At 39.1% G+C, this 63,345-nt stretch overlaps 3 protein-coding genes and 1 long non-coding RNA gene across 8 annotated transcripts in view; 2 read left to right on the forward strand and 2 right to left on the reverse strand.

The window, feature by feature from the left end:
• AGR3 (anterior gradient 3, protein disulphide isomerase family member) overlaps window positions 1–3,467 on the forward strand; it is a 12,213-nt gene extending 8,746 nt beyond the window's left edge. Inside the window, exons 6-7 of the mRNA XM_089531364.1 lie at window positions 737–820; window positions 3,418–3,467. Coding sequence (XP_089387490.1) covers window positions 737–820; window positions 3,418–3,467 — 134 coding nt within the window. The remainder of the gene's footprint in view (window positions 1–736; window positions 821–3,417) is intronic.
• An 11,133-nt stretch (window positions 3,468–14,600) lies between these two features.
• On the reverse strand, window positions 14,601–21,681 carry LOC149309832 (uncharacterized). Of its 2 annotated transcripts, none has more exons than XR_016281852.1 (3): window positions 21,153–21,681; window positions 20,941–21,052; window positions 14,601–15,065 (listed from the first exon to the last, which is right to left on the reverse strand). It is a non-coding gene; the product is annotated as an uncharacterized LOC149309832 (long non-coding RNA). The 2 variants fall into 2 exon arrangements; XR_016281853.1 differs by lacking the exon at window positions 14,601–15,065 and adding an exon at window positions 19,101–19,205.
• A 75-nt stretch (window positions 21,682–21,756) lies between these two features.
• Window positions 21,757–35,386, forward strand: AGR2 (anterior gradient 2, protein disulphide isomerase family member). Of its 3 annotated transcripts, none has more exons than XM_089533120.1 (8): window positions 21,757–21,880; window positions 28,371–28,505; window positions 29,766–29,829; window positions 30,235–30,287; window positions 31,367–31,440; window positions 32,260–32,323; window positions 33,561–33,644; window positions 35,148–35,386. In XM_089533120.1, the coding sequence occupies exons 2-8, from the start codon at window positions 28,376–28,378 to the stop codon at window positions 35,195–35,197; spliced, it is 519 nt and encodes a 172-aa protein (XP_089389246.1). In that variant the 5' UTR covers window positions 21,757–21,880; window positions 28,371–28,375; the 3' UTR covers window positions 35,198–35,386. The 3 variants fall into 3 exon arrangements, with proteins under 3 accessions (XP_089389246.1, XP_089389248.1, XP_089389247.1); XM_089533122.1 differs by having other exon boundaries at window positions 21,770–21,832; XM_089533121.1 differs by lacking the exon at window positions 21,757–21,880 and adding an exon at window positions 23,885–23,955.
• A 907-nt stretch (window positions 35,387–36,293) lies between these two features.
• On the reverse strand, window positions 36,294–60,684 carry TSPAN13 (tetraspanin 13). Of its 2 annotated transcripts, XR_016281941.1 has the most exons (7): window positions 60,453–60,684; window positions 48,216–48,383; window positions 44,526–44,606; window positions 42,124–42,237; window positions 41,650–41,760; window positions 40,054–40,151; window positions 36,294–39,145 (listed from the first exon to the last, which is right to left on the reverse strand). XR_016281941.1 is itself a non-coding variant. In XM_089533119.1 (6 exons), the coding sequence occupies exons 1-6, from the start codon at window positions 60,513–60,515 to the stop codon at window positions 39,071–39,073; spliced, it is 612 nt and encodes a 203-aa protein (XP_089389245.1). In that variant the 5' UTR covers window positions 60,516–60,681; the 3' UTR covers window positions 36,294–39,070. The 2 variants fall into 2 exon arrangements, 1 of the variants encoding a protein (XP_089389245.1); XM_089533119.1 differs by lacking the exon at window positions 40,054–40,151 and having other exon boundaries at window positions 60,453–60,681.
• Between the last annotated feature and the right edge of the window lie 2,661 nt (window positions 60,685–63,345).

A 63,345-nucleotide genomic window follows, 5' to 3' on the forward strand; every position in this document is an offset into this window, starting at 1 on the left:
TCTTGCTTCATTCTTGCCTAAATGCAGCATCTCATGAGTCCTACCCACATGTCAAACCTTCAGTCTCTGATGGGCAATGGGTCAGTTCACAGCTAATGTGAATTTGGCATTATAGGAATGAACCTTTATATGCATACTTCTATATGTGTCTGCATCCTCTTTTCAAGAGTGCCACTTTCATCCCCTCCTCCTCCTGTTTATATCATTCCTTTCCCCAAAACACAAGGGAAATCAAAAATTAAAATAAATACAAATAAAAGCACTTACAGAATAAAATCATGTGAAAAGTTACTGCTAAAAAAACAATTAAGCTATTCATAAAATTAAAACTGTTTATAACAAATCCATTAAAAGGCAAAAGATTAAAATCAGTTAAACAACAGTCAATTCCTTAAAGCCTGTTGGAACAGAAAGGGTTTCATATGCCGATAGAAAGCCAGCAAGGAGAGAATCATCTTAGCTTCCCCAGGGAAGGAGTTTCAAATTGGTAACTTCGTGTTTTGCAGAAATCCACAGTTCCTATCCAAAGCAGCACACTATGGATTGGCCTTGCCCTGCCAGTCAGAACAGCAAGCAGTGACCAAACCTACATCCTAAAATTGAGCCACACTAAAATTAATTATAAAATAGGTCTTTTCCTAAAAATGTTTATTCCATAACCTATGTGCTTTCCAAATAAGATGTTAGAGCAGAAATGATTGCAACATTTTTTTCTTTTTCTTGTTTGCTTTTCCAGATCCTTCTCTCACAGTGAGAGCAGATATCACTGGAAGATATTCTAACCGAATGTATACTTATGAGCCTCAAGACCTGCCAGTGTGTATGTTTTTTTTCCAAAATAGATTTTATATTTATGCCACCCATGATAGAGGTTTCCATGTCTTGTCTCCACCCAAGGCTGGCCCTACAATTAGGCAAAGTGGGGCAGCAGATTTATTTTATTTTATTTGTAATGGAAAAGTAGGAGATTTTTAGTTCTTAATTTGTTATTTTATTGTTATGGCTAGGTAGGGATTGGGGTAGCAATAGGATTTATTTACCCAGAGTAAATTGACTTATTGCCAGGAACTATGCACCTTGACTTGCAGGGAGGTAATGGTGCTATTTTCTACTTGACCTCAGGAAGCAAAAGTTTTGGGTCACACTCCTGTGCCACATAATATAGTCTGAGCAAGCCCACTTGAATTAGGATTGTTTAGTGCGTCATAATATTGCATGCCACTATTTGTTTCCACCCTTCCAGTGCTGATCCACATGGTTTACAAGGACAAGATTTGCGCAGTTAGAAAGAGGGTGGCTTTTGTCCTCTGCGGCACCTGTTGCATCAGCATAGCACAAAAGCTGTGAGCCAAGTCATGTTAACAATGGAAACAGTAATAGCTTTTTTAGACCTGCTTGATTACAGCCTGCAATCCTATACCCACTGACTTGGGAGTAATTCCCAGTGAATTCAAAATTGCTGTGTGCATTAAAGTCATTTATGACTTATGGCAACCTTAAGGTGTACCTATCAAGGGGAACCTTGCAAGTTTTGTTCAGAGTGGGGTTTGTCATTGCTTTCCTCTAAGGCTGAGAGTGTGAGACCTGCCCAAATTGGGTTTCCTTGGCTAAGTGGGGATTCAACCCTGCTCTTCCAGAGTCCTAGTCCAACACTCAGACTACTACACCATGCTGGCGTCTCACTGAAGAATACAGTTGTCCCTCCATATTCGCTAGGGTTAGGGGAACAAGACCGCTGTGAATATGGAAAAACCGCAAACAACAAAAACACTGTTTTTAACTGAGAGGACACCTCTCTAGGAATCTCTAGGTCCTCCAGTGCAACTCTGTGGTTGATGTCCAACATACACTGACCATAGAATGGCACTGGAGTAGCTACAAATGGTCTTTCAGTGCAACTTTTAGTTAAAGTTGACCACAAAGTTGCACTGGAGGACCTAGACAGTCCTAGAGAGAACATAGTAATCAAATCCGTGAATAATCAAATCCGCAAATATCAAAGCCGCAAATATGGAGGGATGACTGTAGTTCAGACAATAGTCTTCAGCACTGATCACAATAGATAAGAGAGCTCTTGTATAATCTTGTATACACATCTCTCAAATAACAGTGTGACCTTGGTGACATATCTGCCAAGAACTTGACTTCTGTGTAGGCATGTGTATGGTATTGTGCTGTTAGTTATGAGACTTACAAAGTTCAGTCAATAGCTGAATAGCTCAGATAAATCTAATGGATTTGATGGGTCTAAAATAGTCGGGACTAAAATAGGATTTAGGTGTATATGCATCTCAAAGCCACGCTGCACCGCCTAAACTAGCTTCTTAGCCTTTTGTGTGATGATAGGTCTTCCAATAGTGTCAAAATAAAGTCCATCTGCCAGTCTGGTTGACATGAATGTGGATTAGGAAGAAGGATCATCTTATCTTTCACCTATGGTAGTAAAATGTCTTGGGTTAGGTCTGCCTCTAAAGCTATGGAAGTTCCTCCCAGGAGTGCTTAGGACAACTAATATTTTATTTCATTTTCACAAGCTCCTGTAACATCCCTTTCCCCCAAAGAGCAGCTTTTCATAGAAATGTTTCTGTACTTTGCTTGTAGATTTCATTTTTTTAAAAAAAATCTTATTTGTTTATGGTTTTTAATATTATTCATTCTTCTCTTCTTACCTGTTAAGTCACTCTTCTGGTATTCAGCATTATTTCCAAGTAGTTTAATAAATCAGTTTAATCAAAACATAGAGAATAAGGGGAAGGACATTACAATACAGGTTGAAATCTGAAATACTCCAAAATCCAAAATTGTCCACACGGATGGCTGATGGTCTCAATGTACACAAGTATTGTTTCGTGCATGAATTTTAAAGTATTGTGTATAAAATTACCTTCAGGCTATTTATGTAATGTCTATATAAAACATAAATGAATTTAGTGTTTAGACTTGGGTCCCATCTCCAAGATATCTCATTATATACAAGTATTCCAAAAACCAAAAACACTTCAAAATTCTAAATACATCTGGTCCGAAGCATTTTGGATAAAGGATATTCAATCTGCATGTGTGTGTGTGTGTGTGTGAGAGAGAGAGAGAGAGAGAGAGAGAGTATAGGCCCTTGGTATCCAGTGGGTTTTGTTCCAGAAGCCCCTGTGGATAACAAACTCCGTGGATATACAAGTCCCATTAAATGCAGTGGCATAATAAAATGGTATCCCTTATACAAAATGGCAAAATCAAGGTTTGCTGTTTGGAATTTATATATTTTCTTAAATATTTTAAGAAAATATTTGAATTTGTGGATAAAGAATCCATGGATACAGAGGGCCAATTGTGTGTGTGTGTGTGTGTGTGTAATTTCATTATTTTCTAGAATTATATTGTTACCTCATCAACATTCACTTTACTGTGTTCTGCTTGCAGTAATAGAGAACATGAAGAAGGCATTGCGCCTCATTCAGACTGAGCTGTGAATGGAAGCTGTAACATTATCACCACCCCTCCCCAGAAATGTGAACCAAGAAGAGTCATCTGTTAGGGGTGTGCAACCAACCTAGTTCTCTTCTTCAAAATGGCTTTCATTACCTGCTGTTATCTCAACCAAAGTGTATCTTACATTTTCCAAGGGTGGTTATAGTGGTTATGATACAAGACCTCCGCTAATGAGAAGGATGACCCAGTTTACTTCAGGATTCCTCCTTCCCTACAATTTCATATTTTCAAATCCCAACCTCATCAGAGGGCCTACTCTAGAGTTTGAGAGTTCACTTAACCTTAAAGTCACAGCTTTTGTGTAACCATTAAGAGCCTCCATTTCAACCCATCCCAGCTCTTCACAGTCCATTATTTCATGCTGTGTTAAGGACACCACAGCAAGGCAAGTGCAGTTGAAATAGTTATTAGATGCTAATCCACTACAGGTATGTCCAGTGCAAAAGGAATCTCCAAGGATGTGTTTCATGGAACTCTATCACAAGCTTATAATCTAATTTGTGGACTGTATATCATTTGTGTTTTGACAAGTTCAGTTGAATTGTTTGGATGTTCAAACAGAGATAGAGAGTTGCTCAGTGTTCGTATACAAGAGATCTAGATTTATTAGTTTTTATAAATAGTCTTTAGTTCTCAGTCTTACAGAGCTGAATAGATCAGAGTTTCTTGCAGGGTGTAGCTTAAAATTATTGCAGAAGTCTTCATTTTGCTAGAAATGTAAGCACAAAAGTTTTCTTAAAGCATGATGGTAGGCATGTTTCTTCAGAAGTAAATTCCATTAAGTTCACTGCAGATGAAACCTTAGAAGTAGTTTAAGATTTTGGCCTTTGTTGCTTCACAAGGGACTGGATTATCTGCACATTATCTGGATTATGGTTTACATTGTATGTGACATTACTAAAATAATAAAACTGCAGTCAAAACCTTCAGACGTCTGCATGGTTGGTTTGTTTAATAATGTATTTAAAAGGTTTATATCTGCAAAATTTCAGATACCATTTAAAAAGCTTTGTATCTTGGGCATTACCAAGATTTTTTTCTGTTCTAAGACATTGAAATTTGCATTGGTTATGGATTAAATTCAGTTTAAATCACTTAACATTCACAAGTCATATTAACCCCCATTCACCAGACTGGAACATTTTAATTCTCCATTGTCATGGTTTGTTTAGAATCTACACCTCCTGCTAGACCTCTAGTACATGAACTCAGGAAAAATCTACCTTTTAGAAATAAAGCGGTTTGACACCACTTTGTTGTAGCTCCATGCGATGGAATCTTGGAATCTGTAGTTTCACAAGGCCTTTAGCCTTCTCTGCCAAAGAGGTTGAGTGCCTCACAAAACTACAAATCCGATGATTCTGTTGGATGGAGGCATGGCATTTAAAGTGCATTATATCTACAGTGAAGATACACACTCAATTACCTTTAAAGTTGCAGGCACTGTTCTCCAAATTTTGGACATTTGTCATGTATAGTGCTATTTTACACGCCAAAACAAAAAAACTCCAGCTGAGGAAAAATGTTCCAACAAATCTAGTGCTTTTTGCTAATGATCTATACTTTTTTTTGGTCCCAGACAGTGTAATATATTGTGACGAAAAGTCTCTTGTTCCTTTTTCCCATTAACAATGATGCTGAGAAACAGACCTGGCACACTCTCTTTGTCTATAAATTTGCACCATGGGATGGGGGTGGAAGGACAGTGGTATTCTCAGTGGAATTAAGAAATACAATAAGTAGCAATTATTACTACTTCTGCTAACTCTAACCTCAATGCTAAACCTACTGATCACTTTCAGAACATTAGAATTCCAATGGGAGCAGAAACCCTACAGTCTTAATGCAAAAACTCCTGGTGCATAGGTTTTCCAGGTATGAAGTCTTGGCTCATCTTCTCCAATCCTCAGGGGGTGGAGGTGAGAAGTGAGAACAATTTCTTGGTAACTTATAAATTAGATTTTCCTCATATATTAGGTGTAGTGTTTTTCCTTTGAAAGGCATGCTGCATGCAACTGTGGCTGATGCTTAAGGTTTCTCATGTTTAATGGCGTCACTGGAGGGGGGAAGCTATGTAACATCATCTTTGTAGCAACTCAAGTAACATCATAAGAGGTCAACCCAAGCTTCAGATTTTGGCCCTGAAACCTAAAGGTTTGGGACAGTCCTGCCCTTGCAACCCTAGTAGTGCACAAGTTAGCGCAACCTACTCAATAAGATAGGCTAGTTGTCAATTGACCCCTCATTGTTTTCCACAGAATTCAATAATGCAATGCTAGGAATGTCTACTCAAAAGCAAATTGTCTAAGTGAAAGTTCAACTGTATCAAGTAAGTATTACAGTACTGCAGCATGTAGAATTGTTCCCGATGGTTCCACAGGAATCTTAGATCTTCCGCCACTGAGTAAAACTCTGACAAGGGCTTCCAACTGAAGTTCTCCTTCTGATGTCCACATCCTTACTCACTAGCAGGAGGGAGGGAAAACTTCATACTCTTTCCAAATCAGAAGCTGAACAGATCTCCCTCATCCAATTTGGTGGCTGGTCCTTAAGGGGGGCTAGATTGGTATATATATTGGTTAACAGTAAGATTGTATAGTTCCATTGAATATAGAGCAGTTATGGATCCATAACTCTATTCTAAATCCATAGTTGTGACACTGAATATCTGCCAACAAAAAGTAACAAAAACGAACAAGCAACATAATATGTATTTTAATTGCTTCTTTTCAGACTTGTTAATGTGTAATGGCAACAAACCGGAAACACGAGGATGAGTGACAGGAATTAATTACTTTTTTAAATTCAGTTTTCAAACTCTGGGCCCTTACCATGAAACATCAATTCAACTGTGCCTACACTACTTTCTTTTTAATCTTAAAAAACCACCACATTTTTAGTCAAATATTTAATGACTGTCAAATTACATTCGTCTTTTTTACTTTCATTGCTTTTTATTGCATTTTGTTGTATGTAACTGTTTACAATTACAATATACTACACCAAAAGGTTTTAATGTGAACCACTTCATAAATTCCTCAAATATATAAATAAAATAGATTTAGCTGGGATCCAGGAAACTCTATATATTTCAAGACAGCAGTGATGCTTTTCCTTCAAAGAGAGATGTTTGATGGAATAATGAATTGTGGTTTTATTTTATACTTTTCCATTTTTCATTTTAATGTACAAGACTGACATATAATATCAAGGATGTGCAGTTCTCTATCCGCACCACAGAGGGGCAGTGTACTTATACTAAGGATTTTACAAGTAGAGATTAACAGAGTTAGGAAGGGAAATCTAATTCTACTGTAGGCCTGTTTATAACAGAATTCTGCATGTTAAGAACCTTCCTTCCCAAAAGGTTTTCAGTAACATTTAACTTCATTAACTGTCCTGCTTCCCTTTGTGTCAACAAGCATCCTCCAGGATGCTTCAGAGCCCCTGAAGAACGATGCCATTGATGTTTGTCCTGCTACAGGAACATAGGACTTTATCACATGGGAAAAACTGAGGGAAAGCAGAGGTTTAAGCGGACATTATCCCATGAAAATCATGCAATCATGTTGAAGATTTTCAAATGATGTCACGAATAAAGAGGACACATCCCGGCAATAACCAGGTAATAACCAGCAACAAATTGTTCACGGTATTTCCCCATGAATGACTTCTTGCTGGTTATTACCTGGTTATTGCTGGGATAAGGTCTCTTTAATCTTCAACGATTGCATGATTTTCACGGGATAATGTCTGTTTTAACCGCACTTTCCCCCCTATTTTCTCCCATGTAATGAAGTCCATAGCTGGATATGTCTCTCCATCACCCAGTAAATGGACTTGCTGGGGCAACTGAAAAGCTAAAATGTGGGGTATGAAGGTGGAATTGGGTCACTGAGCAATCAGCAGAAGATTCTGACCTCTAAAACTATCAAGAAGTTGGACTTAATATCTGCATAATCCTCTAACAGGTCTGATCTGCCTGCATTTACAGAGAAAGACAGTTTCAAAAATAATGTTCAGGTTTTAAAACAGGCGTGGGAAATCCTTGGTCCTCCTAGGGCCCAAAAACTTCTGTTTGCCCTACAACTCTCACAACCACTTCCCATGAACCATACTGCTTGGGGCTGGTAAGAGCAGCACACCAAAGCATCTGGAGAGCCAAAGGTTTTCTATCCATTCTACAAGAGAAGGAAGTGTCAAGATAGTGATAAAGGCTTGCTGTTGTGTGCTTTTCAAGTCATTTTCAGCCTATGGTAACCCTAAGGTGAACCCATCATGGGGGTTTCTTGGCAGGATTTGTTTAGAGGGAGTTTGCCTTTGTGACTTTGCCTTTGTTACCCAGTAGGTTTCCATGCCAGAGTAGGGGGGGGTTAGAGCACTGTTCTCTAGAGTAGAAATAATGCAGCTTGACATCGCTTTATGTTCTATAGCTCATTCTTTGGGAATCCTGGAATTTGTAGTTTTACTAGGTCTTTAGCCTCCTCTGGCAAAGACTGCTGGTGGCTCACAAAACTACAAATTCCAACATTTTGTAAGATGGAGCTGTGGCAGCTAAAGTGATATCAAACTGCATTAGTTCTACAGTGTAGATGCACCCATGGTCCGGCACTCAACATCATGCAATTCTGCCTCCTACTGAAAAAGCCTTCAATCCTGAAAATACTTGGAGTGTTATTCCTTTTGGACTAATTTATTTAGTTAATAGAGGTGAGGTACAGGCCGCCAAAAAGTGGTGTACCAGCACCGGTATTAGGGTTAGAGTGCGCGCAGCATATACACGCTCCCTAACCCTAGTACATGCCGGCAGTGGCATAATAGCGGTGCCCTGTGTACACAGGTGCTGCCATTATGACGTCACAGCCACATTGCATCCAAATAGCACGGCGCGTGTGTGACGTCTTTGCACCGCCCCAGGCCGCTTGTGCTGGACTAACAGCAGCATGAGAAGGAGCTCCGAAACGGAGCTCCTTCTGGTGCACGCCTCATTCCTGCAGCCACAAACGGCTACAGGAATGGCCCCTTTCTCCTCTGGCTGTGGCTGTCGGGGCATTCCAGGGCATGGAGCCCCAAGAACACCCCTTTTCCAGGCCATAGGGAAACGGCATTTTGCTGGTGAGGCTGCCCTGCCTCCAACCTGGCAAGAAAAGGGGTGGCTGTGGACCGCCCCTTTTCCGCTGTCTGTACCCCACCATAGATAGCATACATTCAGAACAGCTTGATCAAGAGCAAGTACTGATGCAAAAAGCAACATTGTCAAGTTATTACCACTAGGCCTTCACCTTCTTGCACTATGATGGAACAAGAAACACATCCAAACAAAATTAAGTACTGATGTTTTCAATCTTCTACTTATTCTTTTTCTTTGATTGGATTTAACTTGACAAGAAGCAATAAAAATCTATTTATACAATAAAACAGCTAGAGTGCACCAGTAATACTGATTTGTTACCCCTCTCCAATGGATATATTTGCTTGGGTTCAGATTATTTGAAAGACCATGTGTTTTATAGACCACAGTAAAGCCTTCAGCTTCATAGACCATGGAAAGCTATGAAACATTCCTGGGAGTGCCAACACATCTGATAGTCCTGATGAAAAATCTGTACCTAGGCCAAGAGGCTACTGTTAGAACAGAACACAGAGAAACTGAATGGTTCTCAGTTGGCAAAGGAGTCAGGCAAGGCTGCATCCTTTCACCTGATCTGTTCAACTTATATGCAGAAAGTTTCATATGTAGAGCAGGCACGCAGAAGGAGTGAAGATAGGAGAAAAAATATCAATAATCTGAGATATGCAGATGACACCATACTACTAGCAGAAAATACCGTAGACCTGGAACAACTATTAAGAAGGATTAAAGAGGGGCAGTGTACTTATACTAAGGATTTTACAAGTAGAGATTAACAGTGTTAGGAAGGGAAATCTACTTCTACTGTAGGCCCGTTTATATCAGAATTCTGTGTGTTAAGAACCTTCCTTCCCAAAAGGTTTTCAGTAACATTTAACTTACTGCTCAACATAAATAAAACAAAAATAATGACGAATGAAGATCTACACAATGTAGACAATGAGGAAACTGAAATAGTAAAAGAGTTCCCATATCTTGGGTCAAACATTGATCAGAATGGGGACAGCAGTCAAGAAATAAGAAGAAGGCTACAAATGGGGAGGGTGACCATGAAAGAATTAGAAAGATCCTAATATATAAAGATACACAACTAAGTATCACATGAGCACAAAAGTTAGAATCATACGAGCCATTGTTTTCCTTATTACCATGTAGAGTTGCAAGAGCTGGACAATGAGGAAAGCAGACAGGAGGAAAATCATTACATTTCAGATGTGGTACTAGAGAAGAGTGCTGATGATACTGTGGACAGCCAAAAAGACAAACAAATTGGTCCTAGAACAATTGGCTCCCTGGCTCCCATGATAAAGTTGAGGTTGTCATACTTCGGTCCCATCATGAGAAGGAATGACTCACTGAAAAAGATAATAATTCTAGTAAAGGTGGAGGGATATAGAAAGAGAGGAAGGTCACATACTAGATGGATAGACTCTACTAAGGCGCTCACGGGCTTCAATTTACAGGACCTAAGCAGAGCAGTGGAAAACAAGGAGTCTTGGAGATGTCTTGCCATGAGTTAGGATCAATTCAGTTAACAACAACAAGAACAACAAAACAGTTTAACTTTACAGTATTGGTTTGTTTTTTTTTTATCCTTGTTACTCGTCTATTGGCAAAATCAAGGTGTGCTTTTTGAAATTTATATATTTTTAAAATATTTTCAAGTCATGGATAAGTGAATTCATGGATAGAGAATCTGTGAAAACAGAGGGCCAACTGTATATGCCTTTCCATGTTTTGAGATCTTCTGGAGAAGCCCTTCTCTCTGTTCCACCATCCTTGCAGGTACCTCCTCTGATAGAATACAGGCAATGGTCTTCTTGGTGGCTATTCCCAGACTCTGGAACTCTTTTTCAAGGGAAGCTAGAGTGGCATCCTCCTTTCTGTCCTTTTGTAGGCATTCAATTGTTTAGTTTCAGTACCTATTTATCATCCTGATGCACCCTACATAGCTAAATATTTGCTAGGCACATGTTTTTCCACCCTTCCATGAGGGCCAGGCAGCAATTACAGCAGTTGTTCTATTATATTCATAGCAACCTTGGGTAGGCCAGACATGGAAAGAATGGCTGGTCCAAAGGTGCACTAAGTTCCATGTTTTAGTGGGGAATGGAGCTTGGAAAACCCACTCTAACCATTAAACCACACTGAATGACCAAATTCCTATGATGCACTTCATTTTAACTCTGCAAGGTTCAGCATGGCATAGTGGTTTGAGCATTAAACTACAACTCTGGAGACTAGGGTTCGATTCCTAGCTTGACCATAGAAACCCACTGGGTGACCTTGGGCAAATCACATGCTCTCAGCCTTGGGAGAAGGCAATGGCAAACCTTCTCTGAACAAACTTTGCCAGGAAACCCTGTGATAGGTTTGCGTTACGGTTGCCCTAAGTCGGAAATGGCTTGAAGGCACACAACAGGCACAGCAACAAGGCAGCTAAGGACTTCTTTTAATTTGGAAAGTGGGGTTGGGGAGCTTTTAAAACCATTCCCAAGTTAGTTTGTGCACACTACATTCCTCCCTGCAGTTATCAGCAAGTAATCTGAACAGGAAGCAAACAAAGTCCTTCTTCACAAGGGAATATAAGGGAGATCTAGAAAGCAGAAAACTGACGGAACAGGTCCTTGCCCTATATCCGTCTCCTACCAAGAGGGCGGTGGCTCCCTAAGCAGATGGCAGGTGCATAAATACATGCAGCTGAACATTTCCCACTGTTCAAATATTTGCTATATGAGCTGTAACAAAAGAGAGAGGAAATGTTTGCCATGGAAACCAATGGCTTTGGAACACCTCAGCGTTTAAGTGACAGAAACACCATAGAACTGGATGAATGAGCTCTGATCCTGATTTACGTTTCATTGTTTTGCGTGTTACACCTCTTTGTAGGCCTCTAAGAGGAAATTTCCAAATGCTGATGTGTCTTAAGTCAGAAACCAAAACCAGTCAAATCAAGACACATGGCTTTCCATTTTGCAGGTGTAGCTGGCTGCTCACTGTGATCCTCCAAAGACAAATCCTGAATGTTGAATCCAATGAAAATCCTGCTAGCCCACTCCTGGTCAAGGCTTGGAAAGTTATGCAATTAGTTTTAGTTTTCCTTCCACACACCTCACATCAAAGCTGATCGTTATCTTCATAGTTAATACCTTTTAAAAGTAACTCTCAGTGTTCATATTTCTCAAAATTAAGCAGAATAATTAGTTTTCATTGCTTTACAAACATCTTCACTCAGCAGCACAATTACAATTGCATGGCAAAAAGAATGGTGTCATCCCTTGTGAAGCTATAATTGTAATGCAAAGGTTGGAAGTAATGAGTTACTTGTAACTAGTCTATTCTGTCCTGCACCCTCCCTCTGTTAATAGGAGTTCCATTTCAAAAGGAATACAACACAGAAATAAAGATATTTTATTGGTTTAATGAATACAAATTCCTAGTTAAAAAAAAGAAGTAAAAATTACTACTTACTCTTCAGAGGTTTTGGGGGGCGTTTCAAAGTAATTTTAAGGGCATTTTGACAGGATTTTTGAAATTATCTTCTTAAGCCCTTTTGAAAAGATAAGAGTAAGTAATGAAAGGGTAACAAGCAACAAGTAATGCAATGAGGTTTTTCCCAACATCACAAGTAAGGACATATAATTACATTTTGACACTATTACTTCCACTGTGTTTTGTATTATCTTATATTGTGAGCCAGCTTGGGTGCTATATTAGGAGAACAGTAGGGAGGGAAGGAAGGAAGATACTTTCTACTATTATAAAGAATAATGTAAATGTTATTTTTAAAGTAATTTTGCAAGTTCCATTACAATATAATGTAGTTATACCTTAATTACTGGGAATTAAATTCATTATAACTAGGTGTTCTAACCTCTGACTCTAGCTGTGTTCACTTTGGTAAAGTCTTTTTGATTTGTTAGATTAATATCAATATAAGCATCTTTAAGAATTCAGCCCAAGACAGCAGTTATAGAAGAAAACAGCAATAACATCTGAGGAATGCAATTCTCCAGAGAGCTTTAATGGCATATAACTCCCATCACAAATGATTAAGACAATAAATTCTGTGCTGTCATGTCAAGTAATTCTACTCCAGAGTTGCATGTGTGTGAGAGAATATGTGTGTATGCGGATTCAAAGAGCTGACTGAGCTGACTGAAGTTTTCTGATGGCTTGGATATGTCCAGTGCCCAGCAGAGTTTACAAATTTTCTTCTATGAAAAACGGACATATCACAAAATGCATTTGAAAACTCCTCACATGGATAAGTGATTTTCAGGAAACACAAACCCAGGTTCCTCTGACAGTTTCAACCACTGGCATAACTCTTTGAATACCATCTAATGTAATTCTGAGAAGTTTATGAAACATGCAGTGGGAAATCTAAGCTGGTCAATGTTCCTTGATAAAGTGTGTGGAATGTTTTCACTACCTAAGTCTACAGTGTCTTGGGATGCATCTATACCAGTGTCTATCAAACTTTTGGCCTCCAGTTGCTTTGGACTTCAGCTTGCAGAAGCCCCAGCCAGCTTGGTCCACAGTCAGGAATTCTAGGAGCTGAAGTCAAAATCATCTGAAGAACAAAAGTTTGGGAATCTCTGCACTGTAGAAATAATGCAGCTTGACACCATTTTAATGGTCATGGGCCCATCCTATAGAATCCTGGGATTTGTAGTTTTGTGAAGCACCTTCTCTTTGGAAGAGAAGATTAAAGACAAACTGTATTATTTCTAGAGCCTTTTCTAGCCGTGATTCTGTGGGTCCAATAACAGCCAATGGCCTGGGCATCAGGGGTGCCATCCTAATTCACCACATCTTTGACATGGAAGTCACTGGCCATCACTGATTGTGACTGTAGCCATCACCTACTAGCACATCATTTTATTTAGGCCTAGTTTTAGGTGCACTGAACAAATCTTACCAAGAAAATGCTATGACACGTTCTCCTTAGGGGAGTCATCATAAATTGAAAACCATTTGAAGGCCCACAACAACAATGCAATGCAATGCAATGCAATTCTTAATTAATTTGCTAATTTCTTTCCAGCAATGTTTATCTATTGCATACATTTTCTTTGTCCTGGATACTTTTTGCCTCATGCTGCAGTTTAGCGCCTCCCTTACTGATGTTGTTTTATTACAGTATTTAGTTACAGGGTTTTAAATTTTGTCTTTGCTTCTTAAACTTCATTGGCCATGTCCATTTTAGAGGTGGATAGACAAGGAACAAGTATGCACACAATATTAATTCAAACACAGGAAATCTCCAGGAAACATGTTTCTCTGGTAAGGAAACTGACTCACCTAGAAAAGAGGGACACGTGTATGGTTGGTTACACAATACTACTGAAGCATGAAAACACAAAGGCATTAGCCAGAGCATTAGGAAACAAAGAATTTGCACACATGGTGGTCTGATGGCAACTGCAACCTACAAAAGTCCTTGGGAAAGTGCTAAGAGACATAATTACCCAATAACTATGAGATGAAATGAGCTCATAATGGAATATCACTGGTTGGATTACATCAGGGGAAGGAATCATACAGTCCTGCAAATCTTATTTGACTGCAATTTCTAGCATTCTTTGACCAAAGCTGTAGGAGTTACAGTCCAATGACATCTGGATTGCTCCTGAATGAAGGCTTTTGTTTTCTCAGGGTATGGCAGTAGCAGAGAAGATATATGCTAGCAATGTGAATATGTTCAGAAGTTTCAATCTACACCTAATAATAAAACAAATTGAGGAAACCTGGACCTCCAGATGCTGTTAGATTCCAGCTCCTATCAGCTCCTACCAGCATGACCATCAGTCAAGGATGATGGAAGTTGTAGCTGGAGAACACCTACAATTAGGAAAGATTGTAGGAAAGAGGACTATGCACAGAAACTGTTTAACATAATAAAAGATCGGGGGAAACTCATATTACTTTGTGTACTACATTTTTGTTCCATCATTAATTCAAGGTGACATATAGGGTCTCTTACTCTACAGTTCATCTTCACAGAAACCCTGTGAGAGAGGTTAGGATGGAACAGGTTGTCTGGCCCAAAGTCACCTGGTGAACTTCATGATTGAATGATGATTTGAGTCAGGATCTCCCTGATCTGAGTCTGACATTTTTAACTACCACATCACACCATTCTAAAAACTTAATTAATATTAAAATGAATCAGTGGGGCAACTGTTACTAATTCTGAGTATTTGGAAAAGCTGGTGGGGGAAATGGTGGCATTCATTTTCCCATTCCTCCCTGAATCCTCTAGCATACACCCCAAGAGAAATTCTGAACTTCAAATTGCCAATTGTGCATTGTATAGCATGTGGTTGGCAGGTCTGGGCTTCAGGAGAGGACACAGGAGATCATAGGAGCAGGTGCAGTCCTCGGCGGTCCTGGGATGGTGGTTGCCATCCCTGGAAGTCCACCCCAGGTGGTCAAACCTATACTGATACATAAGAAAGAGTAAAGACAATATATTAGAAAAAAACCCTAGAGGAACAGAATGGTAATTCAAACAATCACAAAAGGAAGCATGTCTTTAACTATGCCTTTTCTGTTTCAGAGACTGTTTCCTAAAAGCTGCATCAAAATAAAATAGTGACAGCTGGTCATGCTATCAATGGTGCTGAGAATTCTGAAATGCAGTCCAAAAAGTGCATTTTTGAAGTATTGGTGTATAACATTATATTTTAAAAAATGGTTTCTGGGAAAGCTAAGTAGCAAGATATTTGAATTCTTGCCATTTGTATACAGTCCAGTCAACCCATTCTAAAGCTGCTTTGTTGAGAGTTTTGAAATGGTTAGTTCAGGCATTCTGAAGTAGCCCGTTTATCAGTTAATGAAATATTTGCAAGTTGAACTAACATGCTTAGCAGTTATGTTATCTTTCTAATGGTATACACAAAGATTTAAAAGATACAATAGTCATTTCGGCAGAGTTGAAACTTCCAGATCCAGTTACAGAAAGGGTCTCTTTTTGCCAATCAGTTTTGTAAGTAAGCAACAAGCAGGAACTGAGTGTATTGGTGTTCCTGGAAACTTGTGCCAGAGTCTTGTTCACATGCACACTCCACTGCACAGACTGCATACACTGAGAGGTGTATGTTTTAAGTTAATAATTTATTTGGTCTTGCAAATGGGGCAATTGAAGCCAAAATTGTTCTTGTAGATTAGAACACCTGATAAAAATGACATCACATTGCTTCCCTTTATAAAGTGGCTGTTTGTACATTCCCGCTACATTCTGTCCCTGTCTCCTGATCTGAACTCTTCTACAGAAAATGGGGGAACCTACTTTACACCAAGTCAGACCATTGACCCATCTAGCTCAGTATTGTCTGATAGACAATGGCTCTCCAAGGTTAAAGACAATTATAGCACTGTGATTTCATTTTAACTCCCATGGAAACGTCCTTTGGAATCCTGGGATTTGTAGTTTGGTGAGTCACTGGAACTCTCTTAGTGAGAATTCTAAACAACCCTCTGCAGACTGCAGATCCTACTATTCTATAGGATGAAGCCATGGGATTTAAAGTGGAATCACAGGTGCTATAATTGTGCAGGTTGAAGGGATCCAAGAGTTTTCAAGCATTTCTTGGATCCCTTCTTGTTGTATTGTTGACCTATAGCCCTTCCCATTGCCCATCAAGAGCAACACATATGATCAACCTTCATAATAAGTAACCTAGATACTAAGCAGAGAAAGCTGAGTGAAAAGGTGTTACTGCATGATATCCTGCTTGTGGACTTTCCATCTGACAGGTCGTTATGTGAACAGATTGGACTAGATTTGTGACTGGCTGCACTCATAACATCAAGCATTTTGTGACTGGGCAACCCTCCTCCATGAAGCTTCCTTATTTTGAACAATGGAGTTGGATCCAAATTTAGGTATACTAATAGTAGATCTAGGGAATTCATTAAGACTTGATTCATGAATAAGAACTGTATTGATTTCAGTGGATCTCCATGGCTAAGTCTGGATCCAATCTATTGTTTTAAAGGTCAAAAAGACTTCAAAATAACACTGGAGTTATTCAGAAATATTTTCTCTGTAATCACTTTCCGTATGTACATGTGTGATGTCATTCCTAATGATAACCTGGAGAGAGAGGGGGAGACAGAGAGACAGACAGACAGACAGGAAGAAAATGTTGTTCCTGTAAAATAAAATAAAAAATCCAATCATCTTTGTAGTATCCATTTAAATTCATGATAGGACTGCAGGGTTACCTTTTCATGTCTTTCACTTTTAAAAATTCCATTGCACACAAACTCCCATCAAATGATGCTTCCCATTTTCCTAGGATGCATCAGTAAATCATGGCTGCCCCCATTTGAAGGTGCTTTTGTACAAACACCAGTAAAATTTGTGATTAGACATAATTGGTGGCTACTTCGTCATCACCAAAAACGAGGGCAGATATATTGTATTTATAGATGCAAATCTGGAAATCATTACTATAATTTGAATGGAAATGCAACACATCTGACCATAGTGAGGAAGCAGCACTTGGAAACATTACTTTTGGATTATAACTGGGATTCAGAGAACTGTAGTCCAAAAATAACTCCTTGATTTCCTTGGGGAAGATGGCTTGTGTGCCTGCTCTGTCTGCTGTCTAAGTGCCAACTGTTAATGAAGCACCTTAAAAATCTCTGTTCTCCCTTCTTTATTTTGGACTTAGTAGCCTAGCTAAGGCCTGTAAATGGAAACAAATGTCCACCTTAGGGATAATGCAAATAAATTGAATGGGACAAAGCTAAAAAAGGAAACATAAACCTAACTAGATCTTCCAGAATCCACTATTCAATATGGCCATGTTGGTTGGGGATTCTGAGTTGTAGTCCAAAAAAGTAACTTCCCATGCTCCTATATGAGAAATTTGGGCCAAGGAACTTGTAGGAAGACGGTATTCTTGCTGCTAAGGATGAAAGGTAGTATCTGCTTAAGAAATATAGCTGACTTCTGTAGACCTTCTTTCTCGCCCTAAACAAAGTAATCTTAAAAATTTGGACTCTACCTGTAACAATTACACAATTCTAAAATATCTAAAGATTTTCAGTCTACAAAAGACTGGTGAAAGACATTAGAATGTTCGGTGAGTGCAACCATAGAAATCTTCAAAGAAAATAAAATACAGTCAAGTTAGCTTTGGAATGATGACTAGGTCTTAATGCCTAACAATGTAGAATCATTGTTTATTTTCAGGGCTGGGACACACAGTAGTAACAGAGCAACGCCAGTGCATCGTCACATCTAAGAACCACAGGATTTGCTATAGGAATTATGTACACATCATCCAGTGGGGTTTCCAGTGTGGGTAAAGCAAATCTGACCTATTACTTGTATGTTTCTAGAACCGTCTAGTTGCTATCTAGAATTTTTGCTGCTGCACTATGTACAACCTGGCACTTGCAAAGGAAGAGGAAAAGACAGAGTCCTCAGAGGACCTTTGCTTCTTAATTTTGGGTGTCAGAAAATAAGTTGCATGGAACCAAAGCAGACCATACGAAAATATATATTTGGACAATGGCTCCAAGGGACCTCTCTTCCATCAGTGTAGGAGATTTGGGGCTTAAATAAGTAGCTTATCCAAGTTTGAAAACAATGTTTATCTTTATTTCCTTGATACAATATCACAAAATCTCTTCTTACAGTGAATGCATGGAGAAGGGGAAAGCCATAGTTCTTTCATGATGATGATATTGTGTTATCTGATGGGATCGAAGATATATATTTTAAGAGATATATGTTTTTTGGGGGAGGGGTTCCCCTGCAGGTAGAGTGGGGAAACTGTAGGGGATCTGGTTCCTTCCTGTGGCATACACAGAGCAATCCAATGTGTACAATGATCTCTCTGTAGGAAAATGGATGAAAGGGTAATTTTACTTCAAATAGGTGACATTTCCAAGCCCTTAAAAGAACAACATGTGCCAATTCCTTTATGCAGCTTCCCACCTAGTGCCATATAATTTCTTGGGCCCTCTGTTACTAAATATGTTGCTCTCCACAATTAGACTCTCCAACATTTCACAGAGGAAAGCTGGGATTAGACTGTGGAGATGATGGCAAAAATTATTAATTGAGAAAACAACTCACAAAAGCTAGAAGAGTGTGCAGCAGTTTGTTTTTGTCTGAGTCTACTGGAAAGAGCAGGATTTTGCTCATTCCTCCCCTCCCCCTCCCCACACCCTGAGCTGAGTTATTTGAGTAAAAACTGCTTTTGCACTTCAAACTCAGTTTGCAACAGTTGAAATACACCAAGGAAAAAGAGTGAAAGTGGAAGGAGGGGAGAGAAACTGGACTAGTTCAAAGCCTCTGAAAGGTGGGATGACAGAGGGATTAATTGGGCTATCCCTGCCACTTGAGGCATTAATACATGACAGAGCTCTCTGCCAACACCTGCCTGCCCCATGTCTTCCTCTTCTCAATCTCCTTTCCCACCAATAGCCCCATACTACCCTTTCTCACATTGGCAGCACAACACCTCTGCTTGCTTCAAGGCTACTTTGCTGGGACCACAAACTCTTCTCCTTCCACCTCTTTTCTACTTCCCAGTTTAAATCAGATCCCATCGAAACACTGAAAAGGGTATAATAAAATCATAGAATCACAGAATCTTAGAGCTGGAAAGGGTAACAAGGGGAACAGAATTATTGACTTCCATGTGCACAAGTTCCTTTTTGTGTGGACCATAAAACAAAATCCAAAGTACATACTGTGGTACTTTTATTAGACCAACTGAAATGTGTAGCATTCATCACACTAGTTTTCAAAGCCCACTGCCTTCTTCATCAGGCAAAGATGGTAAAAAAAAAATCATGGGAGGAAAGCAAAATGATAGTGTTGTGTCACAGGTTTGCCTCTTGCTTGAAGTTTTTAAATTTGCTTTAAGTTAGTCTGTGTCTGTTTTAACCCCTTATTTGAGTTTTAAGTGTGACTCAGTTTTATCTTTGTATATACGTGGACATTCTGATATTTTTATCTTGTATTTTATATACTGTAATTTTGTAACTGTATTTAGTATTCTATTGATATGGTCAGCTGACTAATCAATAAACTTGTTGTTGTGCTTGAAGTGATATAGGAAAAGGATCTGTGTGGATAGAAATGATAGGTCATATTCCCATGACTAAGACATAACTGGATACATAAGCAATAAAAGGAAAGCTGTAAGGGTTACTTTCTCCATTTACAGTCAAACAGTGGTAGTTCTCAGGCTTAACAAGACCATCAAGTGTTGAGGACAAGTGAGCAGTTCAAAATATTTATTTTCCTCTTTTAATACAATGAGAGGTTCTGGAGTTGATCTAAAAAGCTTTATATTAACTTATGGATACCACTACTTTTGAGGCTGCATTATGCTGTCTGTGCAGTTTCAACCTAAGATGATCCAAGAGAACTTTCTTGACTTGACTATTCTTGCCCCAAGTTTAAACAACAAGGCTATATAGAATCATATTTTTCATGGCTGCTCCACAACAGTAGGATTCACTTTGTCCTCACAATGGCCTGGAATTCCTTGCTTTCTTAAAAAACATTTGAAAAATTGCAGATTCTGGGTGCATGCTCAGTTCCTGCATAGTGGTCTACAACAATCTGCACACCTCACTACATGCTGTGATAAATCATCTGACATCTGGACCCGTTCACCTGAATGCATAGCATTTAGTTACATCTTCATATTTTCTTTAATTACTGGCACAGAGAGGAATCCAGTCCACGGGAAGAGCAGTCCTATTTTTTCACTTTCAACCACAATCAGAACAGAAATCACAACAAAACAAAAGTGACAAGTTTAGAGCAGGAAAGCCATTTTGCACACTCATTCTTTCTCTTACACAGACAGTGCCAGTTATAAGTCAACGAAATATATATAACTGAATGCCATACATTTAGAATACAATGTTTCATTTACCCATACTCCACCCAGTTTAGTAATTGGTGATGGGAGAGAAAGGGGACTGTTAATTAAATCTGTAAGCCCCACTGTCTGGCTTCTCCCCAGTGTTGGCTAAATAATACCATGCTGAAGACAGCCCTTTCTTTAAGAAAACATTTTTGAAACCCCTACAACTGCTACAAAACTGATGTAAAAGATAGTGGAATTGGAGGGTAAGGATGGTGGATGTGCATCTCTCCAGATATTATTGGTTTGCAGTATCTGTCACCTCTAGCCAGCATAGCCAATAGTAAGGGATAACATGAACTGTGGTCCAACAAGACAAGAAGGACCATGTGTTCCTTACTCTTTTCTGTGATCTGCTTCCCTCAAACCCCAACCAAATAATTTACCTTAATTTTCCCACATACTTACCAAATATGTTGCTACAACTCTCAGGTTTGAAATACTGTGGCAAAGGAAGCATATTTCTACTGATTTGTAGTACATAGGATCGTGATGGAAAAACTTCCCAGGCTACTGAATTCTGTGTTGAGAGAAGGAGGATGGGATATTAAATAAATAAATAAATAAATAAATAAATAAATAAATTCTTTATTATTTAGCCCTGGGCTCCTGTCACTTACCTTTCTCCCTCTCCTAAACTCTTCTTTGGGTTTCTTTATAGGGTCAGAAAGGTGGATTGAAACATGAACAAGCATGCACATTCTTTAGGGTTACAGTCTCTGTGTGGATGACTCCGTTAGTCCCATCCCTTGAACCTTAGGTCAAAGAAAGAATGAGCGGACCCTCCATGGGGGTTTAGGTCTACCCCCTCCCCCAGATCATAAAAAAAATCATGAATGGTCATGCCCTATAATATTCAGTGGTGGTGAGATGCACCTGGATATGTCAGTTTGACCAAGACCATATGCTGCCATTGAATGATATGGGGTGTGGCAATCAAATCCATGGATCACCAGCCTGGTTCAAAGAGTCCACTGTATTTATTAAATCTTCTTTAAGACAACTATCAAGGTTAGCTCACTGCTTTCTATCCATGTAATACTTTGTATCCTTTGCCAGTTCTCCCTGACCTACTGCACCCTACTTTAACTGTAACTGTAATTGTAACTGAAGGATAACTTTCCCTTTCAGACATATTCATCACAACTCCAATTCAATTCTATCATCAGTTAAACTGTCAAATATTTTCTCATCCCCTTTGACCAGCAGACTGTCTTTCTTAACATTCCAAGGGCTGTGTTAGATGAGATCGATCAGTCCCACAGGTTGGACAGGCCCGCTGGCACTGATATCCACAAAGGTGTATATGTTTTCTGTATGCCTGGGGACCCCTGACTTACTGGAGGAGGTGTGTACCTGGGGAGGGAGAGGGAGCAAAAGTTTTAAGCTGCTTTCATTATATGTGGTGGTTGTTGCTGGTGGCCAGTGAAACTGCATGGGCTCTTGGGGTTGTGGCAGACATGTCAGCCAATTAGGTTATTTGACAATCTGAACAAGGGGGATCAGCTTCACTGGTGAAAGAGAAAAAACAAATTCCATTTCTTATCTGCCTCTTTTATACAAAGCAGGGAAGGAAACAATGTGGACTTGCAGAGATTGTTGAACTACAATCCCAAACATTCATTCCCATTGGCTATGCTGGATAGGGCTACTGAGACTTGCAGTCCACCATCCTTTGAACAGCTGATGTTCCTACCCTTGTTATAAAGATGGACTAGATAGCCAAGACTTTATCACATGATCCTCAGCACCATTGTGTCTTGTCACAATCATATTGACAGGTGTTTCCTATCAATGAAAAGGGACATTCTAAGAGCAAAGGAGCACCCTAGTATCATGCGACATATATTGCCAAAGATATTATTCTCTAGCTTTAATAACAGATTTAAAGACATGTGATAAAATCCTTATTACCATAACGATTTCATAGTTTAAACAACAATGTCGTATAGACAATGTAAGGTGTTTGCTTAAGTTCTTCAAAAATGATCCAGGCCATAGTAAGAGCCAGTGTAGTATAATGGCCTGAGTGTTGGACTAGATCTGTGGAATCTTACTTCACACTCAGCCATGGAAACCCACTTGAGCAAAGTCAATCTCTCAGCCTTAGAAGAAGCCAATGGTAAGCTTCCATGGAATAAATCTTGCCAAGAAAATCCTATGATAGGATTGCCATTGGTTGGAGTTGATTTGGAAGCACAGTAACAACAAGAGTCATACCAAACAGATATGCTTGTGAAGTGCAATGCCATGATTGCATTTCAAAAGATGTAAAAGCAGAATTAATTTAAAGAGAGCTAATTGGGGGCCTTCCAACGCTGATTCTAATTAGCCCCCAATCAAATTAATTGTGGGTGGGAAATCAATTGAGCTACAAAGAACGATGGGCCAATTGATAAGATCAAAGAGGATTGCTAGGAGTACAGATTGTGTGGATCTATATGCTGTTTGGCGTATAATGAGGTAGCCATGCAGCTGTTTGACCCCTTTCCACCCCTGTCAGAAGCTATGTAATGACATAATAAATGTGGAATGAGCTAGACACAATGTGAAACAATCAAAATGTGACAAACTCCTCATTGGCTGCACAGTGCATATTCTCAACATGTCAAGCGTGTTGACCTTTCATCATGCCAAATGGTATGACATTATTGAAAGGACAGAGCATCTCTAGCATAAACCTTCACTTTGCAAGCTAGCCAGCATAGCATCTCTTCGTTACGTTGCTAGGAAACTGCCACAATTCCACGCATGGTACTGACTTTACATCGAGGGCTGTGGAATGTAAAAACAGTCCAAAAGATGAATATTTTAACATGGTTTCAAAAACATGAGTGCAATTTTAAAGCCATTTTTACAAGTTCATCAATCAGGCGCTAGTTTAATTTGGATCCTGTTTATATCTTCATGGGTGTTTTACATACATCAGTGCATTGTAACACACTAAACGATTATCTCATTCCCTCCCTGAATAGATGTCTGGATAGTCAATTTCATATTTTCAGAGGAATCACAGATCTGTGCTTTAGGTGAAAGCTTCTTCTATCCAATCACATAAAGACAAATCAGCCTTTGGGCAAATCAGAAGTCTTGATTTATGCTTACCTGGATTTGGCTTCTTGCCCACATTTTAAAATATAATTTCCTAAACTCTCTTAGATGTACAGAAAGCTTACTTTTCTAAACTACTAGGATGGTGCCAATCTCTGTTGGAGTAATTGCCCACAAATATCTTATTTTTTTAAAAAATAAATTAATTAAAAATGAAATGTTTCTTCCTAAAGCAGATGTATTCAAATACCATGCTTGTGGGTGGGGATCAGGTGCGTCCAGGTGCATAAATAGGCATTCCACACCTTCCTTGTTCACACTGAAACTTTGAACACTTCAGCTGTCCCTCAAAGAAGAAGGCAGACAGAAAAGGTAAGGCTATCAGCAAGTGCTTGGCAAAGCACCTGCTTTCAACCCTCTTAACATGTGAGTCAGGTTTCTTTTTAGCAACCTGGTAACAAAGAGAGCTGAGAAAATTCAACATTGAAAGTGCAGCAGAAGTCCACCTGATAAGAATAGAAACCAGACAATGATAAATTCCTCTGAGCCTGTTTGTTCTGCTCACTATAGTTATGATGAGAAAAATATATTTCATTCTTTAGCTTTACAAACAAATGTGATGCATTTTGAAAGATGTTATGTTTGTCAATTTTTACTTTCCATTTTTGTTCTGCCAACCTCTTTGACTTATTGCTCTTTGATTTCCTGTTTGGCAACTAAAAGGTTTCTCTCACTCTTCTGAAGCTGCATTTCCTTTTGTTAATAGGTATAGCTCCCATGTTACAGTATCATGAGAAAGAGTCCTCTATCTTCTCACCTTTCATAGAAATCTCCTGGTACACATTGCACTATGTATGTGTGTATCTAAACTTGTGTATGTGTATCTGTCATCTTTTTTAACCACTTCTCTCATACTAATGCTGCAAGAGGCCATTCTAATGGATTGCACCATGAAAACACGTGAACTGATTAATATTAAATTCCACAGTCATTCTAAACATAGGCAGACACACAATCTTTGCAGTTTGTATTAAAAAATCCCAGAAAAAAATCATCCCAAAATTTCCACTTTGACTTTTCCCCCTATATCTCACAAAAAAACAAAACAACAACAAAATCCTGTGCATTTTTACTCAGAGGTAAACCCAACTGTGTCCTGTGGCATTTATTCTGATACAAGTGTAGATAGCATAGCAGCCTAAACACAAGATGATCCCAAATCAATCTAGAAATTTAGCACTTTGGTTATCAGTCAAACTTACTTCCAGATTAGTGTGATCCAGATTTAGCCATACTTGAGGGAAACCCAGCAGTCTGCATTTAACATTGTGCAAATGGAGTACTACTCCATCCCTTTACTTCCTCCTTACTACAGCCCCTGCATAATCCCCTCCTAATGTGTTCTAGAAAGTACCATAATTGAATCATATGGGGGATTCAGGGGACTTCAGGAAGATGAACAATTTGATATATCAGTAATACCCATTCCACTGGAGGAAGGATATAGTCCTCTGAAGCCATTAGAGTATCATGGCTAATGGTTTCCATGGATCTACTCTAAATAGGTTCAGGCTTTTTAATTGAGTTTTGCCATTATTTTTTACCAAACAGTTGTAGCATGGCTGATAAAGAAGATTTAAATGTGGGGAATTGATAGAAAACTATGGGCCCGTACAGACAGGCCAAAATAAAGCTGCTTCAGGTCACTTTGGAGGTATGCTGTTTAAATGACACATGAATTTTAAGAGGCCAGAAGCTGCGCCAAAGCTGTGTTCCAGTCTTTAGGACCGTAGCGTGGCTTTGGCGTGGCTTCTGGCCTCTTAGGATGCATGTGTCATTTAAACAGCTTACATCTAAAGTGACCTGAAGCAGCTTTATATTGGCCTGTCTGTACAGGTTCTATGTTTCCTGAGTTAGGCCACTGTGTGCAGTCAGCAAAAGTTTGAGAGTAAGTCATGATGGTCCTAAATGGAACAATTATTTTGGAGACTTAATCTGAATTAAGTTTGATAGAGATGGATCTAGCAAATCAAGGCCAACCTATTACAGTCGGCCCTTGTGCCCTGTGCACTCCCCACGGCTTGAGCGCGTACGCTCAAGACAGCATATAATGCGGGTGCACTGTACATTTTTTGTGCCAGAGATAGTGCAGCAAGTACACACAAACTTGCACTCAAGTTAAGATGCAGAGGTATATCTATCAAAATGGGCTGACCCAAGATATTTTTCTTCTTGGAGCAGTAAATCTGCTCCAACCTCATGTTGAGGTGCACAGTACCCAAACCTAGCCAAGTCATTTGGGTACATAAAGTAGAAAAGTTCACCAATACCACTTCCCATCCCTAACAGTAAAAATGCAACAATAAATTTAATAATTAACAATTGTCTGCCCCTTCAACATATCCAAAATCTCCTGCCTGAGGTGACCACTGCACCTCGCCTCACAGTAAGGTTGGCTCTGTATCAAATGCAAGTGTGTCCTCATGTCACATGGATGTTTGGTATGGTGGCAATCTAGAGGCTAAATGGAGACCCCTTCCCTTAGCTGCCTGTTCTCAAAAGCTTTCCTCAACTCTAGCGTCAGAGTCCATCTGAGGGGAAAACAGACAGAAAACCAGGCTGCACAGATTTGTGGTAGGGAGGGAAATAAAATTGAAAATATTTGAATGACAAACAAAAAAAAAAATGCATTTTTGGACAGCTGGGAAACCCTGACAAGGAGAATACTGGACAGACAAGATTCTTTGCGATTTGAAATTGATTCTGTTTTTTAAAAAGCACATATAGAAAATAGCATTTCCTGTGCATAAAATGTGGTTCATGCACAGAAGAGAATAGAAAATACTGCTTTCTGTGAGGGAAAAAAATGATTGTTTTGGGAGAATAAGTCTTTGAAAGCTGCACAGTTTTATAGGAATTTCTCACAGGGAGAGAAAAATTATTCATTGCTGCTTTCTAGAATGAAAGATTTATATCCTTAATTAGTGCTGAACAGAAGGAGAGCTTTAGCAGCTCACAGGTACAAACCTTTCTTCAAACTGGCTGTCATTATACTTTGCATATGACTAGGAAATATCTACATCTAAAGCACTGACAGGCATCTAGTTATCTTTTTCTGTTATATATGCCCTCACTCTACATTGTTAGCCAGGGATTATGGGAATTGCAATCCAACAAATTTTGACAGGGCCAGACATTCCTCATCCCTGACTTACACCCATGCATTTGCTGCTGTCCTGCCAGTGTTTCTACAGTGTATATTGGCAAAGGATATTTGGGCTGTTGCCACACTGCAGAATTAATGCAGTTTGACACTGCTTTAACTACCATGGCTCCCTCCTACAGAATCCTGGGAAGAGAAGGCTAAATATCTCACAAAACTACAAATTGTAGAATTCCCTAACACTGAGCCATGGCAGTTAAATTCTGCAGTGTAGATGTAACCTTAATGCCATTGATTCACCCTGACATAATTAAGACTTGTTTTCCATGATGTGACTCCATTCTTGCTGGACCATCTTGAGTGCCTGTTGGGCTCTTGCAAATCTGAAAATCTGTGCTGAGCAGAGATGCACTGAGCCTAGCCTCTGCATCCCTTTCATGGAGTTCACCACCACCAATGCAGACAGTCAAGCCATGCCCAGAAATCTGTAGTATAACATACTAGTTCACACTTTAGAAATGTTACTTTTTTCAGCTACAGAATCTCCTAACCAACTAACAGTTCTGCCTTATCAGGCAGCAGCTACTGCAAGTCTGTTCTCTTGTTGATAGGGATTCAGCAGGCTGAACTTTCTGCCTCCTCTCCCATTGATGATCTCTAGTGTGACAGTCAGAAGCATCTCTGTCACAATTCTTCATCACAAAGGACATCACTGATGGGAGGTGGGTGGATACATCAGTCTGATGCCTCCCGACTGACAGGAGAACAGACCTCCATTGCTCACAGTAAAGCAGGGATTGGGACACTTTTATGATCCCTACACTATTGTCATAATCATGAATACACAGGGATCATGAATACAAATCAGTTACAGATGCCTAATTCTAGGTTATGCATTTCTAATTGCAATCTGTCATCAAAACAGATTTTAGTTATGAGTAACTTATTTAAAGCCTCTAAGTTTGTTATTTTTACATGTGTATGCCTTTACTGTATAGCTCTCATCAAGAAGAATTTTCATAATTTTAGAAAGTACAAGGAAGGTGGCATATTGTTGGCCGAGGTAGATTTTATTTGTGCCGTATGTTCATACAGTCATGGGGATGTCTATTAGTGCTTAGCTTTCCAACTCAGTAAAGTAAAACACCAATCTAAGGGTGTTTTACTGTTCAAAACTTGCTTTGTTTTCTTGGTTTGTAATGTGAATTTAAAACCTGCATTGCCCAAAATGATATTTTCAAGCTCTCTCTCTTATGCATTAACAAATAGTCAGATCTGTTCAGAAACAGTTTGAAGAAACTCAAATCACTCAAACTGTGAGAGCACTCTAGCAGAACAGTCCTATGTGTATTTACTCATCCACCACTACTTGAGATGAAGATTCCATTGAATATAGTAGAACTTCTTTATAGGTAACCACATATAGGATTGTATTATATATGGTTCCTAACATTCATTTGTTGCCTTTCCCCCACTGTGCTCAGTCTGGAAATAAAGCAATTCTGTACTAATATTTGTGCTTTAGCCAACTGGAGTTGAATATTTATCCTATGATACTGTTGTTCCTTTCCTAGCACTTTTGGGGTTCTGTCTGAATAAACCATTTTTCCTTATCCCTTGGCAGAAACCATGGAGAAAACCTTAATATCCGTGTTGCTTTTGCTGGTTGCTGCCTCATACACCTTGGCTAAAAATGACAAGAAGGACACAAAAGAAACAAAAGAAGCCCGCCCAAAACTACCCCAGACCCTCTCCAGAGGTAAAATTAGATCTCTGTGGACAAATGCCTTTTACATTTACATCCTATTTAACATTTAGCCCATCGTGACACTAAGTAATTGCAGGCTTGTTTCTTCACTGCTTTTTGCCTTTCTTAAGTTACAGTGCCTTTGGGGCATCACAATTTCTTCTACATAATTTTCATAATTTTAGAAAGTACAAGAAAGGTGGCATTTTGTTGGCTGAGGTTGATTTTTATTTGTGCCGTATGTTCATACAGTCCTGGGATATCTGTTAGTGCTCAGCTCAGTTTCCAACTCAGTAAAGTAAGAAGAAAGCTACCCTAGCCATAGCACTTTGAGGACTGCAAATTCAATTAAGATTGAAAAAGACTTTGAAAAATTTGCTGGACAGTCTTTTTAAGTGTATACTGTGAAGGAAGTGTCAGTGAATTTAATGGGGCTTACTTCACTGGGAGGAGGATTATCATCTAAAAGGACAGCATGGACAGTGGTTAAATCTAATTATTTGTTCCAATTAAAGTAGATAAAGTGTTGACTTTCTAAGTTCCCGTTGGTTCAGCAGGTCTACTCTAGCAAGGTCTAGCTGTTAGGATAATAACTAATACTGAGGTAGTGTCTCTTCTTAATAAAAAGAAGAAGAAGTGCATTAGACTTGTATTATCTACTGTACATCAGGATGCTGAAGTTTCCTTCTCTATTCCCAGAGGTAGCAATTATCTGCAGCTAACTATCTAAAACTTACACTGATAGTAATTATCTGCAGCTAATTATCTAGAATTTAGACTGAATTAAAAATAATGCCATCATTATAAAAAAAAAAAAAGGCAAAAGAAAGGATGATAATGTCTGTCTTTAAGCTGTTTCGAACTTATGAAAGCCTCGAAGGTGAACCTATCATGAGATTTTGTTGGCAAGATTTATTCAGAAGTTGAGAGAAGATGACTTGCCCAGGGTCACTCAGTGGGCTTCCATGGCTGAGTGGGTATTCAAACCCACAGATTCCTAGCCCAGCATTCAAAGCACTGCACCATGCTGACTCTCAGGTTTCACAAATACTTTCAGCGAATGAAGAAAATTTCTTAAATGACACTTTAGCAGATTTTGGGGTGGGAGGAATGTTGTTTTACTAATAAATACACAGTGATACTGCAAGATGTAAGAACAGGGCATTTGTGTTAGCTAAGATTACCCTGTTCAGGATGAACATAGTTATGAAATTAAGACCTTATTCAGTATAGCATACTTGAACTACATTCAATTTCTCCTTACCTTTATAGGCTGGGGTGATCAACTTATCTGGACTCAAACTTATGAAGAAGCTCTCTATAAATCCAAGACAAAGTAAGTTCTTCATATCTCTTAAGTGGGTCACATCATTTTATATGAAATTCCTGTATAATCTCCTTGTTTTTAGCTTTAAGGAATGAAAAATGTTTCAAAGTCTCATCTGAGCAAGGATGCACACTGCAGAATTTATACAATTTGATACCATTTTAATTTTCATGGCTCTATCCTATGAAATTCAGATTTGTAGTTTGTTTTGGCACCAGTGCACTAAGAGACTAGATATCTCACAAAAGTACAAATCCCAGAATCCCATAGCATTGAGCCATGCCAGGTAAAGCAGTGCCATGGCAATTAAAGCAGTGTAGAGGAAGCCCTAGTTTATATCATTAACCCACCATAACTTTTGCTTTTCCTATAGTTTACAGTGCAATTTTGAAATGAAGTTTTTCTTCTTTTCAGCAATAAGCCTATAATGGTCATCCATCACTTAGAAGACTGTCCTCATAGTCAAGGTATGATTCTTTTCAATATACAGTGATTTTATTCTCCAGCTAAATAAATTGCAACACCCATCAAAAGTGGGTTCCTTTCTAAAAATTATTTGAAAGAAAAAAGCAACCTACAGTATGTCTTCAGCCTGAACATTAAACAAAAAATAGAATATACAGAGGAATAGGAACTATCACTTTTTTCATTGATGCTAATTTAAAAATTAACTGTTTACAGTTAGAAACAGATGCACATAATTTGTGCTGCACAACCCATAATGTAATCCCTACTCATGACATGTGATTTCTTTGTTACATGATTGCTGCCTTACCAAATTTCTGTGGTCTTAAGCAGAAGTTTCTCCAATGATCTATTTTGTTTTACTGGTTTTATTTTTTGTTTTAGAGCTATGATTCACCTCACAGTTCTGCAAATTGGATTCAATATAATTCAATTATATGACTGGGTGAAAGGGATAGTTTGGGAAGGGGACTCTTGTACACTTTAGATGTTTTGGATCGCAAATCCCACAACTGGCTATGATAGTTGAAATCCAAGATATCTGGAGAGCCAAAAGACCTCAATCCTGGGTTAGATGATCATGTTTCAGTGTCAACAGCTTGAAGGTACACTTGGTACACTTGCCTTTCTTCAATAACAGGACCTACAACATATCTGTGATAACCAGAGAGCCTGTTTTCAAGAGCATGGCTGCATCTGCACTGCAGAAATAATCCACATTGACACCACTTTAACAGCCATGGCGCAATGCTGTGGAATTCTGGGAATTGTAGTTTGTTCTGATACCCAAGGTCTCTGACAGTGAAAGCTAAATGTCTCACAAAACTACAATTCCTAGAATTCCATAGCACTGAGCCATGGCAATTATTTGACATTGTGCCACGCTGCATTATTCCTGCAGTGTGGATGCAGCCTCTGTTTAAGGCTTTCACTGTTGCAGCTTATACCTCCCACTTTATAATGATTTGTATTAGGCATTAAACACGGAGAATTCATTAATTTTCTTCAATCTCTTCTGGCAACAGGAATAGAATGTTCTTTTCTGTTTCATCCCCCCTCCCTAATGTTTATTCCATTCTAGCACTGAAGAAGGTATTTGCTGAAGACAAAGAAATACAGAAATTGGCTGAAAAGTTTATTCTCCTCAATCTTGTGGTAAGTTTTCAAATGTCACTTGATCAAATGCTGCATTGTGTGAAGTTATGAAGCAATTGTTCCTTTGGCTGCATTTCATACTTTTGGCTTGTTAAATGCTGCCTAGAAGCAGCATGGTGTAGTGCTTTGAGTGATGAACTACAACTCTGGAGATTTGGGTTCAATTCCCCACTTGACCACAGAGACTCACATTGGCTGCATCCATACTAGATACATAACCCGGTTTGGCACCGCTTTAAGTGTCTTGGCTCAAGGCTATGGAATTCTGGGAGTTGGAGTTTGTTGTGGGCCCAGAGCAGAAAAAAATAGGGTTGCTATAAATTGGAAACAACTTGAAGGCACAGAACAACAACAGAGCTGTTTCACACAGGGCATTGTTCCAAAAGAAAGATTATTCCTATGATGATCTTTGTCTGAAGAAAACAAATGTATACATAGTTATTTTATAAGCATTTAAGTGCTTAGTTTGTCATAAGATAGGCAACTAATACACAAAGCAATTTCTCAGTGTATTTGCTCACAGCAATATAGATGTTTCTGTATTGTTCACTTGCAAGTATATGTATTTGTTTTACATAAAAATAATCTGAGTGAATTCTGGCTTATACACACACACTACAGTAAACATGTTAACGGCAACTTTATTAAGACTAATTAAGGCTGTGTGTGTAAATTCATAGGTTTTACTTAACTTTTACTTAACTTTTTATTATCTTGAAGTAATTAACAGCATTTAATACCTATTTTTTCTCACTGTAATTGAAATGGTACACCTCACAGGAATTCAAATATTCATTACTTTTCATTATTTAATTCTAGTATGAAACCACAGACAAACATCTCTCACCAGATGGTCAGTACGTCCCCAGAATTCTGTTTGTAGGTGAGTAGATTGAGTCCAAAACCTCCTTGAAAAACTGGTTCCACATAAGTTGAAGTAAATATATGGAGAGGGAGGTATGGTCTACCCTCTCCTGCTCCCAATCCTCCTTATTCTGTACATAAATATTATAATGGGCAAACTCTATAGATCAGGAATGAAAAACCTTTGGATCCTTAAAGCTTGTTGGAGTTTAGCTCCAATCAGTTGCAGCCAGCCTGGCCAATGGTAAACTATGATGGGAGCTGTAGTTCAGAAACATCATTTTGAAGAGCTACATGCTTCTTACTCCTCTGTTTGCAAGAATGAAAATGAGAGTTTTTAAGTGTGTTAATTCCTCTCATATGACAAGATCATCAAGCTCATCTCTTTTCTCTAGTTTGCAATATGGAAAAGCCAAGTTCTGCAAATATTTAAACAATGGAATGTTGTTTGCTAGCAAAACCTGAAATTCCTGTATCACTAGCAATATCAGTGCTTTGGTCAAAGACAACGTTATTGCGTTTCATGTGTTAGGTGGTGTAACACCAGTCTAAACCAGTGTAAACTTTCACAATATCCTCCTCCCCTATGTCAATATCATTTTTGTAATCTTTTCTGTAAGGATGGTATTAATAAAGAAGGCAGAGAGAGAGAGAGAGAGAGAGAGAGAGAGGAGTAGTTTCTCAAAATGGAAAAAAAACCTTAAATAACCCATTCTTTTCTGCAATGTAATCATGCACATGTCTTTGGAAAATAGTATGTCTCACCAATATTGGAGCACTTCTTTTAAAAAGATTATGAGGAAATATGTAAGTTGTTTGACAAGTAAATAGACTTTTTGGGCAAGTTCCAAGAGATTAATAAATGTGACTTTAAGTGACCTTAAGACGGTACCTAAAATTAACTTGCATGGAATCTGCGAGAATTACTGTAGAATTAACTGTGTAGAACAAGAATTCTCCAGGTTGTATCCAATGGTAGCTTTAGGCTAGATATGCTTCAGGTTACACAAGGTAAGCAGCTCTACCTTCTGTATTCTTTTGCATCATACCCCATCCTGTTCTAGAGGATATGGATGCCTGTGATGGGTGGATAAATGAAAATCAAGTACCCTGCCTTGTATAAACAGCTGTATTTTCTACTAGTGCAAAGTCCACAATGGATACAACCTCCTGAGCACAAGGATATTGAACACTACCAACACAGTAGAAGCTGTTGCTAATGAAAAATGAACACTTTCCTTCTCACTTCTCTGTAGATCCTTCACTGACAGTCAGAGCAGACATTACTGGAAGATATTCCAACCGCCTTTATGCTTATGAGCCTTCAGATGCTGCACTATGTAAGTCTTTCCTAATTTTTATCAGATCTTGTAGAATAGAAACAAAACATCCTTCATTCTAAAATAGATGATTAGGTCCTTGTATACATTGGAAAGCCACCACTAAAATTCTGTAGCAAAATAATGAATTCTTTTAAACTCTTCCCTTTCTTTGTTATCCATTAATGGTGCAGGTAGATAATTTTGGATCCTGGATTTAATGTTCTGATAGTCTCTCAGTTAGGGCGCATCTACATTATAGAAATAATACAGTCTGATACCACTTTAAGTGCTATCACTCCATTCTATGGAATTCTGGGATTTACAATTTTCATGTGAAATACAGTTACTTGAGAATAAACTCCATTTTGTTATAGATAAGTATAATAAATTTAAAGCAAAAATGGCACAATGGGCATCTGTAACTATGTACATGCTTGAGCTGGATGCTAATGTTGGCCTTCTTTACTGTTGTCCCCATGATTTGCTACTCTTTAGCCCTATGCAGACTGGCACTTTGGACCAACCTGGGGGCATAGCATTGTGTAGGAGACACGACACTCTTCTGGCACTGCATCTGCATGACACAGCACCAAAGGAGCACCGTATAGCTGCAGTGCTGTGGCTATCACCCCCTTTCCAGGGTGCAAAAAGGAGCCACTTTTTGCAGCTCCTTTTTGCACCCTGGAAAGGCCAGATCAGGGCCGTGGCCCTCAATCTGGCTGAAAAGGGGGTGCCTGAAGGCCACCACTTCGGGGCTGTTGGCACAGTCCCTTTGTCTGATGATTTGGCAGCTACTCCAAAGATCAACCTGGGTGCACTAATACATGTAACATACATACACAGAGGGCTTGTGTACCGGTTACAGATATAGTCCTACATTCATTTCCCAAGATCCTAGTAAAATTAATGTATTTCCTTGTACACAACATGGAGAATTACACTGCTGAAATATGAGCTGCTTGTTCACTGTACAAATCAGACATTACCATAAAATTACTGGATACAATTAGGCAAGTTCAAATCTCCTTGCCCACTTCTCTATATGGGGTTAATAGCACCAGACTACAAAGTTGCCGTGCATTAGAGGAACTGAGAAAATAAGAAAAGCATGTTGGAAGCATGGGAATGTCCTATATAAATATTGATCCTTTAAATATCTGTCCATTTAACCTCCTTATCTACTTTTTAAATACAGCACACTTCTAAATACAGCCTTTTCATACTATAGAATTATAGCAGGGGACCTCAATCAGGCTTCTCAAAGCCTTATCTTCATTCCTTCATGGCACATTCTACAAGGAGGTTTAATGCTTCATTCTCCAGTATGCTACATCAGGATCATGCTGGGGAAAAACATGGCCTGCTATTTGAAGCCAACAGGGCCAGATTTACACACAAGCTAAGCAAACTGTAGTTTAGAGCTTCAGATGACATGGGACTATCTAAGATTTTGGTGCATATAATACTGAATTGAGGTTTCTTTTTCTCTTGCTAAAATTGACTTTGCATGTTTCTTTCTAGTGAAGTCAAATATGCAGAAAGCTCTGAAGCTGTTAAAGACAGAACTGTGAAGAAAGAAAACAACAGACACTCCCACTTCTTACTTGGCTCTGAAAACTGTTCTCACTAAAGAGAATATGTAGGTTAACCATGAATATGCATATACTATGCATAAGCTCCCACAGGAAAACTGTGTTATAAATATTCATTTGAAGCTGTGTGACATTTAGTATTGATTGCTTTTATAAAATGAGAAAAACATTGTATGCTTTTTTCTACAAATCAAGATAAAAATAATAAATCAACATTATGTTGTTTACAAAATGCACTCTATTTTATATTATGATCTTGTACTGTACAGGGCCAGCCATACATTTTTCCAATAGGCAAAAGTAACACAAGGAAAGACTGACAGACATGCTGTTCCAATGTGACAAACACAAATGAAGGGAAGAAGCAAAACATTAATGCTATAAAACATGATTGCACATAGATAAAAGCATGTCAGGTTCACTCCCTGGTATTTCCAAGTAGGGCTAGAGAGTCTTTTTCTGAAACCTAGAAGTGTAAATCAATTTTTAAAATTGAGGAAAGCATTACAGCTCTGAAAAAAACCCCCACTGGACAGCAACTAACAGAATAGCAGATATATGGCCATTGACCATACAGGTTGAAATCTGGAAATTATCATCCCAAAAATGTAGCTATTCCAAGTTAATGGAGAGAATTCTAAAGTACTACTGCCCACCAGACAGAAATACTAGCCTCCATGGAGATTCTTCACATTAAGTTTCCTTTTGTCTGATAATTTGCCTGACAACTTTTTTTCAGACAGTAAATAGTTCAGATCTGATCCACAAAAACTCCCAGGACTTTGGCAATTCCCTCTCATGCATGTACTAAGGAGAAATGACTATGAACTTCTTGTAGCCATCTGGTGGACTACAAGAGGAAATGTATGCTGAACTAAGTAGACTTTGGTCTTGATCCAGCCAGGCTTTCCTAATGTTCTTAACTGGAGAGAAATGGTTCACTCAACCACTTCTGGCAAGATAGAAACCACTATTATGAGGAACTGTTTTCCATGAGTCAGGGAAATCTCCATGACCTCACAGCAGTCTTAATTTACATAAAATGTGTTGAATAGTTAATGTTTCCACTACCTGTCTATGTTACACATTCTACATCAGAACATGTAAGTGAATAACCTGTAACCAAAGTACAGTCATCTATTAAATATAAGCAGTTTGGGTGTTTAAGTATTAATGGTGTACATTAACTTTAGAAGGATCATGGATGCAGACAGAACAACCGAACTACCAATTCACAGCTGATTTTTTTTGCTGTTACCACCCCAAACACACACACACACACACACACACACACACAGAGCAATCTCTGTTCAGACTATTGCTGTCCTAAACAATAGGGAGCAAGGCCAGCTCAAGATATTTTGCTCCCTAAATTCTCTTTATAAAAACTGACTGGACTGTCTGTAGAATTTTAGTTCTCTACACAGCACTTGGACTACAACTTCCAGAATCCCCTCACTGGAATTATGGGAGTTGTGGCCCCAAACCCCAAAAAGCTTCTTTTCTGACCTTTCACTGACCACTACACAAGGTCAGCAAACTACCTTTTGGGAGTGCAAGACTGGTTCTTTGGTATACACAGGTCTGGCCTTCTATGTTTCCCAATCGCCAATCTATTGCTCAGAAGTTGGGGGAAGGCATGCCCCACTGACAAATTTCAGCATCCCAAAATCGGGTGTAAAAACATCCTAAAACTGAGCAGAAATCACTTTTACATTCATTCAATTCAGAAGGGGAACACATCCAGGAAGATGATGCACAAATATTTTGAGAGTTCAATCCCATACATGTTTATGCATAAAATCAGTCAGATTTATGCCCAAATACAGAACAAAAGGTAAGAGGTAGCTAGCACAGGTCAAAAAAGAAAACATGAGAAAAGGGAAGACTGAACTAAGACAAAAGGATGCAGGGGCTTGGTTAAAGACAGCTACTATTTTGTTAGTAATTCCCCCAGCCAAGCATTAGTTGCTTTTTTAGCCCATAAGGTTAACACAAGGAAAAGCAGATGCACCTTCAAGCTGCCTGTCAGCTTATGGTGACCTCAGGAATTTAATGGAGTTTTCTTAGGCAAGGAATACTCAGAAGTGGTTTTTCCATTTCCTTCCTGTCAAATACAGCCTACAGCACCCCGCATTCATTGGCGGTCCAAGTACTAACCAGAGCTAGCCATACTTAACATCCAAGCTCAAACAGGATCTGGCAGCTTTGGGGTATTTAGGCTCTTAAGGAAAAACACAGCTAGAATATATTCTTGACTGAAGCATCCTATCTAGGATGAACATCCCTTTCCACCAAGTGCATAGTTTTGGCAGTGATCCACATGGAGCAATGAGGGAGAAAGGGGACACTTGTCTAGCCAGACAGATCAGCTGATTTAACCATGGTGATCAATAAAGTAACTAATGTTACAGCCACATCATCCTTGTATTCAAGTAACACAAGGAAAGAACAGCCTGAGTTGTGGAAGGCAAAATGTCCCATGCAACACTACTGTGCATACACTGGTATGGATATAGCCAAACCATGGCTAATGAAATTATTAGAGTGCTTTTTAAAAATAAATAGAAATAAAATAAGCTGCCAACCACATAAAAATCATCCAATTCTTCTTTTATATCAGAGCCTAACTATTCTAATTATTAAACAATCCATAAATATGATTGTGTTCTATGATGCGGCCAAGTTCCCTTTATGTCATATGACAAGTCTTCATCGGAATTTTAAACATCATTCATCAAAATTTTTATTCCTTTAAATAAACAAGTGAAGCACCACAAAAATCTACTTAATTCACAATCTTCTAGTTCACATTAATGATCAAATATTTTACATATCAATGAATGAATGCAGTTAGTTAAATATAGGAGACAAACATCAGAAGTATCAGGTAACTTACTACATTGCTCAATTATTGTGAAAACAAGACTTCTGAGCCTCAAGTCCAATTTCTTATTGTGACAAGCTAATTGAACATGTAACTTCTCTTATGCCATTTTAAATTACACAGTTCATTTAAATAAAAGTCATTTAGGCATACAGTGACAATTCATATCCCTGTTAATCGGCACTTATTACTATTCTTCACACACAGATACATTCCATGCTCTAAAGTCAATGACAAAGTTACAGTGAATTTTCAATATTGTGAAGGACACCCAGCCACCACAGTCCAATGTGTTCACATGTGTACCAGCCTGCAGCACATGAGAAAGCTAACACACAATTTCTTCATGCACTAAAATGTCAACAGGGGCCTGGAATGGAATCACTACGTTTGCATGGCAATTCTGAAATAGATGGACATAACCAATAAAGAGAAAGGTTTTATACAGTTAAGTTTATAGAAAATGTGGGTGGCAGAGGGAATGGAAAAGAAGGAGAACAGAAAATGAGTTTCCCCCTCTTAGATGAGCTCTAGGTTCTTTTTTACACCATAATACCAAAGAAAGAAGGAGCAGTACAAAACTTTACAGTAGTTTTCAATGGAAATATGCAGCCTTAGGCATTTCAACCAACAATGCTATTTGTTCCAGAGGATGGAAGCAGAATCAATTTCTGGCAGATGAATTTTAAAGATTGTTTCCCACTCTGCAAATAAACAGCAAAGCAACCAAATGATAGAAGATGATGATTATGTCAAATCTTGTTTAGTTGCACAATGGACAAAAACAGTTGATCCAAGGGGAGTACAACAACCAAAACAAGTAAAAGAGGCAGCTAGGAGTCTAGAAGAGTCATCTTATCTCAAGTGCATAACTCTCAGTTAAGTGGAAAGCAGCCAATCAGCAGACAATTCATTTTTAAAAACACAGAAGAAGAAATATTCAGTCTCTTGAGAAAGGTTCCAGGTCAAAGAAATGCACTTGGATTCGCACGAGGATCCTTTTGATTCCTGTATCTGTAGGTGAGCCATACCCCTAAGATCTGAAGTGGGAGAGAGGAGAAAAAAGAGAAGAAAATCAGCTATGTGCACAATGTTTTCAAATACTGCACTGCAGGAATGACTTTCAGTCTATCACCTACCACATTTATTCAGACAGCCTGTGGCACAGGAAGTACTCCTAACTAGTCAGAATATATGTTCAGATAAATTGAAGAGCTATGTATGTATGGATATAGTGACATGATTTCAGTTTACTAGTCTGCTTGAATGAAAACCTGCAAAGCAATCTTTTCTATTACCCCCCATAACATTTTATATTTTAAATATCTACACAATAACTGGAATTTGAAATAAATGTATAGCACACAGTCTTCTTGATGGCATCAAAATAGCACCCATTTTGCTATTCCAATAGATAGTTTTTTAAAAAATTCAAAAAGATACTTTGGAGGTGGGAATCATCAGGCCCTCCAGATGGTGTTGGATTGACAGTCCCAGCAGTCCTAACCAACACAGCCAATAGAGGACTGTTGGGAATTGCAGTCCAATAATTTTTGAAGAGCTCCATGATTATCATGCCTTTAGAAGCTCATGTCTATTCTTTCCTGCTGTTCTAGTTACGTTTTAGAGAATGTTGCTGCCTTCTAAAATGAAAGTGTTCCTTTTTAAAAAATACCTTGGGACATTTAAAGGAAAAAATGACTAGGGTATTTAACAAAGATGGATACATACTGACAAGGATACTTCAACTGAAGGGGTTATCTGAAAACAATTACTGACTGGGTACAGAGGAATTATTTGCATAGAGAAAAACTTTTGTTAGAACTTTGTCCATGTGAAAATTTTCACACACACACACACACACCTCTAGTCCAAGAACAACCCTCTACAGAAGGCACTTAATTTTACCTATATATTACTGAATGTACTCCCAAGCTTAAATACTTACACTATATCTGAAAAATTGTTCATCAAATAATTCCAACAGGTTTTTTTTTCTTCTAATAACTGAATAGAAAGTTTAGATTATCTCTCGCTCAGTAATTGCTGGTGAGGAGTGGGGATGAAACAGGGACATGGAGAAAAATAAATAGATTCTCAAGACATTTGTGAGTAAATTTATTTTCTGCAGTTATTTTAGTGTACTGGTACAGAAATTCTTTCTAATGTATTGATACAAGCAAGAACAGAACAATTCAATTTGGGGACCTCTGCATGTTCCAAGTACTTGTAAAGGCAAGTGTACACAGGACTGCAGGATTATCCAGTGACTAAACCAACCAATTAACTGTCTAATACTCTGCCAATATGAATATATATATATAACAAAGAAGCTCTTTTTCAACTGAAGGTGATGCAATTTTCCTCTGGATATATTGGGCTTATCCAGACATGAAAAAGACCTTAGTAGTGAGGAGACTTTCTAGTGCTTTTCATTTTGATTTTACCATCAGATTCATCCAAAATCTTTCTTGAAATATCCCAGATTTCCTTCACTTCTCCTTCCCTTGTGTTTTTCTTCATTCATCTCAGGCAATTTCTGGTTCATCAATTTCCACTGAGACCTTTTAAGCTATTATTCAGAAGTTGAAGTGCTAAAAATATTTAGCAATATTAAATTAGCTAAGTATTGGGATCATTTTCTTTTATTGCTACCATTCCTCTTTCTCTTGGTTGATCTCTGTTGAATCTGCTATCATAGGAACAGTTGCTGTTTCTTGGTGGCAGATATCTTAGCTAACTCCAGGATAACAGAAACACACTGCCATGGAGAAGTACATTCCATTCCAGGATATACTGTTGTGGCCCAGAGATATTATATACTGTATTTGCCGGCATATAAGACGACCAGGAGTATAAGACAACCCCCAACTTTTTAAATAAAAATATAGAGTTTAGGATATACTCACCGTATAAAGCTACCCCTCTTCCTGAGAAGCTGACAGCCAGCCGTGCACGAGTTCGCCGGCTTCAAGGGGCCTTTGGAGGCCCCTTAGAAGCCGGCGCAGGGCTGCCGGCTTCCCAGGCCTCCGAAGGCCTGAGAAGCCAGCAGCCCCGAGAGCACGCTTGCTGGCTTCAAGGGGCCTCTGGAGGCCCCTTAGAAGCTGGCGCGGGGCAGCCCCGAGAGCACACTTGCTGGCTTCAAGGGGCCTCTGGAGGCCCCTTAGAAGCCGGTGCGGGGCAGCCCCAAGAGCACGCTTGCTGGCTTCAAGGGGCTTCTGGAGGGCCCTTAGAAGCCGGTGCAGGGCTGCTGGCTTCCCAGGCCTCCAGAGGCCTGAGAAGCTGGCGGCCGAGCGCATGCGTGCCGGGGCCCGGGGCTCAACCCAGCGTATAAGACAACCCCCGACTTTTGACCCAATTTTAGAGGGTCAAAAAGTCGTCTTATATGCCGGAAAATATGGTGTGTGTGTGTGTGTGTGTGTGTGTGTGTGTGTGTGTGTGGTATATATATAGTTTTTCCAGACAGCCCAAATGGGCTCATAATACTTAACAAGTTAGTTTTCCCATAAACTGATAGCTTCTCATAATCAAATGTTATACTTACCTCTGTGAAACTAAAGAAGAGTCCAATGCCACCAACAAATCTTAATACCATCCCAGAGTATTCCTTCATTATCGGTGCACAGGGTTGACATGTGTGTGTTTGAACACATTCCTAGAATCAAGCAAAGTTTAAAACACACTTATGATTATCTGATCCCACCATTCCAGAGAGAAGTGAAAACCAGCAGTTTGGAGTACATCCACTACACATATGTCCCTGACCAATTCTGCTATAATTGTACCCATTCCAGAAATATGTGATACTGACCATTTAATAGTTGTATTTCATTATTATTGTCCAATGGATGTGAAGCTTGTTAAGTAGTTTTTAGTGAAATATTAGTAGAAAGGCATATACACCATTAAAAGTATAAGAAACTGAATATTTCTTTCAAAGAGAGACAATATCTGTAATCAGTTTGCTTCTTCTAAAACAAATTTGGTAATGGAAAACACAACCAACTGATGTACTTACAGCAGAACACTCAGCTTCTTCACTGATATTTCTGAATCCACAACAGTTTAGATTCCTCTCAATATCCTGTTTTGCATTATTTGTGTTGTTCCACCCAACTTCTAGAAGCTTGCTCTAGTAAAAACAACAAAGTTGTTTAGTAGTCAGTAGTAGAATTCAAAGACATAGCTGTGTTAGTCTAGTTCAGTATGCAAAGCGATCATGTAGCACCTTTGAGACTTAGGGCTGAAATAGACAGGGCGGCTTGATGCCACCCCTTTGAACACCTGGTTGAGGCCACAGCAACCACAAATCACACCCCCAACCTGGCTTTTTACTGGCACAAAAAGGAGCAGCAAAATTCTGCTCCTTTTTGAGCCAGCAAAAAGCCAATATTTCCACCACTGCAGCAGCTTTGTGGCGCTCCTGTGGCATGTGGCGTCTAAACGTGCTGCTGGAGCACTCCAAAGCTGTGGCAGCGGTGGAAATGTGGGCTTTTTGCTGACTTGGGGGCAGCATCAGAGTGTGCAGTATCTAAATGCTGTGCTCTGACACCGCCCCCAAGCTTGCGCAAAGGGGGTAGTCTGTATTTCCCCCAACTTAGTAGCTGGTAGTTAACCTTCCTTTGAAGTCACCATTCTTCTTTCAATATTTTCTACTTTCAAACCTCCAGATGTGATAATACCTTCTCCTGCTCTTCCTAAATGTCCCATTTTGGCTTCAGTCCTATTGGCATTCATTTTATGAGTCCACTAAGGGGGAGTGATGACAGGAATCACTGAAGAACAGGGGGAGGTGGCTATTCAGATATTTTGATCTATGATGTCATCCTGGCTGGACCTTATGGGACTTGAAGACCAGTACATATGGGGAGCCAAATATCCTAGAATTCTAGCTCTTTTCTTAAATACACAGGCAGAAAGCTGTATGTTGCATTTCCAGGCTTGGTACAGCTTTCTAATCAATAACTGCTATGTTCCATGACTGGAGGACATGTAAGAAATCATCATTAGCTACAGGGCAACAAAAACATGTGGTTTCCAGAGGGGTGATTTGTATTTCTGCAGTTCTGAAGAACCAGGAGGAATATTTGGACAAATCGAAGGCCGCTTCTGAATGTGTAGCTACCAGTGATCTTCAGAGCCAGAACAACATGAAGCATGAGGATTGAGAAATTGCTTGTCAAAAAGTCACCCCTTGTTTTGACTCCAAAGATCATGCAGGGGCAGGCATTAAGGAAAGGAGTCATAAACACATACAATCTGTAGTCTGAGGAGTTCACTGGATAATGAGAAATGATATTTTAAATATGTTTTAGTGTTTTCAATCAGGTTTTCAAATAACACTGTTGCTTAATTCTGCATGATTTAATTTTTGTAAACTATGTTTTTGCATAATTTTTTTAAAAAGTTATTCTGAGCCACCTTGAATCCAACCTTGGAAAAAAGACAGGATCTACATTCAATAATAAATAAAATATAGTGGTACTCCATATCCATGGATACTGCATCTACAGCTTCAACCATCCACGGCTTGAAAATATATATTTTTAAAAAATTTCAAAGAGCAAACTTTGATTTTGCCATTTTATATATGGACACCATTTTACTACACCATTATATATAATGGGAGTTGAGCATCCATGGATTTTTAGATTCATAGGAGGTCCTGGAACCAAACTCCAGCAGATATCAAGGGCCCAATGTAGAATGTTCTACTCTACTCAAACTTCAGCCCCTAACCCCATATGGAGACATATTTGTATACATGATACACTTTAATAAAAATTAATTTGGTATTTTTGTGTCTGGCACTTATTTACACTTAAAGCTGTAAAAATCCAGTTGCTTATGCCTGTCTTAGGCACTTCTGAGAAATGTTGATTACATTATTTATTAATTAGCAGTCAGTTCCACAGAAGTGCCAAGAGCACTGGAAAAAGTTTTATTGTATCTGGCACTGGCTTGACTATTTTAACAACTGTTAAATATCAAATGACATTCTGTTTTAATAATTGATTCTCTATTTTGTAAAGAACTTCAAATGGCATAATAGCATTAATGAAATGAACTGCTTACATGGACTGCTATTGTGTCTTAAAACCAAACTATTTATTGTAATTGCACTTTGACTTATATTTTTTAAAAAAACGTTTTTTGTCATGCAAAATTTACAATGCAGTGGGTGGAGGCAAACATATACATTAAAAATTCATAATCCATCAAAACCTCTTCAGAGAGGATCCTTTTCTGGTGTCGCCATTCTTGGGCAGTAAGCCAATTGTGGTGCATTATCAGTGTGAAAAAATGACATGCAAATTATTAATAATCCGTACTAAAATAATAGTATTAAGAATAAGATTATAATGATGACAATCCAGCTACACATAATTTCAAACAAATAAGTTCCAAGACAGTTCTTACCTGCTGTTCCTTGTTCAATGTCAGACAAGCACAGGAGACTGAAAACTGTATAATGAACACTAGCAAGAGAATTATCATATACTGAAGTTACTTAGTTAAGGCAACCAAGACTGTATTGTAACAAAATACTTCACATATACAAAATTATGCATACCCTCCAAACTATCCCATCTTGGTTAGGAGCACAGGAAGTCTTCCTGAGAAGGAAGTGAGATGATCAATATTTATGGCTGCTATTAAGTGTGACACTATGGTAAATGACATCTGCTTCAAAGAACACAATCAACTCCTACAAGCACCCAAACAGTTAAGTTCTCCTACAAGCACCCAAACAGTTCCTCTATTGTACTGTTTTTAAATTTTGTAAGCCGCCCTGATCATATCTATGGAAGGGCGGGGTAGAAATAAAATTTATTATTATTATTATTATTACACAAGAGAATGGAAGTATTGTAGTCCTAAACAACTTTACAATGAAATTTGTGAAAAATGTACCAGTACAGCAATGATGTCAAGCAGGGCTCTTTTTATGTAGGGATAAAATATTTCAGGTAGCACATGCAGTCCAAATTTTAACTGAAAAATTAAATCAATTTCTATTCTACAATATTGAAGCTGCAATCCTAGATAGACAATTACATAGGAATAAGCCCCATTGAAATTGGTGGAATTTTGTTAACAGGTATGGGATTGTGGTGTGAAATAATTTAGAAACCCCTCTTTAGCCAAATACAGGCAGATTTTTGTATATAACGTCATCACCTGGCCTAGGTTAGTACTTTCACCTAAACATTAATTTGGTTTTATGATGAAAAGGAACAAGCAGTTCCATATATAACTCTCCAAGATACATGAGATACAAATTTAACACCCAGGGTTCTGGATTAATATTTAGCAGAGTAAAACTGAATCCATGGAAACAATATTTGGTTGTGTTTGAGAATAGATGTTTTATTGAGGATGAAGGAATTTTAAAACTGTCAGCAATTTTAGAGTGCTGAAACTGACATATCTACCCAAAAAGCAGCCTGAATTCAAATCTTAAAAGCATACTGAAGCTTCAGGGTAATATGGTTGTAAATGTGTATTGCTAAGGCTTTAAGAACACTAGTGAATACAAGATCAACTAAACTTCTGAAATTTCTACGTTGAAGAACAAAAAAGGACCTTAATGATTCTGCCTACTTTTATGTACCAACACACTGGTCTTGGATTGATTTCTGTTCTGTTGCAATGTGGTTATCTGATCTGGATCTGAAATGCTCTCCTCACTACACGATATGTACCTGTGGGTGAGACTCATCTCTGTTCTCTCTTAAACCAAGCATGTTTTTAAAATAATTTTGGTCTGACCATTTCTGCATTTAACCTGTCCTGCCAAGCAGATGTTTTAAGACTTGGATGCAACAGAAGCAAACACTGACCGTGGTATGACATTAATCACAGACTAGAGAATGTTATAATTGGCCCAAATTTGATGGATTATACTTCATAGAGTTCAACATATAATAAGACCAGCTATACTACAGAAGTTACTACTGACATCCCATGGGAAGTTAAATACTAGCAGAGCTTGGCCTGGCAAACAACCATTGACAGCCTGACTGCTGCCTGATTCAGAGACCCAGTCCATACTCTGGAATAACCCTGGGAGTGGAATGAATCTTGGACCACAGAATGAATAGATATCGTAGGGCCCTCCTGCAACCTGGCAGTCAAGCAGCATGCCACAGCCTCTGAGCTGGTCTTGAACTTGACAGACCACCCCAAGAACCTTTATGGAGAATCTCCTTTGGGGAGTGCAGAGGAGCTACATCACCCATTTTCTCCTTTACCAGCTAGGGTCTAATCATGTAGCAGAGCTCCCAATTTAGGCCTTAGTGAATGGAGTTATTAGTGAAAGAGGCTATTCATACTGTATATTACTGTATCTTACTGTGAATGATTCCAGATACTTCTTTTTTAAATACCTGCAGCAATTAAAAGACAATTCTATAGTGGAGTTTTTGGTTCCAATAAGAGCAACACACTAGACTCTTTCATAGCGAATCCTGCTATCTATAGCAGCATCATGATCAGAACCAATCTAGAACTACAGAAGTGCAAATACTGTTTGATTATAAAACAGGAGGTGCCAAGTGCTCAAATAACAAGGAGCTACTTGCATAACAAGTAAGTGCTGCTGCTATAATTTGCTAGAGTAAAAAGCAATTCACTTGCCACACATTATTAGTAAGCAGACTGTGCCCTCTATACAAACATCCTATTCTATGCTTTCTTCTTCACAAGAAGAAATTTGAATTAACATTAAGACTGGGTTCTATTTCCTTTTTGCAAAAGAGTACAAAATCTCCCTTTAATTCTAAATACAGATGAGCTGAAGAACATTAAATGGATTGACCAATACAACTTTGATACTTTGCTTTTTTAGATTTTACATTATGCAACTTGACCATAGTTTCAAAAACTGTGTACACATTAAAACAACAAACCTTTTTTCAGGGTTAAAATCACTACCCTGTTCTAGAGGTCATACAGCAATTATCTATGTATCACTAAACTAGTAAAGGCTATGATTTAGCACTAAGTCCGAATAATGGAAAGTGGTACAACCGTTATATCTCAGCCTGACTGTAGGATCTCTTGGGCACTGGGACAGTGAAGAACACCAAAGAGTACTTCAGCATTAGGTTATTTTCTAATTATACTACACTCTTGGCCACTGTATTTATGCTTGCTACTATAGCTTCCTTGATTTCGATGGAAAAACATAAGACCCATAGAAATGGGAAAAATCAATGTGAATTCAAAATGTACCCCATGTGCAACAAGCTGACAAGCTGGCAGATTGTAATACAACATTCAAAAAGTCCCTAAACAGTAATACAGACAGTGCCAAAGTTCATTACAAATGCTACAGAGAATAATTTTAAGTTACAAAATACCCCATGTATTCACAATAAAGTATCTTGCATAAATATGTTAATTCTACTGATACATAGAATGACAAATGTATATAAAAAATCACCCATATAGACATGCTTATAAAGAGAAAACCAGAACTACTAACACATGTTTCAGCCCACAAATCTCTATTAAATGTAAAGTATGTGTTCATTGGTGAATGACAGTTTGCTATCTAGGAGCTTTCTGTAGGTTTTATTGTGTGCATTTGTAGGAAAAGGGAGGCTTTTCAGCAGCTAGAAAGGAACTGTTGAATCCTTCTGCAAACAACAGGATCCTTATGCTAAATTTCTGCTTCATACTCACACACTGTTCAGGCTTATGCATTTCTTTAGAAACCCTGATTTTTAGAAAAGAAACATTATTACTACATAGAAGAGCCAAAAATACTTCAAAAAGCCATTAAGTTCAGAGGAAATACATCAGTAATCTGCATCCATGATGTGTAACAATTTCAAAGAAACCAGTCCTACCACAGCAGCCTTGTGACTGATTATAGATGGAGAAATGTTTGTTCGACATTACAAGCGTTTATCAGTGTCATAACTGGATCACAGATCAACCATTTTTTTAAAAAAAAAGTTCCTTGTACTTTGGATGACTTCATTAAAACAGCTTTCCTCCTTGAAATAATGCTTCAAGAGAGCACAAGAAACAATTGATGCAGGTCAAGAAGGGAACAAAATAAGTGCTGGTGCATTAGGAAGGGGTCATGTCAAAGGATACAAAGAAGAGCAACACCTGGTGGTGCTTAATGGCCCCAATCAACCCGACCAGAGCAATCAGGAACAGGAATATCCCCACAGCAACAACTACGCCGACAACCCGGAAACTGGAGATGAGGCCAAAGCCAATGCCCCATGCTGCAATTCCAATCAGCAACAAGCTGACCAACTGCAAGGTAAACAAAGAAAAGGTGATCTTGGGATATTTCTTTAAATGCAGGCGGCAAATGCCAAAGTAAATATGCAATCCAAAGGCCATGAGGATTATGGAAATGATAATATAAAAAGGAACATTTCTCAACTCTGTGTCTCCAAATATTGACTATTATTATTTTGTCAGGGATTTTAAGAAGAGTGGGGTATAACTGAGAAGACAAATAGCTTTATCTACTTTATCTACATCTGTAAGGTTTCCATATCATCAGCTTCACAAATATGTACATGTATAGAAATATGTATACCAATTTAATTAGAAAATAAGTACAGATTAGTAATACTGCCACCCTCGGGCATGTAAATATTAGTATTTTAAGTTAATAATGATAAAACTATGCTGCTAAAATAACTGGGCTCTTCTCCTGTACAAGCAGCTTGGAAAAATCTCATACCACAGAGACATACTGCAATGTATGCTGCCTATGACTTTTCTTCACCATTATTCTGTCTTGCTGCCATTAGGGAAGCCTAATCAAGACTTGCTATAAGATATGCCATTTATTATGACTACTTGTCGAATCCTGTTGATAGGAAGAAAGCATTTACAGTGGTACCCCGGGATACGAATTGACCGCGTTACGAAATTTCCGGGGTACGAAAAAGTTACATTGGAAAAAACTGTTCCGGGTTACGAAAGATTTTTCGGGTTACGAAATTCATTTCGGCGCGAAATTCAAATGTGAAGCGCGGCTAGCGGCTTTCCAGCGCCTTTTCGGGTTGCGAAATGTATCGGGTTACGAACGGCGCCGCGGAACGAATTAAATTCATAACCCGAGGTAGCACTGTATTATTGATATGAAAACAGCCTTTCTATTTGAACTGAACTAAATGCTGTGTAAATACTGTAGTTATATTTCCTGCCTAAGGTGACATCCCAAGCTAGATGTATGGACACCCATGTTTTTTTTTCTGCAGGAAGCTTCTGCTTTTCCTGTTTCTGCAAAAGCAAAGACAGATGCCAAAGTGTTGAATAAAAAAGTCAGACTAAGTCACCTTGCCTACACTAGGACATGGAGAAAGGGAAACCAATGCTTTTCATAAAGTACAACAAACTGAACTACTTGCAGGGACATCTCAAGCTTGAAACTAGACCCATAGCAAATACAGCAAATATAAATGGATTATACTACAAGTTAATTACCCTAACTATCAGTGCAATCAGACCAAGAAGGAGATTTTGTTTCTGAAAAATCCAAGCACTCTACCAAATGCAGTAATGTTTTTCTCTAAGACACCCTCTGAACAACCAGGACTCTCTAAATATAACTCCTTCTGTATTTTTCATTGATCACCAGAGCATCTGTGAGGCAGATCTAAACCATCTATGGTACCTTTGAAGGTATATAAATCGTGAAAGCATCTGATGACCCACATGTTCTACAAGATATACAAAATAAGGCTGAAAACAGAAATACTAAAACAGTCTAGCAAAAGGTTCCAACTTTATGCATGTTTACTCTAAAGTAAGGTCCACTGGGGATAGATATTACTCAGTATTCCTTACTCTTTTTAGTCCTTAATGACCAACTTCAGCTCAGGGGGGGGGATATTCCTGAATTTGAAAAAATGCAGGAGGGGCAACCAAAATTATTTAAGTACTGGAGCACCTCACCTCTGAGGAACAGTCAAAATGTTTGAAATTCTTCCCTTACAGAGGAAAAAATGCAGTCACGGGTGACATGATAGAAGTATATAAAATTATACAATCACCCTAAGGAGATTCAGGGCAGAGAAAGGGAAATACATACACAGTACACAGTCAGCTCACTAACAAAATGTAGTGATGGCTGATGACTTAAATGGCTTTAAAGGGGATATTAGACAAATTCACAGAAGAAAAAGCCTAATGGAAATAGCTATATATTGCCTAATAAATCAGAAGTAATATAACTTGCAGTACCAATTGATGGGGAATCTAAACAGTCTATCTGTGTTCACATTCTGTTTTTGAGCCCACTCTGTATGTGGGTCTTTCATAGACACCTGATTAGCTAATGTGGGAATACATTGCATGACCAAGTATGCCTTTGGTCTGACCTAAGAAGACTCCTATTTTCTTTTGCTGGTCAGTTGACTGATCCACTGGTCATTTGTCTCTGTTTGGTGTTTCAAGGTTCTACACTGCTAGAATTATAGAATCATAGAATCACTCAGGGTTCCTTCAAGTCACATAATATAGGAGTGTGTTCCTTCTTATTATAGAGTTAATACTATGGTTCAACACACAGAATTTGCCCATACACACATAACAATAACTATGGTTCTAAACACAATAAATTTCAATTTACTTCTAAGTAAACGTGATAAGAATTGGAGGGTAGGGTTAAAAACATATGGACTTTTTGAGTTTGAACTCAAATACATTATATTAAAACATCAATCATGCAATTAAAAATACATTTTGCAAAAGAAGAAATGAAATGCATGTTAAAATTGCCTGAGAACAGCAATAAGCTATATTCATTAATTAAAGAATTCATTTTGGGAAAAGCTTCAACAGGTGGTGTTCATTTATACAATAAGAACCCATTTTCTGCAATCTTACTAAATTGAAACTAATAAAAACCTCTAATCCTCCCCCTCAGAACAGTTCCAGGGATGGCAGCAAGCACCCTCTTTCACACTTGGAATGTCCCAACCAAAGGAATTTCTGGTATAGTTATGGATGTTACATTATCATTATCATTATTATTATTATTATATTTCACCCATGCACAGTAAGTACTTGAAAAATTATGCTACAGGATGGCATAGGAGAAATAGGTAAGACTACACAGCGCTCCAATCATGCTGGGCTGTCAAGGTGTCAACAAAGCTCAACCACTGCCTGTCTGTGAATTTTTATTTATTTCACGTCTTCACATTTCTTCACAAACTGGGACTCAAGATGGCTCATGATAAGATTTTAAAAATGGATACAAACAGTCACATAAAAGTTATTATTTAATGGTGAACTATCATATTAAATTGTAATATTATTACTTTAAATAAAACCATTCGTAAGCAGATACTAAAGGAACAGAAACTAACAGCATCTTGAACTTGTGCTTGGAATTCAAAAAGGATGTTGGGAAGCTGGAGCGTATCCAGAGGAGGGCGGCCAAAATGGTGAAGGATCAGGAAACCATGTCTTATGAGGAAAGACTTAGGCATCTGGGTATGTTTAGCCTGGAGAAGAGAAGGTTCAGAGGTGATATGATAGCCCTGTTTAAGTATTTGAAGAGGTGTCCTATTGAGAATGGAGCAAGCTTGTTTTCAGCTGCTCCAAGCACTAGGATATCAAGCAGTGGATTCAAACTACAGAAAAAGAGATTCCAGTTCAACATTAGGAAGAACTTCCTGATAGTAAGAGCTGTTTAACAGTGGACCACACTGCATCAAAGTGTGGTGAAGTCTCCTTCTTTGAAGGTCTTTAAACAGAGGCTGGATGGCCATCTATTGGGGGTGTTTTGATTGTGTTTTCCTGCCTGACTGAGGGTTGGATTTGATGGGCCTTGTGATCTCTTACAACTCTATGATTCCATGAAACCCAGTGTTTCTCAGGCTGGCAGTGAAGCATTCTTCAGTCCCCTGAAAAGGAAACAACTTTTAGATGATGCATGCCCAGTTCAAAATACAAGGCTCACAGGATTGTCTTAGATCGCAAAATTGCTCAGCACTACAACATCTTGAGATCCAAATATGTAAATGTGCCTATATCAATCTGCCTGATTCACAATCTTCAGAGCAGTCTCTTCTGAGAAGTATCTTATGGGGGAACATCTGGCACACATACACTCCGATAGTGCCATAGTATTTCCAGTTTCTATTTATACTAAAAACAGCAAAGACAATAAAAAAGACAGTGAAGGAAGTTAATAGGAAGAAAATAAACTCATGTGAAATGTGGTGCTTGACAATAGGCTCTTTAGTACCAAAAGACAAATACATGGGTACTACATGATCATCGCAGAAAAGCGGTATAAAAATAAAATTTTATTATTATTATTTATTATTACAGTAAATCAAGCCTGAACTCTCCCTAAAGGAGCCCTGGTGGCGCAGTGGTTAAATGCCTGTACTGCAGCCATTAACTCAAAACCACAAGGTTGCGAGTTCAAGACCAGCAAAAGGGCCCAAGCTCGACTCAGGCTTTCATCCTTCCGAGGTCGCTAAAATGAGTACCCAGACTGTTGGGGGCAAATTAGCTTACTTGCTAATTAGCTTACTTGCTGTTCACCGCTATGATCTTTGGAATAGCGGTATATAAATAAAACAAATTATTAATTATTATTATTATTAAAAGCTAGAAAGGCTTAACTAAGGCTATTCTACTTCAGACTAAAATAAACTAAGGCTATTGTACTTCGGACATATAACGAGACAACAAGACTACTTAGGAAAGACCAATAACGCTTGACAAAGTGGAAAGCAGTAGGAGGACCACATTACAGGTGGATAGACTTGACCAAGGAAATCACAGTTCCGAGTCTACAAGATCTTAGGAAGACTGTTAATAGCAGGGTGAGCCAGTATGACATAGTAGTTTGTGTGTTGGACTATGACTCAGGAGATCAGGATTCAATTTCCAGCTTGGCCATGAAATCCACTGGGTGACCCTGGGCAAGCCACATGCTCTCAGCCTCAGAGGAAGGCAAAGGCAAACTTCATCTGAACAAATCTTGCCAAGAAACCCCCATGACAGGATCGTCATAAGTTGTAAACAACTTGAAGGCACATATGAACAATACAGCATCATTCAGATACTTTGTTCACCACCTTCTTGATCTTGTTTCCCAGCTGCTACAGTTCTTGTTCTAAGAGTATAAGGACATGCAGACAAACTGACCGGTGTAACACACACACACACCAAACACTTAAATTTCCAGCAAATATTAAATTATTTGGTTCCAAAGATGCTTCATACATCACATGGCCAAAAATGATGTTTCCACTGCTTACCCACGTGCCTGAAACCTATACATTAATATTCATTTTCTGTTTGTGTAATGTATGCATTAAAGATATAATGTATGACCTGGCTTTCAATGAATGGCAGACATTTCATTGGAAAGAATATATTGCTGAATGAAACAGCATCTTAAAGCTTTCATTTCTAACAGTTTAGCTACTAAATAACCTCAACTATTTTGGACATCATTGAAAAGTGATATTATAAGACTGGTACTGATTGGTGTCTCTCATGTCAGTGGAGCAATAAATCCACTATGTTTTAATCTGAACTTTTAAAGTTCCAGGGTTTGGAACCTGATCCTGCAAATGGATTCAGAACTTTGGATTTGGAATGCATTCACTACTCCACTAACGCAGAAGCACCAGCCCTCACTATACAGCATTACATGCATCAAACCACTGATGAAAGAGAAGAACCACTATAAGAAATATATCCAAATGTACCTTGGGAATAGAAAGTGAGATATTGGCAGTGCTATCAACTAACTCTCATGGATGTGGTAACAAGAACATAAGACTGCTTAAACAGATCAGGAAACCCACAAATGAGATATATGAAAGCCTGCATTGCACTGTTTGACTAGGACTGGGGAAATCTGGGTGCAGTTCCTCACCTAGGCCTGGAGCTTACTGGATACCTTTGGGGAAAGCACTATCCATCTTCAGACTAATCTGATTCACAGGGCTTTTGTGAGGACAAAAACAGGAAGGCAATAAACTCCTTGGAGAGCAGAAGGCATATGAATATAACAAACACATAAATAAATAAACAGCCTCTCCTATGGCTGCTCCCCAGTAACTGGCATTCTAGATCATTAGTATTCTAAGCTAGTAGCTTTCAGTGTGGCTGATGGCAAGAATTTTCATAGGTAAACTATGTGCCACATGTGAAGAAATAACAAAGATGGTGAAATCATTTCTTAAGCAGAAGGGATTCCTAAAACTCTTTCTCTTAATTTCATTCAGCTGGGTATTTGTTGCACTGGTTTCAGTGTAGCTTATTATGTTGACTAAAAACTATGCTCTTAGTCTAATACTTGTCCTAGTAAAATTACATAAGTGCTTTTCTGCAGATATGGAATTTGCCCTTGACCCTGCAGTGAAACCAACAACAATAGTTAATAAGGTTATGACCACATAGTCATAGAAAACCTGATGACCACATAGTAAATATATAGGTTCTCCAGAAAAAGACTGACCTTGGTTCACATGTATGGGATAAACTTACATTAAAAATATGGCACGAAATAGTAGGTGATGGTACAGTGGGACCTTGGTATCTGCTGGGGTTTGGTTCAGGAGCCCCCATGGGTATCAAGATTCATGGATGCTTAAGTCCCATTAAATACAATGGCATAGTAAAATGGTGTTCTTTATATAAAATGGCAAAATCAAGGTTTGCTTTGTGGAATTTATTTATTGATTGATTTTGAATATTTTCAATCCGTGGATGCTTGAATCAGTGGATAAAAAAACCAATCCGTGGATAGGAAGGCTGACTGTAGTTGCAATTCAACAATATCTGAAGGGCCATATGTTATTAACCTATACTTAGGCCCAAGATGCATGGGCCAAATAAGACAGCTTCCGACTGCTTTGGGAGGTGTAACATTTACATGACGCATGTAGGCCGTGCAAGCAAGAAAAAGCCAGCCCCAAAAGGAGCAGATTTGGGAGTGTGGTGGCAGCCTGCTTTGGAAGTGGGCCATGTGATCTCCACAGTCATGGCGCGATCGGGTAGACCGCTGCTTCCAGGTTGTCTGCTTCAGCCCAACAATAACAATCCAACATAGCATGTTTATTTTGTTGTTGTTGTGTGCCTTCAAGTTAGCTCTATTTATGGTGTCCCTAAGGTGAACATGTGAGCCAGTGTGATGTAATGATTTGACCACTAGACTATGACTCCAGGGTTTGGATCCTGGCTTGGCCATGTAAACCCACTGGGTGTCCATGAGCAAGTCACTCTCTCTCAGCCTCAGAGGATGGCAATGGAAGAGCCCCTCTGTAGGAACTTGTCAAGAAAATTGTCAGGCAGAAAAATCAGGCAGAAAAATCTATCATATTTGTAATACTACACTGATAACATATTCTACCTATCAATGAGATTTACTCCCAGGCAGATGTAAAACAATAAAATTGCAGACAAAGGCCTGTTACAGACTGCCAAAATAAAGCTGCTTCAGGTCTCTTTGGAGGTATGCTGTTTAAATGATGCACGCATCCTAAGAATCTGGAAGCTGCACCAAAGCTACACTCTAGTGCTTAGGAATGGAGTGTGGCTTTGGCGCAACCTCCAGACTTTTAGGACCCACGCATCATTTAAATAGCATACCTTCAAAGAGACTCGAAGCAGCTTTATTTTGGCAGTCTGTAACAGGCCAAAGTTTTGAAGCATTTCTTTTTAAACTAAGAAGCATATAATGGCATAAACCTTTTTGTATGTAAAATTATTTATAGACAGGACAATTCAATTGCCACATAGGTATAGGTTGGGAGAAGGAGCATAAATGCTGGATTAACCAAAGGAAAAGTTGGACACTCATCTATTTTGGTTGTTAATTAATATTTTATACAACTATGTCATGGAAGATTTGTCACATAATTTTTTCTGGTTACAAGATGCATATAACCTAAATCTTCCTGTTCATCCTAACTAGAGCAGACTCCTTGGATCAATGGGATTTACCCAGCTACTGACTCAGAGAGCAACAAATGAGTCAATGGTTCTAACAGGGATGGGAGTCATGAAGCCCTCCATAAGTTGGCGGGTGCTAGTCAATTTGCCCTAACCAACATAGCCCATGACTATGATGGGACTTGCAATCCAACAATTTCTATAGAGCCACACAATTCTCACCTCTGGAGTAACCAATAAGATTAAGGTGTGAATTTTTCAAGAAATGGGTAACAGGAAAGATGTTCAACAAGTAAAACTTTCCCTATTGTGCCTCTATATCTAGGGTGGGGCTGGATGCAGGGAAGAAGAATAGGGGCACATTATAATTATTATAAGTTTATAGTATTTATTATGATTGTATTTACTATAAGCATAATAGGTTTGCCAAGAAAACCCTTGGATGGGGTCACCATAACTCAGACTTGAGCCTAAACACCCTAAAGCAGGGGTTCTCCAACTTTTTACCCTTGTGACCCCCCTTTACATTTACATGCAGACATCGTAACACACACACACCACTTCACATAAAATATGAATAAATATATTTTGTTTGTTTAATGTGCATATTTTCATTCACACATTCATGTATATTCATATTTTAACATTTCATAAGGAAATATTTCTTCTCCTTTTCCCTCAGGCAAAGGTTTCAAGTGCCCTCCTTGCCTTTCTCTTCCCCTCAGGACAGAAAGGGTTTGAGAAATGGAGGAGCAGGGTGAGGGGAGAGATCAGGGCCTCCAAATCTCACATATCGTACCTCACACCCCACAGTGTTAGATCCACTGCCATAAAGGCATCAGATCCCATCTGATCTTAGAAGCTAAGCAGGACCAGTCCTGCTTAGCACTTGGATAGGAGACAGCAAAGAAATACTAGGTGTTGTAGGCTGTATTTAAGAGGAAAGAACTGGCAAGACTACCTCTGAGTCTTTCTTGCCTAAGAAAAAAGCCTATGAAAATCATGGCATTGCCTTAAGTCAGCAGGTGACTTGAAGACAAACATGCACAAGTGAGACTTGACTTAGAGGCCAATAACAGCAATAAAACCATATTGGGGCACAACAATAAAAGATGTGATGCAGGGAAATCACTAGGGGGGAGCTGAGGGCCTGACTCGCACCAGAGACACCCTAAGGGGGGGGGGAGGACACCATTGCTCCCCAAACTTTGTGGCAGAAACAGGCTCTGGCATCCACTTGTCTACTTAAAATGCTGAAGAGAAGATGTGAGTGGAGTAAGGCTCAGTGGAGAAAAAGGAGAGGTCCCAAGTATTTTTTTAAAATAAATTTTAAATGTTAAACACACACACACACACACACACATATATATATATATATTAAAATGCACTTTAACCACATGAAACTATGTACCTGTATACACATTTAGGCTGCCCGTATGATATTGTAATTTAAAGATATAACTTTAATTTTGCTAGTTGTGTATGTCACATACACAATTACACTATAATCATTACATTCAGCAATATACGTAGGGTGACCAGATGTCCCAATCACCAAGGAGGAGAAGGCATCGCAAAATGTAGGATGTTGTTGTGTGCCTCCAAGTCATTTTTTTTTTACTTAGGACAACCCTAAAGCAACCCTATCCCTGAGTTTTCTTGTCAGGTTTCTTCAGAGGCAGGGGGGACAGGTGTCCACACTGCAAAGGAGGAGAAAGCACTGCGAAATGTAGGCCATTCAACAAAAATGGAGCCCACAAACAAAGAAAAACCCAGAACACTCCTAGAAATATAAACTCATGCTTTTTACTCAAGCTCAAAATAGAGGACATTTTGAAATTCCTCCTGAATGGAAGACTGAGATGTAGGATGTGTCCTGGAAAACCCTGGTCACCCTGGATATACGGGAATTCTGACTTAGGCATTAGTACCAAAAAAACAAACAAAACATTATTGTACTAAGGATTATGTAATGTGTGGTATGGGAGGAGTTCAAGGGGGAAGGATGACATCAACCCTAGTCATGCCACTGCTGTGACAAGACACCAGTGACGAGATTTGGTCCACTTTTTCCAGGACAGGTCCTCCATTTCCACCTTCCGTCCCGAAGGAATATCAAAAAGCCCTCCATTTTTGAGCCTGGCTAAGAAGCATGGATTTATCTTTTCTAGGAGTGTTTTGAGTTTCTTCTGGTTCTGGCCTACATTTTTCTCAAATGAGCTACCAGGGTGAGAAGACTTGGTCCTCCTTTTCCACGACGCATCCTCCGTTTCCACCTTCTGTCCAGGTGGAATTCCAAAATGTCTTCCATTTTGAGCCTGACTCAGAAGCATGATTTTTTTTTCTTTCCAGGAGTGTTTTGTGCTTTTATTTGGTCATGGCCTACATTTTTCCCGAAGGTCCTACACGGTCAGGGCGGTTCGTGGAGGAGAGAGATGCCAGGCTCCTACAAATACCCCCCCCCCAAAAAAAAAACCCTGGTTCTCTCTGACCCTTCTTGGTGGTCTCTCATGGCCTCTGATGGCCAGAAAAGGCCAAGAAAGCCAGGCTGTGGAAGGAAAGGGGGATTTTGACGCAACCCACTGCCCCTCACAAACCCACATACACAGCTCTACACAAACACACACTTTGGGCTCAGGCCTAAGGGAGGGTCCCCTCAACCTGGAGGTCCCCAGCATAGTGTAAAAGGTGACCAAGCACCTTCCTTTCCCCAGATGTGTTCTACATTTCTATGAATATGCACCATGACCTATTATTATTATGATGATTATTATTACATTATTTATATCCTGCCCTTCCCCCAAAACCAAGACTCGGGGTGGCTCACAACATTAAAAACAGTACGATTAAAAGCCTACAAAAATAGTACACTAAAACAGAATTACATTATCACAACATTAAAAAGAAAATGTCCTGCATTTCAACCTACAGTTCAGCCCAGGAGGCATGCTAAAAATGTGTTGGTTTGTATAGCCAAAATACCGATAAAAGCCTGCCTATGGCGTACAGTCTAAAAACAGAAGAAGAAAGTTAATAAAATATTAACGTCATTAATGTCTACGATCAAAACAAAAAAAAACAAAACAATATCATCATCATCATCATCATCATCATATAATTATTATATTTATTTATCTCCCACCCTTTCCCCAAAACTGGGACTCAGTGCAAGATCAAAACAACAATAATAAAATATTATTATTATTTAATTGTTGTATTTATTTATATCCCACCCTTTCCCCAAAACAGGAACTCAAGGGAGCTCCCAACATTAAAAACAGTACAATTAAAAGCATACAAAAACAGTATTAAATTATTACAGCATTAAAAATGTCCTACATTTCAACCCACCAAAATATCCCTCCATTTTGAGCATGGTTAAGAAGCCTGGATTTGCTCTTTCTAAGAGTGGTTTTGAGCCTCTTTTGGGTCATGTCCTCCCTTTTATTTTATTTCTTTTCTTGGGAGGTTGCCTAGTGGTTGGAGTCTTGAGACTCTAGGGCTCCGGGTGACCAGGTTTGGTCCTCCTTTTCCAGGACATGTCCTCCACTTCATCCAGTCCCACAAAGGGTAGGCCACACCTTCTCTTCCAACCCACCCAGGAGGGATTCCAAAAGGTCACGAAAAAAGAACCATTGTCCCACTTGGTTCCCCCCCCCTGACCTGGAACATCATACAGAGCACCCCAAGAAGATGCCCCTCTCTAATTGTTTCAATGATTTAAATGTATTTTATTATTGTTTGATGGGGAATTATTATGTGTTGCTTTAGGAGGGAGGGAGGGGGATCATGGGATGTATTTTTATAGTGCATGATGTACTTGATATTGCATTTGACCATTGCTGTCAGCCGCCTCGATCCTGTTGGAGAGGCGGGATAAAAAATAAATTGTTATTATTATTATCTTTATAAGGCCACGTCCTCCCTTTCTCTTGAAGGCCCTCCATTTTGGGGGTAAGCGGTTTGAGCCTCGGACTAGGACTCTAGAGACCAGGGTTCGAATCTTTCTGCTGGGCTACAGAAACCCAGTGGCCAAGTCACACTCTCTCAGCCTCAAGAAGATAGCCATAGCCCAAAAAAGAAGGGGGGGGAACCCATGGGAAGAAACCTGGCCAAGGCAACCTCTCAAGACAAGGTCCCCATAGGATGGAAAAGGACTCTGGGGACCAAGGTTCGAATCCTTCTGCTCTGCCATAGAAACCCCAGGTCACACTCTCTCAGCCTCAAGAGGATGGCCATAAACCCCACCCCACTCCCAAAAAAGGGGGAGGGGGAGAAGAAGAAATCCATCTGAAGAAACCTGGCCAAGGAAACCTCTCCAGGCAAACTCTCCATAGGATGGGGAAGGACTTGGAAGGCACCCAAGAGCCATGAAGAAGCAGAGAAGCCCCCCCCCCAAGCCTGGTCCCCCCCCATGCCTGCCCCTTGGCTGACCGTGTAGAGGAGGTTGAGGGCGCAGAGCCAGTTCTTGGAGCAGGAGAAGCCCCCGCACACCATCTCGATGCAGCGTCTCTTGAGGCTGGAAAGGGGTCTGGGGCGTCTCTCCTGCCTTTCCACCCGAGATTCTGCGCCTCGCGTGGGAAAGGCAGCAGGTAGAAGGCGCAGCTGGAGCCAAAACCCGGATCCTGGATTTGGAACGGAGTCTCTTTTGCAGCAGTTCAGGGTCCTGGGGAGGGGCGGGGTCGGGACAGCTCCGCTCTCTCATTGGCTGATCTAGGGAGACAAAGGTAGAAATATGCAAATAGCTCCAGCCTGGTCACTCTGGATGATGATGATGATGATGATGATGACCCAGATCCGGGAAGGGAGGAGGGAGAGCAGGAGGTTGCACGCAGCCTAGTTTCTTTATGGCTGCGTCTGCACTGCAGCAATAATCCATTTTGACCCCGCTTTAATTGCCATGGATCCCAGTTGTATTGATTTAGGTGTGGTTTCTGATGGGAAATTAGAAGCGGGAGCAAACGGGAGGGACTAAAAGAAATAGTGCTTGCCCATAGGGGATCATTGAAGGATACTTGCCCATAGAGGATCATTTGTGCTTTGTATTTATATTGGAGAATACGTGCCCATAGGGAATAATAGGAGAATATTTGCCCATAAGGAATCATTGGAAAATAATTGCCCATAGAGAATAATAAAATATTTGCCCATAGGGAATCATTGGAAGATACTCGCTGATGGAGAATATAGAGGGTGGGTTGCTAAAATATTCAAAACCAAAAAAGGAATCCATAAATAATTATCTTTTGGCAAGTATCCTCCAATGGTTCTCTATGGGCAAGTATGGTTTTCCTATGGGCAAATGCTGTCATTTCTTTTAGTGGGTCCCGTGGCAGAACTTTTATTTTATTTGCTAAATGCTGCATGAATTTTATATGCTTCCAAATGGAAAATAATTCCCAATTGTAAGGAATGGTTGATGGAAGTGTTGGACTATATGAAAACAGATAAACTCACGTCCCCACTAAGAGGAAAAGTAAGAAGAAGGGCCCTCCCTCCAGTCCATCTGCCTTGGTCAGGCCTCAGAGGGAGAGAAGATCTGCTGGACTTTCCCCCTTCCCCACTGCCATTCCTTTCTCCTTTTGTGTCTTGTCTCTTTAGATTGTAAGCCTGAGGGCAGGGAAATGTCCAATTAACAATTTGTAAGCTGCTCTGATAGCCTTTTGGCTGAATTATTATTATTATTATTATTATTATTATTATTATTATTATTATTATTCTCAGAAGTAAGTCAGTGTGGTGTAGAAGTCTGAGTATTGGACTGGGACTCAAGACCACAGTTCAAATCGTGGGATCAGCCATGTAAACCCACTGGGTGACTTTGGGCTAGGGTTGCCATAATTCTCTACTGAAAACCAGGACAAAATGTAGGACAAAATTTAGCCCAAAATATAAGAGAATTGTAGGATAAAATTTAGCCCAAAATGTAGGACATTTAAGACAAACGGAGGACTTTTGGGGCTAAATTTTATCCTACAATTGTCCTACATTTGGGCTAAATTTTGTCCTACATTTTGTCCCTGTTTTTAATAGAGAATCATGGCAACCCTACCTTGGGCAAGTCACACTCTCTCAGCCTCGGAAGAAGGCAAACCCCCTCTGAACAAATCTTGCCAAGAAAACCCCACAATAGGTTTGGCTGTTTCATCACGGGGGGTAGAATTATTATTGGAGGGCAATGGTCTTAATTTGCCTCCCCTATAGCTGCACTCTGAGCGTAGACTCTAGAAAAACCTATCACATGTGATCTAGATAATGCCACATGAGAAGTGCAGTCTGGTTGGAAGAGTGGCAAGTGCTGTGGTTACTAGATGCCTTTTGCTGGCCATTGAAAAATGCTTCCTCCCACTCCCCAGCTCTGGGCTGCCATATTACCTAGTTTGTTTTACTTAAATTTCCAGGCCATTATGTGGATGGCCTTCACACCCATTTCCTTCCTTCTTTGTCTGACTCCACCATCCTTACCTTGTGACATGACAAGAACCCAGCCCTATGACATCTGTTTGCTCTCCGGTTTTGGCCGGCAGTGTCAGGGAATATTCAGACCATTCTACCATTGATTTCTCTAAAGTCAGCATGAGATTCGTAATTTTATTTTTTTAAATTCTTTTTCTAATTATGCTGATCCTGGAGTTGCTATTTTTCAGCAGTCACATTTAGGGTTGATATTTCACTGGGTCCTAAGAACCCTTCCTCCTTAGCACCAGATCAGCTAAAGTAACTTGACCAACCTTTGAATTGAAGAGCAGATATCCTCCTTTGTCTCAAGGAGAAAAATGTTTTGAGCAGCAAAATGTCTTGAGCTGCTCCTTCCTATTCATTTCTATTTAAAAACTGCAGGTCTGAAGAGAAAAGAAGAGAAATATACTTAATGTGCTTAGCAACAGATGAAAAGGACTTCAGTCCATAACATGTTATACCATATTAAACTTATTTGCCTTTAAGGTCTACAAGGTTCTTTTTGTTTATTTTGCTGCAACAGTGTCACACAGCTACAGTCCTCCAAAAATCGTTAACAGTTCTTGAAACTGAAAATATAATGTCACTGGGTGGAGGGTAAAGTGAGATGCACAGTCACAGGAGCACAAAGTTCTATTTACTTTTGTTTCTTGCCACATATTTTTCAATGGAATATAATCCAGGGCTCTAAGGACGCTGTTCAAAGACCAGAAAAAGTAAATGAATATTCAGCACTACTATGATTTCAGAATTTATAATCATTTCCAGATATTCTAGTTCTACCCTATGGCTTTCTGAACTCTGTCCTCCATTCTGCAAATAGTCAAGATAACATGGGCGGTCTCGAGTATCTATCTACACACTCAAA

Source organism: Sceloporus occidentalis, unplaced genomic scaffold, assembly GCF_023333645.1.
Source record: "Sceloporus occidentalis isolate IW3139 unplaced genomic scaffold, rSceOcc1.0.p SCAF_7, whole genome shotgun sequence".
NCBI classification, from domain to species: Eukaryota; Metazoa; Chordata; class Lepidosauria; order Squamata; family Phrynosomatidae; genus Sceloporus; species Sceloporus occidentalis.

Excerpts from the sequence above, each read along its gene's own strand:
- AGR2 (XM_089533120.1), top strand. The coding sequence starts at position 28,376 with ATGGAGAAAACCTTAATATCCGTGTTGCTTTTGCTGGTTGCTGCCTCA. Across the intron at positions 29,830-30,234 it reads CTCTATAAATCCAAGACAAA|CAATAAGCCTATAATGGTCA; the intron begins GTAAGTTCTTCA and ends TCTTCTTTTCAG. Across the intron at positions 33,645-35,147 it reads GCCTTCAGATGCTGCACTAT|TGAAGTCAAATATGCAGAAA; the intron begins GTAAGTCTTTCC and ends GTTTCTTTCTAG.
- TSPAN13 (XM_089533119.1), bottom strand. The coding sequence starts at position 60,515 with ATGGTGTGCGGGGGCTTCTCCTGCTCCAAGAACTGGCTCTGCGCCCTC. Across the intron at positions 41,761-42,123 it reads AAGAAGCTGAGTGTTCTGCT|GAATGTGTTCAAACACACAC; the intron begins GTAAGTACATCA and ends GCTTGATTCTAG. Across the intron at positions 39,146-41,649 it reads TCTTCTTTAGTTTCACAGAG|ATCTTAGGGGTATGGCTCAC; the intron begins GTAAGTATAACA and ends CTCCCACTTCAG.